The 50,789-nt window shown below is 41.9% G+C and overlaps 2 protein-coding genes and 1 pseudogene across 4 annotated transcripts in view; all 3 read left to right on the forward strand.

Moving 5' to 3' along the window:
* Nucleotides 1-509: 509 nt before the first annotated feature.
* Nucleotides 510-45,259, forward strand: LOC146987538 (hemicentin-1-like; annotated as a pseudogene). The gene is made up of 14 exons (XR_015035885.1): nucleotides 510-594; nucleotides 3,618-3,950; nucleotides 6,709-6,987; nucleotides 9,652-9,930; nucleotides 12,627-12,743; nucleotides 18,219-18,545; nucleotides 19,201-19,223; nucleotides 20,575-20,605; nucleotides 21,420-21,698; nucleotides 24,628-24,906; nucleotides 31,570-31,848; nucleotides 33,930-34,208; nucleotides 42,193-42,471; nucleotides 44,967-45,259. The product of XR_015035885.1 is annotated as a hemicentin-1-like (transcript).
* LOC146987539 (V-set domain-containing T-cell activation inhibitor 1-like) lies at nucleotides 27,946-30,063 on the forward strand. Its single transcript, XM_085776721.1, has 3 exons — nucleotides 27,946-28,087; nucleotides 28,831-29,157; nucleotides 29,774-30,063. The coding sequence occupies exons 1-3, from the start codon at nucleotides 28,003-28,005 to the stop codon at nucleotides 29,881-29,883; spliced, it is 522 nt and encodes a 173-aa protein (XP_085632847.1). The 5' UTR covers nucleotides 27,946-28,002; the 3' UTR covers nucleotides 29,884-30,063.
* Nucleotides 45,260-47,892: 2,633 nt separating the features above from the next.
* The window catches only part of LOC146987540 (butyrophilin subfamily 3 member A2-like), a 4,701-nt gene continuing 1,804 nt past the window's right edge, over nucleotides 47,893-50,789 (forward strand). The window contains exons 1-3 of one of the 2 annotated variants that reach the window (XM_085776719.1): nucleotides 47,893-48,164; nucleotides 49,063-49,398; nucleotides 49,878-49,913. In XM_085776719.1, coding sequence (XP_085632845.1) covers nucleotides 48,089-48,164; nucleotides 49,063-49,398; nucleotides 49,878-49,913 — 448 coding nt within the window. In that variant the 5' untranslated portion in view covers nucleotides 47,893-48,088. The remainder of the gene's footprint in view (nucleotides 48,165-49,062; nucleotides 49,399-49,877; nucleotides 49,914-50,789) is intronic. The other variant, XM_085776720.1, reaches the window with a different exon arrangement.

Here is a 50,789-nt window from a genome sequence, read left to right on the forward strand (position 1 = left end):
TGCAACTAAGTGATGAAAAGGTCAGAAAAAAAAATTCCCATTAGGTGTCAGCATGTTCTGTCCAAAGAATCAGTTTAGACAGAGGCAATAAAAGCAGTAAATTCCCCTGTTTGAGCTGAAACCATCAAATATTTGTTAAGAACTGACTAAAATGATGGGACAGATCATCATAATAGCCTACTTACTTCCTATGTCAATTAATTGATTGATACTTGCAACTCTAACGTTATCTGATGATGCAGTTGCAGGCTGTCATGTCGTTTGAGGCAGGGATGTGTTTGTTGTTTATCCGTTTTATAAACAGTGTAGAAACAGCTGGGAAACGAGCATCTTCAGGATTGATGAGTCACTGTTGACGCGTGAGGAGGAGGAGCTTTTATTGTGAAGGGTGTGTGCCGGAAGTGTCTCTGTTGCTGCAGCTCGCGGGACAGAGTGAAAGTGTGTGATGAGCCAATGATGGTGTGATGAGCGGCTGAAGCTTCATCATCCAGATGTTCCCTGATGTTGTGATGGCTCCTGTTCAGATGGAGCTCGTTGCTCTCGTGAGTCTCTGTGTCCTGACTCGGTGTGGATCAACGTTTGCTGCTGAACACGGTGAGAAAACTGAGGCTCAGACTGAGAATCAGCCTCAGCTCTGTTTATTATCACTGACTGTTTAATGACATGAAGAAGATGCAGCGGCCTGAGACACAGTCCTCGAGGAGGAGGAGGAGGAGGAGGAGGAGGCTGGATGACGTCATCACCTGCACCTGTCCGTCTGAACATCAGGATCAGTTTCACACAGTGATGCCATGTTGTTCCTCATAATTAGGGCTGATCGATGAAATGTCAGGTGATGCTATTAATGACGACATCACTCAGGTTGATACCAGTCGTTTAGCTGCTCACTTCTAACTTTACGTGTGACGTCAGCAAAACTGTGGATGTGTGCGTCGGAGGGGGGTTAGGGCGTGGTCTCAGTGTGATCATGAACATAAACTCAGTGTTTAATTTGATCATTGTCCAGATGTTTTTCTACGTGTTAAATTCTCATTATAAATGAATTAGTTTAGTTCAGTAGTTGTATGAACTCAGTCACTCACCTGGTGCTCAGGTGTCTCAGCTGCTGCAGGTGGAGGTGTGTCCTGTCAACTTGGCTCATTGCAGTTAATAGATTATTGATTAGTGTTTCAAACAATATTGAGGTCATTATCTGACCAAGATGTGCTCTGGATATATTTTCCTCCTCAACAAAATGTTTATATGTTTTTTATATCAGATCATGATTTAATTTTTACTGCCCCCTCCCCCTCCTCCCAGGTAACTCCAGTAATAATTTGGAGTTTGAAAATGTATTTATCTGTTTTTCATGAATTAGACCATGTGATGAAATGTGATCCAATGTGGTCAGATGTGATATCTGATGAGCAGAAGAACCAGAGAGAGTAGTTTTCCAGTTGTAACATGTTGTTTGAGTCTCTGGTTGTTTTCAGTGAAGCAGTGAAACCTGTCAGTGTGGTTCTGCTTCAGTGTCTGAGGAGACTCTGTGTTTTATAAATGATGAGAGCTGTCACATCTACAGGAGCCTGGACAGATTCCTGTGTGTGGATCAGAGCAGTGGAGTTAAAGCAGCGTTAGTTCATGAAGCACTCAGTGCTCAGTTTATTAGGAACACCAAGCTCAAACTAATTCAGTCTGATCCAACAGTCCTGCAGTGAGTCCTCCTCCATGAAGCTTTAATGTTCAGTGTCTGAGACGTGTTTCTGTTGTTTACTCTGCCTCATTGGTTTAAATCAGAAGTGTCAGACTTTCTTTCTCCTTCTCACAATGTTTATTTTGTGAGTGATGCTCTGACCACATTGGGTTATTTGCATAGGTGTATTGGTTTAGGACCAGCATGCACCTGTGGTTGTTCACCAGAGGCAGCAGCAGGAAACATGATTCATTGTTCCTCAGTTTGCTGCTTGTTTGGATGAATAAATGTTTCATCAGTGACCTTTGAAACTATTGAGCTGAAGTTGGTTTAAGGACAAACCGTCTCTTTAATTGGGATGAACTATGTTTCATGTTGTGACCTGACACCTGGAGTCAAATCAAATCAAGTTAAAGTCTGAATCCTCCTCCTGTTTTCACTGACACACCTACTTCCTGTCTGACCTGCTGCTCAGTCTCCTCACCTTCTCTACAACACTGAAACACTGGTGACAATGAACAGTTTTATTGTGTTGCTACTTTAATGGATTGTGTGTAGTGTAGTGTAGTGTAGTGTAGTGTAGTGTAGTGTAGTGTAGTGTAGTGTAGTGTAGCGTAGCATAGTGTATTGTGTAGTGTAGTGTTGTTCTGCCTCTGTGTGTTTGTTGATCCTCTGACTCAGTGAACGTCCTTCTCTGGTTCATAGAGTTAGATAGATATAATATAATAGATATAATGAACCTGTGAAACTTGAAGATCCGATTGTTATTATTGTGCACCTGCAACATGAAACAATTTGCAGAATAATCAAAAATTTAGTGCACTTTAAATCTTTGATTACACCACACACCCAGATGTTCCTGTTTTAGTTGTTCTCTAGTCTACACCATTATTTTGATATTTGAATCACTGTTGAGATTTTTATTTATTCTCTGTGTTTTTGTCGATTTTTGTCATTTTATTTCTTGGCACTTTTTTTAGTTTTATTTTGTTTCTGTTTTCTGGCACGTTAATGGAAACTCCACATTTTTGTTTCTTGGGTCTTTATGATCTTTAAGTTTGTCCTTTGCTTGGTTACATTATAATGCGTCAGTGTTTTCCCCAGTTAAAATAAAGGATCATTGAATTAATAAAAGTGCAGAACCCAAGATCTGATAACAGAATGAATCTACACACAACTTCCCATATCGTGTCTTTCTACAGAGAGTTGTTAAGAAGCAGCATAAACAGCCTCTTGTCTCTTCTATCCTCTCTTGGTGTTGGTTTCATCTTTTAAACAATCTACAAACCTCTTCCTCTAACTGTTTCACAGTATCTGGCGCTTGTCCCAGAACAGAAGGTCAAACTGCCACTTCAACTTTTCTCAGCAGATGTTTGTCACAAATGTAGAACAACAGATAGTAAGAGAGTGAAATACACCAGTGAAGTACATGGGAACAAATATGCACACACTGTAATGATTAATACTGTAGTAGCACCACCTGCTGGTTCACTTTGGTATTGTGATTTCGCTCCAGCAGTGATTGATCAGCTGATGAACTGAGAGCCAGATCTCAGACAGACATGAACTCTGCAGCAATTTGTGCTGAGATCATCCAGGTTGAAATGGAAGTTAAATTAATTGATAATCATTTAAAAACTGCACAGGTTTTATATTTTCATGACAAAGTGACAAAACATCATATCAGGGGAGCAGGAAAGGCTTGGTGGTGACTGTAAAATATAAATAAGAATACACATTTCAAATCTATAAAGGCAAACTCAAAGCACAATGATCAAAACTATATAACCTGGTTTGTTCTCATCCACTTTAATACTTAACACACAAATGTGGAACGTGGTCAGAAATAGGTTTTGACATATGTGTTCATGTGTTATCTGAGCTTTTCTTTAACCTGACGACTCTGTATGTGATCACAGTGATTGATTCATGTTTTGTCCTGCAGGTCCAGATGTCACCAATCTGGTGGTGAAGGAGGGGAACGACGCCGTGTTGCCCTGTTCCCTCAGCACCTCGAGCATCAAGCAGGAGCTGTTTGACTGGAAGAAGGACGGTCAGAGGGAGGTGTTCATGTACGACAGGGGCAGCATTTATGACGAGAAACGTTCAGGTCAAGACGAACACTTCAGAGGCCGGGTCTTTCATTTTCCACAACATCTGGAGTCTGGTAACGCCTCCATAGTTATCAGAGATACGAAGGTGGCCGACAGTGGAAGCTACACCTGTGATTTTCCATTTCATCAGCCAATCAGACGATCCCACATTGTGCTTGTTGTTGGTGAGTGCTTCAATGAAACAGGTTGAAACATGGCCGCTCAGAACAGATGTGACTGGTTCCAGTGTCCTCGATGAGCTCAGGTCAAAGAGTGAGTGACACATCTGGATCAGACGAGGCTGCAGATGTTCACAGATACAGAAATGAAGCTTGTGGTCCAACATCTGCATCTGGGTCCTCAGCCCCTCACTGGCAGCTGGAGGACTCTCTCTGTGTGTGTGTGTGTGTGTGTGTGTGTGTGTGTGTGTGTGTGTGTGTGTGTGTGTGTGTGTGTGTGTGTGTGTGTGTGTGTGTGTGTGTGTGTGTGCTAGAATTGGCCCAGATGTGGAAATAAGAAGCAGAGTTGGAATAAACTGGTCTTACTTAAAATCCAGAGTCTAACAGAAAAAAGTCAACAATGTTATAGCAGATGGGAAGAAAATTAAAAGTTCCATTTGATAAAGTAAATCCATCAAAGTAAAAAACATAAACATTGTCAGACAGCCAAGAGACCAACTAGTTACCAACAGTAAGCTCGTTTATCACACAAACATGAAAGTCAATAACGCATTTAACATCTTTACAGTTTGTTTTAACAACAGTGCAACATATGAGTTGTTGTAAAGCCTGATTTCCTGATCACGTTCCACTGGTTTGGACAGTTGTGTGTCAATGAAGGAAGTTGATGATCAGATCTGTTAGACAGAGTCTCAAAGATAACCTGTCTTAACTGTCTTCATGAGACAGTACGTCACAGGAAATATGAGCCCATGTTTTCTATTTCTCAGAATTACCTGTCTGCCAAGGTGAAGAAATTACATGTTTAAATGATACAATCAGTCTAACATTGTTGTTTTCTTTTGTCTTCTAGATCCGATCTTAACCTGTTAGAGTCCATTTTAATGATGTTTATGTCTCTATCGTCAGACCCTCCCTTTTAAAACTGTGTATAATACTGAGACCATGAGGAGCTGATTTATTTCCACTGGATCACTGTAAAGTAAATCCTCAAATGTTTCATCAGCTGTGTTGATCAGACTTACAGCTCTGACACAGTTCAACTGATCAAGGATTAAACTGAATAAAGTAGAAGTTTTATTCTTCTTCTCCGTCAACCTCACATTTAAAGTACAATAAATCAGCCACAATAAGAGCTATAAGGCTGAAATTAACAGGATCTCTCCATCAACATGTCTCCAATATATGTACTAAATTACATGTTGATAGACAGAAGTGGCTCTGAGAGATTTCAGAAAGTGCAGTACACAGCATGTCTATCAGATGACAACAGAGCTTTATAAAACTTCTCCTAAGTCATCAAATAATGAAGATAAATGTCTTTTACAACTTTGAAAAATATGCCTCAATGTTGGAGTTGACTCAAAGAAGTGGTTATTAATATTTACACACAGATTTACATATTAAGTGTCACTGAATCTTGTATCTTTTTACTCATAAAAAGTTTTTCAGACATGTCCCTGTTCCTCCACCACAGGGAGTCACTCTACATCAACTTCCATATATGGTCAGACAGGTGAATTTACCGGCTACAAACTGGGCATGTTTCAGAGTGGTTACTTCCTATTGGACTAAAGTAGCTGTCAATCAAAGTCATTAGGCGGTCACATAATGATACTCTGCTCCGATTGGCTGTTGTAAGTTAAAAGACCATTAGGTTCGTCAGTTTACATCGTAGAAAGGCGCTGATTGGTTTATTTTGTTTCTGGGCGTTTTCTGATTTCAGAGATACCTAACATCATTGGTCAAATACTTTAACAACGCTTTAAAATTGACCGAAATGTAGTCAGGTTAAAAGTTTGAATCACCGGATCAATGCTAATTAAGGGAAACTGTCCGATATTATTCAGGGGTTTTCTTTTCCTTGGCTTAAATTTAAACGAAATTAATTTAATTGGTAGTGTTTTACTCTTTTTAACGAGGTCAGTTGGTCTTTAAAAGTCTGTTTTTCAGCCTATAAACGTGTTTTAATCGAGGCAACACAGGTTAGTAAACTATAATCTGATTAGTTATTGCTGTAAAGAGAGACAGTAATGCTGTGATGTTGTCAATAGTTTTTTTTTACTCCTAAAAATTTCCGGAAAATGAAATAATGAGCTTTCAAATGAGGTGTAAAGTGTTATTAACACATTATCACAGTTACTAAGTATATAGCTATATCTAACGTCACCCTTAACGTGTAAATGTGGGGTCGCATGCATCCTCCGCATCATACAAGGTTAAAAGACAGAAGAGATGAAAACATCCCAGGTGGGTCCTGTTTGTAATGACGTCAGTCTGTCATAATTATTTGTACAGTTTCAAACTAATCACTAATTGTACTTAAACGTATGGTAGTTTTATCTAACGTTTCATGAGTTTTAACATAACATTTTGTAACAGCAATTATCAGCATGTTCCATCCACCAACTTCACCACCAAAGAATGATGAAAAATGAAAGATGATGAAACGACCTGAAAAAATTCCTGTCAGAGAAGAATTACCTTTGCCTAATTTACTTTGTCATGATATAAGTGACAAAACGCTTGCTGACTTAGGCCTATACTAGCAGTTTAAAAAGTTTGAATAATGATGCACTGCTAAACAGTGTGTGTATGTAACTGATGTGTGGTTTATTTTGTTTTTTCCTCCACTCCTCTGCTCATCTTTTAAACACTCTGTGTAATCTCCTCATACAAGCTGAGAAGTATTACACAAGAAATCTGAGTAACATTTTTAATTGTGTGATTGTCTTACATGATTTTGTCTATGATATGTTTACAGGTGCAGCTCCAAAGCCATCTGTCACAAATCTGAATGAAACAAATAACTGGGCTCTGCTGCAGTGTGAGGTTCATGGTGCTTCTCCAAAGCCTAAAGTGGAGTGGCAGGACAGTGATGGAAACATCCTTCAAGCTGAGAGGCCACAGGTCACAGAGAGAGGAGGTCGTTACGATGTTATCCTGCAAACTACTGTGACCAAGACTGACCACTATCGTTGTGTAGCCACACAGGAGGAAATCAAACATCAGATTCATGCTGAGATCTACGTGCTCCTGGGAGGTGAGTGGTATTTTATGTTCATATGATTTTAACTATTCATTTAGATGTGATCGGCCAAAAATGAAGAGTCTCACCAATTGGGATGAAATTGTCATGACATTAATCAGTGATAAGAGGATGACTGAGACGTCACTGATATAATAAAAACACACATAGTTACTGGATTTTGTTCTAATCAACCATAGTCAATGTATTTAAGTTTGATGCATTTAGTGTTGAATCCACAAGAATTTGCAGAAATGCTGTAATCCTGAAACACATCTGAGCTCTGTCTGCTCAGGTCACACTTTTCCTTCCTGTTTAAGTTGAACAGTCACCAGACTTGTTTAATGTCTTCAAACATGAAGTCAGATTATGAGGAGTTGATGAGTTTGAACTTCAAAGTTTTTTTCTCAGTTTAACCAGGTTTTGATGTCCAGATGTTTCCAGATGCACCTGTTGACTGTCCTGCTCAGACTGAGGCTCAGCTCTGACTCTGAGCCCTGTTCTCTACAGTCTGTAGCTACTGTCCATCTGAGAGGAGGACAGACACCAGACGAGGCCTGTAGTGTTGGTCCTCAGGCTGCAGTCTGCACTCAGCCTGTTTTCAGCCCCTTTGAGGCGTCTGCTTCAGATCAGAGTCCTGCAGCTGGAGGCAGCAGCTGTTTGTAAAGTCTCAGCTGGTTTGACTGGTCAGAACTGAACTGGTTACACAGAGGAGGTTTATTCACCTCTGGATTAAAACAGGTTAAACCACAATAACTAGTTGTTCCTCAGAGATCTGCTGTTAGAAACATGATGAAACAGTTTTATTAGCTCTGTCTGGATGTGTCCTGATTGTTTCAGACATTAGTGAGATTCACATCAAGTATCATTTAATAACATGAGCCAACATGGCCGACATTATAATCAGTGAACACAGTGATGTCACTGTGATGTCAGACTGAGTGGTGCTCTTCATGACCAGTGAACTGATGTTGATGTGTAAAGTCAGTGAAGTGTCTCTTTACAGACTCATGAAGAAGAAGCTGTGGAAACGTAGATTCACCTCTCGTCTCGTTCCAGCTCCATTTGATCCCTGGAAAATATTTGATCAACATCTGTGTTGGATTAGACTGTACAGATGTTCCTGATAAAGTGAACACTGACACAGCTGATAACAAGAGGAACACGCACCTTTGACCCTGTGTTAAATTGTTCACATCCCAAACAAAAGAAATTTCTCCTGAATCTGTTTCAGGATTAATTTAGTCAAACAGAAACTGATCAGAAATTCACCTGTTTTCCAAACTGTATCTGAGCTTCTGTCAGGAGATGAGTCAGAAACAGTTTGTTCAGCTGAGTCCAGTTGATGTAGCTTGTTCCATCAGACAGAGCTGAGACGGTGTTTGAGGCTCAGACTGTGATTTTCTATTGTTAAACACACTTTACTCCACATGTTGAAGCAGAGGAGGGTTGAGTGAAAAGATCTGGTTCTGACACAGACAGGAGACACATTAAAGGAGAAACAACATGAAGTGTCTCAGTCAGGTGTTGGTCACCACATCAGCCAGATCATCTTCACTGCTCCTTGTCAGTGATTCTCCAAATGTGTGAAGTCGACTGCAGGATGAACACACTCTCCATGAACATGTTCCCTCATCTGGTGTTTTGATGATGATGGTGGTGGTGGAGAGCGCTGTCTGACACGTGGCTCTGAAATCTACCATCAGTGTTCACCTGAGATCTGCAGACTGAAGGCCACAGTGTAGAGAGGCGTCTGTCTGCAGACTGCAGGAGAGGAGGGGACTGGGAGGGGACGGCTCCTTCAGACAGGGGCTTAAACATAAGTTGTGCAAATGGAAACAAGGACATACATAGAGGAGAAGTTGTGGTTTAATTAATTAGTGCCACTTTTCTACTTAAAATATTATAGGATGTATCAGTTCAACGTGATAGCTGATCATTTTCCATTGATCCAGTATCTACAGCTGGTCCACGTCCTGGTCGGGGGGCAGCAGTCTGAGCAGGAGACAAGTGGAGGCGTCCTACACTGAAGTCATTGTTGTTTTTATGTGATAGTTGACAATGAGCTTCTTTAAATAGTCGACAGTGTAGAAGTGACAGGAAACACGGGGCAAAGCTCCTCCTTCAACTGGCTCCTCCCATGCAGAGGAGCAGCAGCATGACGTCATTTGAAGTGGACACAGCTCTAAGTGTTGAACCTGCAGATGTGGAGGCTGACAGAGGTTATCAACAGATGAGACTGAAACTGTAGCTCATAGATTCAAATGAGTTTATTTACAAAGAAACTGAACACACAGAAACAACACTTGTATTTATCCCCTCATCATCCATGACAGGTTTATTCTGTTCTTTCTAAAATCCAGGGTGGGGACTCCCAGGCTTCCTGTGGTCGACTCTCACCAGTTTTCACCCTTTTCTATTTATTGTAGCTTCTGACCTCACACGTCCTCACACAGTCACAGTACATTCAGCATCATGTAAACACAACCAGTACACATTCAGTTTAGTGTATAGACAGATACTGGTGACAGTTTTATACTCATCAGACCATCAGTGACCCCTGGTGTTCAGTGGAGGGAAACATTGTCCTCATGTTTCGTTTCACCGACCTTTAGTTTATCAGTGTCTGTGTCTGATCCTGTAAATGACTATTGATGAATCATTGTTTATTGTTTACAGGTGCAGCTTCAAAACCATCAGTCACATCACTTGAAGTCACAAAGGACTGGGCCCTGCTGCAGTGTGAGGTTCTTGGTGCTTCACCCAAACCTGTTGTCCAGTGGCAGGACAGTGATGGAAACATCGTCCCTGCTAAAGAGCCACAGGTCTCTGACAGAGGAGGCAGCTACGACATTATCCTCCAGACTACTGTGACCAAGACTGACAACTTTCGCTGTGTAGCCACACAGGAGGAAATCAAACATACAGTTCAGGCTGAGATCCACGTTTATATCAGCGGTGAGTTTCTGTTTTTACAGTCAGATCATTTAACTTTTAAGAAAATTTGGATGAAGAATCTGTGAAAGTCTGGTGAAGCAGGTGAAAAGGTTTTTGCTCAGGATTTTTTGTTTGTGTGTAAAGTCACATGAATCACACATAAGGACTTTCAAAACATAAACTTAAACTAGAATCATACCCTTCTGATTATACAAACTGATTGATCCAGGTAATAATTTCATCAAATAAATGCAAATAAAAGCTGTGCAAGTGAAGCATCAGTGTGATCAGTGTCAGTGCAGTGAGCGTCCTCTATGATCACATGTTGGTAGAGATGTAGCTTCCTCACTCTTGGTTCATGACCTGCTGCAGGTTGTTGTTTGGTTGTTTACAAGCAGAAGAGAAACAACAGTCAAAGTGTTTCTACATCTGGTCACTAATCGTCCTCCTGTGTGTGAAGCTGAAACCAGGAGTGAACAGATGTTGACCACTTGACTCATTCACCAACATGTGGCTGTGTTTGTATTGATGTGACTGTGTGCAGCTCAGTAGAGCAGGTGGGCTGATTGAACCAGTCACAGGTGCTGTATGATCTGAGCTTCAGGCTGTAGAGGACACATGTGCTGTCACAGTGTGATATACAGCTGTGGTCTCCAGCCAGATGTGTGACTGTGCTGCAGCTTCCTGACAGCACAAGTTGTCAGTGTGAACAGGCTGAACTCAGATTCTTGTCCAGTGAATGAAGCAGCAGCTGCTCTTTGTTTGTGTGTGTTCATGTGAGCACAGTGAACTCACTGAGAGCTTCATCACTGAAGCTACAAGACCACGTTCAGACGTCTCTCAGCTTTTAGCTTCACTTATTCTGAGTGAAGCGTCGACCCAAGCTCAGAGGCCCATGTGTTGAACAGAGCTCATCAGCAGCAGCTCCAACAACAACCATCATGAGGTGAAGATGAGCTGAGCAGAGGTGATCCAGAGTCCATCAGAGCCTGGGCTCAGGGTGTAGAAACCTGGCTGGAGACAGATCACAGTCACACACACTTTGAGATCTCACACACAGCAGGAGTGAAGCAGGAGTCAGATGGAAACAGCCTGAAGTGGAGGTGGCAGCACAGTGACTCCAACATCTTCCTCCTGATGAACAACACGTGTCAGACAGAGGAGGAAGCTGCAGCATCATCATCCTCCTCACTACTGTAGCAGAACCAGAACCGAGCTCTGAGCTGAGCAGCCAATCAGGAGGAGAGAGGCCATGAGACGGATGCTGACATCACTGAGCCTGGTCACATTCATCCCAGTGGAGTCTTCATCTGCTCATCACTGTAGATCAGAGGAGCAGCAACACACTCATTGTTCTCTGTGAAGCTGTGACGTCCAGTCTGGTGTTCATCATGTCAACTTACTCTGAGTCTCATTTCAACTTTCTCTTTCAGGTCCAGAGACTCAGACTCAGAGTCCAACTGGACTGATCATTGCTGTTGTTGTTCTTGGGATTCTTCTTGTTGGTGTTGTTTTCACTCTAATTGTGCTCATAAAGAAGGGATGCTTAAAATGTAATTCAGGTAAGTCTAAACTATGTGCTGTATTCACATTTTCATGATCATCAGCCCACAGAACAACAAAGTGTGTGATGCTTAGAGTCTGACAGTTGTGTTCATCTACTCAGATGAGCAGCTTGATCAGCTGTTACTTACTCTCAGAGCGAGATCAGTTGGATTTTCTTATTTTGTTTTCTCTCCTGCAGATCAGTCAAAGACAAGAGTCCCTCAGGATGACCAATCATGTTAAACAACAATCAACACTGGATCAGTTTAATAGAGACCTCATTGTAAAGATCTTTGAATTAAAGCTGTTTATGAATGAATCCATCGACCAAATATTATCAACCTGCTTGTAGCTTTTCACTGAGTTGACGTGGACGTTGACACAATCATCAGAATCAGTGAAGTCAAACCTGCTGCTCTGCTTTAAATGAATGTGAACATTTAGTACCTGCACTGAAACATGTGACTTTTATTTTGAAATTTGTATTGCTGACATTACGTATTTTAGACAATCATGTTCCTTCTTTTTATTTATTAAGGTGCTGAGTCTGTCTGGTACAGTGTTACAGTCTTCGCTGTTGTTGACTGTGACAATTGAATTGTGCTCTGTCTCACACTGAGTTTGTGTTTATATTGCAGCTGATGATGAATTTACAGGCTGTCATGTAAATTCAAGCAGTGCTTAATGATTTTTAATTAATAAAAGATGAAACAAAAAACAAACAAACAGCAAAGTGTATGATTTTTTCTTTGTCTGTTTAAGTGATTCTGTTGTATTGGACAGAGTCTCAGATGATCTTGATTCTGCAGCTGTTATGATAGAAACTTAATTTGAAATGGATTGAATGTGCAATAATGTCCCTTTGTTTTCCTTTATAGATTGTTTAGGGTCCTCCAATGATAAACATCATGCGTTTACAGGCTGTTGTGTGAATTCAGGCTGGGATAAATAACATCATAAAATATGTTTGTTGTTCATCAGTTTTGTAATCCGATTAGAAACAGCCAGGAAACGAGAATCATCAGGATTGATGAGTCACTGTTGACGCGTGAGGAGGAGGAGCTTTTATTGTGAAGGGTGTGTGCCGGAAGTGTCTCTGTTGCTGCAGCTCGCGGACGCCGACGGAGTGAAAGTGTGTGATGAGCCAATGATGGTGTGATGAGCGGCTGAAGCTTCATCATCCAGATGTTCCCCTGATGTTGTGATGGCTCCTGTTCAGATGGAGCTCGTTGCTCTCGTGAGTCTCTGTGTCCTGACTCGGTGTGGATCAACGTTTGCTGCTGAACACGGTGAGAAAACTGAGGCTCAGACTGAGAATCACGGGGGGGGGGGGGGGTGTAATATTTACTTCTTGCCGCTGGCTGAATTGTGTTTATAATAAAACTGTACAGGACGCTGATATCGGCTTGTGTCGTTTATTCCGCCATCTTGAACACATACAGGTAATCCCGCGGGAGTCTGTGACGTTACATGAGACTACGGTGTCCCGTAGGGGCTGTCAGAATGTTACATCTCCCTTCTTAATAAAAAAATAGAATGATATTCAGTTACTGAACACAACACTGTGCCTACACTAGGTCACATCAACAACCTCGAATTAATATGCCTTAATAAACATATGAAAGGGCCACAAGTTAACTTTGATCTCTCATAAGGCCATGAATCAACAGGTACGTGGAACATAAGGAGGTAAGAGCAGTCCTATCAGTACCTTTCACGTACCAGGAAAGTATATTCTTCCTATATTTCCTCAACACTTCTTAACAGGTGTGCAACAAGCATAATAAAGTCATTTGTAAGTTACAACAGGTAAGTGATTTTTTTTTTTTTTTTTTTTTTTTTTGAGGGCAGCGATCCGCCTACACCCTTTACAATTCACAAGTCAAGGACTTGTCTTGGCCTGATTATGCGGCCAGATCTTGTTGTGTAGCCAGGCTGTTGCTGCGGTGGCTGGCTCTCTGGTTGTGTGTGGTTCTCAAGTTCAGGGTGTGGGGGCTGTATGCGTCTGACATGTGCGTTTGTGTGCTGGGTGTTGTCAGCATGTGAGGGCAGTGTGTGGCTGGCATGTGTGTTTGTGTTCTGAGTGTTGTCAGTGTGTGAAGTCTCTCTGCTTTCACGAAGGTGCCAGCGGTTCCGTCGGAGAGTCTGTCCCTCTCTTGTTTTGATGTAGTAGCTCCTGTGTGTGTCTGCATGTTGTGTCACCATTGCACGTCTCCAGGATCCGTCCTCCTGCCGGAAACGGATGGGGGTGCCGACAGGTAGGTGAGACAGGGGCCTGGTGGTTCTGTTGTAATATGTCTGCTGACGGTGTTGGCAGGCCTCTCTTCTCTCATGAACAGCTGTCTGGAGTGCTACACGGGGCTGCAGCTGTTTCCCAGTCATTGGGAGGATGGAACGCAGGCGCCGGCTCATGAGAAGCTGGGCAGGTGATTGCAGGTTGTCCACAGGGGCGTTTCTGTATTAAAGGAGAGCGAGGTAGGGGTCCTTGTTCTCAGCCTTGGTTTTGTCCAGGATGCGTTTTGCCGTCTGGACAGTTCTTTCGGCGAGGCCGTTGCTCCTTGGATAGCGTGGGCTCGCGGTGGTGTGTGTGAAGTCCCACGCATTGGCGAAGCGGCGGAACTCCTCAGAGCTGTAGCATGGACCGTTGTCGCTGATGACAGTCTCTGCGATGCCATGCCGGGCAAACGCAGACTTCAGTTTAGTGATTACTGCAGAGGATGTGCAGCTTCGAAGCCGCTCCATTTCAAAGAACCTACTGTAGTAATCTACAATAATGATGAAGTCCTGTGCATTCCATGTGAAGAGATCTGTACCTACCACCTGCCATGGTCTCTCTGGTATGTTGTGTGATGACAGGGGCTCTTTTGTGTTTGCACTGCGTCTTTCTTGGCATATGTTGCATTGTTCTATTTCTGCTTCGATCTGTTTCCCCATTCCGGGCCAGAAGAGGAGATCTCGAGCTCTGTGCTTACTCTTCTCAATGCCCATGTGTCCTGTGTGTATGCGCTGGATCATGTTGTTTCTGAGTCTTTGAGGAACTATGATTTTCTCACCTTTGAAGAGAATTCCTTCAATTTCAGAGATTTCATCTCTGTAGTTCCAGTATTCCTGGATATTGAGTGGGCATTTCCTCCTTTCATCAGGCCATCCATCCTTTATGGCTCTATTGAGTGCGATGAGCTGTGTGTCTTGTGCTGTCGCCTCTTTGATCTCCAGCAGTTTGTTATCGCTCACTGGGATGCTGCTGATGAGCGTGTGTACCTGTGCTTCCATGCTTTCTTTCAGGCTGTTGTCCTGGTGCTCAATGGACTTACGGGACAGGGTGTCAGCCACGGGTATATCTTTCCCCGGGCGGTGGATGATGTGAATGTTGTACTTTTGGAGCTGCAGAATCATCCTCTGTAGCCGTGGTGGTGTTGCGGCTAGGGGTTTTCGGAGGATTGCTTCTAAGGGCTTGTGATCAGATTCTACAGTCACTCTGCGCCCGTACATGTACTCATGGAAACGCTTGCACCCGAAAAGTACTGCGTACAATTCTTTTTCAATCTGCGCGTAATTTTCTTCGGTGCTGTTGAGTGACTTGGATGCATATGCGATGGGCCGTCCCTCCTGGAGCATCACAGCGCCCAGGCCGCATTTTGAGGCATCCACTTGGAGTCTCAGCTCTTTCTGAGGGTCGAAGTAGGCAAGTACGGGGTGATGCGTTATCAGTTCTTTCATCTGCATGAACACTTTGTCATGGTTGCTGTCCCATACAAACTCACTGTCTTGCTTTAAGAGGTGTCGCAGGGGTGCATTTACCTCGGAAAGATGTGGTGCAAACCGGGCCAGGTAGTTGATCATCCCGAGGATGGTTTCGAGCTCCCCTTTGCTTGTGGGTGGCTGCATTTCCTGGACTGCCTTTATTTTCCGTGGGTCTGGTTTGACACCTTCACGTGAGAGGGTGTGGCCGAAGTAGCTGACCTCTGAAACACATATTTGGCATTTGTCGGGATTAAGCCTCACCCCTCTCTCTCTTGTGCGTCTCAGCATGGCCTTGAGATTCTCGTCGTGTTCCTGCTTTGATCTCCCGAAGACCAGGATATCATCGACTATGGCAGCTACGCCACTGAGGCCTTCGTATGTTTCGTCGACCCGCCTCTGGAACTCATCCTGGGCCGAATTGATCCCAAAGGGCAGCCTCAGGAACCTATACCTGCCGAAAGAGGTGTTAAACGTTGTTAACAGAGACGACTCAGTGTTCAGCTTTATGGCCCAATAACCAGACCTGGCGTCGAGGACGCTGAAGTAGCGTGCTCCAGCCAGCTTGGTGGTGACGTCTTCTAAGGTAGGTAGCGGGTAGTGTGGTCGTTGAATTGCCTTGTTGAGGTCCCTCGGGTCCAGGCAGACTCTCAACTTTCCTGTCTGGGGCTTTTCCACAACTACAAGGGCGTTGACCCATTTTGTGGGTTCTGTCACTCTACAGATGATGTTGCTTGCCTCCATCTTGTCGAGTTCCTGTTTCAGTCTTTCTCGAAGAGCAATGGGAACTCTGCGCGGTGGGTATACCACCGGTGTGGCGCTTGGGTCGACATGGAGGTTGCACTCCCCTGGGAACTCTCCTATGCCCTGGAAAACATCAGCATATTCCTTGAGAAGGCTCTGTGAGTCTGTGTCGGGCTCTTTGTCCTCCCCAGTTACTGCCAGTACCAGTTTTATTAGGCTCAAGTCCAGACTGGCTCTCATCCCTAAGATGGGGGGTGCTTTTGTGTCAACTATGTAGAATTTGAGCATCATGGAATTGTCTTTGTGCTTACATAACAGGCTGCAGGTGCCCTTCACTGCCAGTAGTTCCCCTCCATAAGTGGTGAGTTTTTGGGTGGCTGGCTTCACTCTGACATCTTTAAACAGTCTTTTGAACATGTGTTCCGGGATGGCATTAATTTGTGCGCCAGTGTCTATTTTGAATTTCACAGTCTGGGCTCCAATTTCAATTTCAGTGTATGCCTGTTCATTGCTTTCTCCTGTGTGTTCGGTCGTGAGCCCATCAATGAACAATTCTACCTGCTCGTTTGTGGCATCCTCATCTAGTGTGTGTATAGCTTTTGTGCTTTTGTATGTGGGAGTCTTTGTGTGTGTGTATTGCTTTGACCTGCAGACTTTAGCGAAGTGGTTAAGCTTATTGCATTTTAAACACTGTTTCCCTTTAGCTGGGCAGGCGCTGTCACTGGTGCTGTGTGTACCTCCGCAGCGATGACACTCCTTGCTCGCGGCAGCGGGCTCTCTTGCCCTGGCTTTGAAGCTGGGTGGACGCCTGTTGTTATGTCTTCTCCCTACGGCATGTACAGCGTCGCCGCTGGGCCCGCCAGCTCCGACCATGTCTTTGAGCTGGGCTTGTGCTAGCTCGTGGGAGCGTGCAATATCTATGGCTCTGTCTAGCGTGAGGTCTGCGCCGTGGCTAAGTAGCTTCTCACGCACCCGCGGGGAATTAGTAGCGAAAACAATGCGATCCCTCACCATCTCGTCGCTGTTTGGGTATCCACAGTCTTTGACGAGGAGTTTCAGCTCCGTGACGAAATGCTCGAAGGTCTCGCCGTCCCCTTGCATCTTCTCATGGAAGCGGTATCTTGCGTATATTGGGTTAGACTTGGGCATGAGGTACTCTGTGTACTTGTCATAGTACGTGCTTAGCTTCTTAGCGTCGTCCGGCCCCAGTGTCCAGGTATTGTAAACGTCCCGTCCTTTCTCCCCAATCCACAGAAGGAGGTAACTACATTTTTCCTCTTCGGCTTTACCTTTCAGGGGTCCCGAAAACATCAGCTCGGCGTGTTGTTTGAAGCGGCGCCATGCTTCCGGTAGGTTCGGAGAGTCCCAGTTCATGCTGGGTGCTGGAACGCCGTAAGTATCCATTTTCGATTGGAAGGTGAGTCTTTGAGCCTCTACTCTGACACCATGTAATATTTACTTCTTGCCGCTGGCTGAATTGTGTTTATAATAAAACTGTACAGGACGCTGATATCGGCTTGTGTCGTTTATTCCGCCATCTTGAACACATACAGGTAATCCCGCGGGAGTCTGTGACGTTACATGAGACTACGGTGTCCCGTAGGGGCTGTCAGAATGTTACAGGGGGCTCAAGGTGGAGCGGCTGGGTGACGTAATCACCCGCACCTGTGCATCTGTCCGAACATCGATATCTAATGTCATAATACTCTTAATGATTAGTTCTGATCAATAATAAAACGCCAGGTGATGTTATATAATAATGAAATCATTCAGGTTAATTAGTCGTAACAGTTTCTCAGTTCACCTGTGGATATGTGTGCGTGGGTGAGGGCTGGGAGGGCCTGGCCTCAATGTGAACATAAACATAAACTCAGTGTATGTTGAGATTATAGTCCAGATGTTTTCTTCTGTTTTAAATTCTCATTATCAATAAATTAGTTTAGTTCAGTAGTTTGATGAACTCTGTCACACACCTGGTGCTCAGGTGTCTCAGGTGGAGGTGTGTCCTGTCTGTGACTCATTGGAGTTGATAGATTACTTATTACTGTAGTAATTCAAACAATATGGAGATCATAATCATACCAAGACATCCTCATATATCTTGATTTCCTTTTCTGTTTAACACAATTATGAGCATCTTAATCCTTGTTTATATTATGTCATGATTTAATTTTCATTCTCAGTCTCTTCAGTGTTTTGATCACTGACTGAACTGCTTGTAAACTGCTGCTTCAGATGAACTGAAGTGACAGGAGAACATTTGATGTTTCATCTTTCAGGGCCGAGTGCCGTCACTGTGGCCGTGGAAGAAGGGAGAGACGCTGTTTTACCCTGTTCCCTCAGCACCAAGGAGAACATTGAGAAGATGGTGTTTGACTGGAAGAAAGATGGTGACAAGGAGGTTTTCCTGTACGATGCCGGCCTGCATTACAATCAGGGTCGCACAGGTCAAGATGAACAGTTCACTGGGCGAGTTTTTCACTTTGAAGATGAACTGAAGAACGGCAACGCCTCCATAAAAATCCACAACACAAGGATGGACGACAACGGAAGTTACACATGCACTTTCCCAAGAAAACAAGACTCCCTCATTATACTTGTTGTAGGTGAGTGTGTTCATCAGATTTTGGATGATGCTGATGCTGGCCAAACTATTCAGAGTAGCCTATTTCAGAGTCAGGAGCAGTAAATTATGATATTTTCATTCATATAATTTTTTCAAAATAGAAAAACATACAATGACAAGAGACCACATCTGGACACACTATGGGTTACTGTTTAACCTGCAGAGCTCAGTGCAGGGACATTTTAATTCAAGCTCTTTTGTGGAGTAAAATTTGTCTTTTTGATTTTTAAACATTCATGATCCTCTGTTCTGCTCTGTTTGACCCTATCATGTTACCATTTTCTCTGGCAGACATGAACTGTTAACTCTGATCTCACTCTGAATAAGATGTTCAACTCCTGATAGGTGGTGGTTTCCATAGAAACCGAATAATTTTAAAGTTTTAGTGCAGTCAAGTGTTGAGCTGTGTGACAACCATAGACTGTAAAGGTGACAACATTTAAATATAACCAACATGTCAGCTAGAGACCAGATAACCTTTCTACCTGACCAGGTTTTACACCAAATATTAATATTCACCTAAAAGGAAGTAAAATAATCAGTTTTGTTTATTTTTTTTCAATAAAGCAGGTCTGACATGTTTGTCAGTATCATATGATCACTCTAACATAATGATGTTGTGTTTCTTCCTCCAGATCCAGACCCACAGCGCAATATCTTAACCTCTTATGGCTCAATACAGTCGTGTTCATTACTCCAGCTGATACACACTCATCTTAAATGTTCTGCTGCTCCCAGACTGTGAAGAGCTGATAGATGTTGTCAGCATCACTGCAGAGCAAACACTGAGCTCTCTTATGTTGTGTTACTCTGATTTCTCCCCCACACAGAGACGGATGGGTTCACTTTCACACAGAGAATACAGCAGAAATGTCTTGTTCCCTGTCTTTTATTTATTTTTTCAAAATTCTGTAAATTGGTAATAATCTGGACTACTGGGCTGAAATTAACAGGATATCTTCCTCGACTTGTCTCCAACATTTATTCAAAATATCATGTTGATAGACAGAAGTAGCTCTGAGATATTTTAGTAAGTACAGTACAGAGCATCTCCATCAGGTGACCACTGAGCTTTAGAAAACTTCTCCAAGATCACAAACTAATGACAATAAAAGTCTATTATGACTCTGAAAAATATCACTCTATGTGTAAATTGACTTAAAAAGCTTTTGTGAATGTTTAGACACAGATTTACATATTTTGTTCCATTGAATCATGTCTTTTTTGACTGATAAACAAGTCCCCATGTTCTGTCTCTGTCCCTTTACCACAGATAGTCACGCTACATTAATGTCCATATATGGTCAGACAGGTGATTTTACCGGATACAACCTGTACCAACCTGTACCTGCGTGTTTCAGAGTGGTGACTTCCTATTGGACTAAAGTAGCTGTCAATCAAAGTTGCTAGGAAGTCGTATTAAGATGCGTTCATTTGTTGACTGGAGGAGTTAAAACACCATTATGTTCGTGGCTTTAGGTCGTGTGAAGACTATGATTGGTTTGTTTTGTTCCTAGGCCTTTTCCCGATTTCAGAGTTACTGAACATTATTGGTCAAATATTTTGTTAATGCTTTCAATTTGACCGAAATTACGTTCGTTTAAAAGTTTGAAACTTGCAGTTTAACAAGGGAAATAATTCGCTAAAATTATGTTAATATTCATTTTTGCTAGAATTTAAACGAGCTGAATTCAATCTGAAGAGTGTAATTCTTTCAAACATTCTTCAAATGTATGCTTTCCACGTATGAACGTGTTTCAACCGCGGCGACACAGTTGGCAAACTAATTTAAAAACCTTTTATTGTCGTACTTTGTGACGCCAGTGCTGTAATGTCGCTAATAGTTTTAGACCTCATAAATACATCGAAAAAGCGAGGGTCTGGGCTTTCAAATGACATGTAACGTGTGTGTATTGACACATATGATCAACATTAAATTATAGTATGCATGTATATGGCCAATTTTTATGTAAACGCAGGGTCGCATGCAACCTCTGCATCAGATAAGGTTAAAAGACAGAAGAGATGAAAATATCCCAGGTGAGTCCTGAGTGTGTGGTGACATAAGGCAAATGTGTCCTACTCTACACGCACTGATCTATCAGAATCAGAATTGTCATTGCACAACAGCACAACGAGATTAAAAGCTAAACCTTGAAGTGCAACCACACAAGACAGACAATCTAACACAATCAGTGCCGACATTCAGATATTCAACAATCAACATATGAATCTGAGTATGCCTATGTATAGAGTGACAGTGCAAGTGCATTGATGACTAGCAGGGTAAAGTATGAGAGTATTTGTAAAAAAAAAAATATATATATTTTTTTTTAAAGTAAGAGATATGTAGCTACATAATGCCATAGGCTGTCAGTTCATGTTTGCATTCAGTATTGTGATGGCTTTGGGAAGAAGCAGGTTGAAAAGGTGGCCTTGGTGTAAACTGTCCCTAACAATGTCTCGAGCTCTGTTTGAGCAGCGGGAAGTGTACTGTAGGTACAGTAGCCTACTGTAGATGGAGTATCTATGTTTCGCAGGAACCTTTCACTACCAAAGAATTTCAACAAATATTATGATAACATTTTCATTCTGACAGGGTGATTAAACAACCTGAAATTATCATTATCATGGGAGAATCAGGGTTTATGATTTTACTGCATAGGTTTTATATCATAACAACACATTTCTTTTATTGTGTTGTATGAGAAAACTATTCATCTTATACTGGGAGTAATAAAGTCAGAGTCCTGATACTTCAGTTTTGTTTTTCTGACACATTGTTATGCTCATATATCTAAATTGTACATACTTGATATTGAAATTGACATTATTGTTTGTACTGTGTTCACAGGTGCAGCTCCAGAGCCTTCTATCTTGACACTGAATGAAACAAATAACTGGGCTCTGCTGCAGTGTGTTGTTCGAGGTGCTTCTCCAAAGCCTAAAGTGGAGTGGCAGGACAGTGATGGAAACATCCTTCAAGCTGAGAGGCCACAGGTCACAGAGAGAGGAGGTCGTTACGATGTTATCCTCCAAACTACTGTGACCAGAACTGACAACTATCGCTGTGTAGCCACACAGGAGGAAATCAAACATCAGATTCATGCTGAAACTTATGTACTCCTGAGCGGTCAGTGGCATTTTAATCCTAATCGTAATTAATTTAAGTGTGGTTTTATTTCCATAAAGGACACTATTTGGGTCAAAAACACTTCTCTGTGCATAAATGTGTCACGCTGAAACTACGTAGTTTTAGTACTGAGACATTAATTCACATAGGGAAGAGGATGATAAAGAGGTGACTGAGATCACCAAATTTTTTTTTAGTTCCTTTCCCATCATTTGTAATGCTGATAAGTTTAATGTTTGTGTTGAATGCATAGGAACTGCCAGAACGTTGTAATGGTCACATTTACAAGAGTAAAGTCAAGACAAAATGACCCCAGAGTTCAGTGTGAATTCACCTTTTATGATCAACAGTGTCACTAATAGTTGTGTTTGTGCTGATGTGACTGCAGCTGTGAAGGTTATATGAGCTGCACATGATCCACAGTTACTCTCTGTTTGTTACGTTCCTGCCTTTCGTGTCAGAGAAAATGTTTGAGGACAGAAACTGTGATTGAGAAGCAGAGTTCAACATGAAACTTTTAGTCCTGAAACACATATGAGCTCTGTCTGCTCAAGTCACACTTTTCATTCCTGTAGGAGCTGAACACTCACAGTCACCACATTTTTTTAATGTGTTCAATGATGTCAGATTTTGAGGAGCTGATGAGGTTCAACATTTAAATTTTTGACAAGTTTGAACTTCAAAGTTATTGCTTAGTTTAATCAAAGAACCAGGTTTTGATGTCCAGATGTTTCCAGATGCACCTGATCTGAGAGGAGGACAGACAGCAGACGAGGCCTCGTAGTGTTGGTCCTCAGGCTGCAGTCTGCACTCAGCCTGTTTTCAGCTCCTTTGAGGCGTCTGCTTCAGATCAGAGTCCTGCAGCTGGAGCAGCAGCTGTTTGTAAAGTCTCAGCTGGTTTGACTGGTCAGAACTGAACTGGTTACACAGAGGAGGTTTATTCACCTCTGGATTAAAACAGGTTAAACCACAATAACTAGTTGTTCCTCAGAGATCTGCTGTTAGAACCATAATGAAACAGTTGTATTAGCTCTGTCTGAATGTGTCTTGATTGTTTCAGACATTAGTGAGATTCACATCAAGTATCATTTAATAACGTGAGCCAACATGGCCGACATTATAATCAGTGAACACAGTGACGTCACTGTGACGTCAGACTGAGTGGTGCTCTTCATGACCAGTGAACTGATGTTGATGTGTAGTCAGTGAAGTGTCTCTTTACAGACTCATGAAGAAGAAGCTGTGGAAACGTAGATTCACCTCTCGTCTCGTTCCAGCTCCATTTGATCCCTGGAAAATATTTGATCAACATCTGTGTTGGATTAGACTGTACAGATGTTCCTGATAAAGTGAACACTGAGTGAGTCACTGACACAGCTGATAACAAGAGGAACACACACCTTTGACCCTGTGGTTCATATTTTATAACATAAAGTTTATATGACTTTAGGGTCAGAAAATATTGTTTACATCCCAAACAAGAAATTTCTCCTGAATCTGTTTCAGGATTAATTTTGTCAAACAGAAACTGATCAGAAATTCACCTGTTTTCCAAACTGTATCTGAGCTTCTGTCATGAGATGAGTCAGAAACAGTTTGTTCAGCTGAGTCCAGTTGATGTAGCTTGTTCCAGAGCTGAGATGGTGTTTGAGGCTCAGACTGTGATTTTCTATTGTTGTTAAACACACTTGACTCCACATGTTGAAGCAGAGGAGGGTCGAGTGAAAAGATCTGGTTCTGACACAGACAGGTGACAGATTAAAGGAGAAACAACATGAAGTGTCTCAGTCAGGTGTTGGTCACCACATCAGCCAGATCATCTTCACTGCTCCTTGTCAGTGATTCTCCAAGTGAGTGAAGTCGACTGCAGGATGAACACACTCTCCATGAACATGTTCCCTCATCTGGTGTTGTGATGATGGTGGTGGTGGAGAGCGCTGTCTGACACGTGGCTCTGAAATCTACCATCAGTGTTCACCTGAGATCTGGAGACTGAAGGCCACAGTGTAGAGAGGCGTCTGTCTGCAGACTGCAGGAGAGGAGGGGACTGGGAGGGGACGGCTCCTTCAGACAGGGGCTTAAACAGAAGTTGTGCAAATGGACAGAGGAAGACAGAAGTAGTGATTTAATGAATTAGTGCCACCTTTGTACATGAAATATTATGGGATGTATCAGTTCAATGTGATGATCATTTGCCGTTCATCCAGTGTCTACAGCTGGTCCACTTCCTGGTCGGGGGGCAGCAGTCTGAGCAGGAGACAATTGGAGGCGTCCTACACTGAAGTCATTTTGTTTTTATGTGATAATTGACAATGAGCTTCTTTAAATAGTCGACAGTGTAGAAGTGACAGGAAACACGGGGCAAAGCTCCTCCTTCAACTGGCTCCTCCCATGCAGAGGAGCAGCAGCATGACGTCATTTGAAGTGGACACAGCTCTAAGTGTTGAACCTGCAGATGTGGAGGCTGACAGAGGTTATCAACACATGAGACTGAAACTGTAGCTCATAGATTCAAATGAGTTTATTTACAACGAAACTGAACACACAGAAACAACACTTGTATTTATCCCCTCATCATCCATGACAGGTTTATTCTGTTCTTTCTAAAATCCAGGGTGGGGACTCCCAGGCTTCCTGTGGTCGACTCTCACCAGTTTTCACCCTTTTCTATTTATTGTAGCTTCTGACCTCACACGTCCTCACACAGTCACAGTACATTCAGCATCATGTAAACACAACCAATACACATTCAGTTTAGTGTATAGACAGATACTGATGACAGTTTCATACTCATCAAACCATTAGTGACCCCTGGTGGTCAGTGGAGGGAAACACTGTCCTCATGTTTCTCTGCTCGTTTCTCTTTAGTTTATAAATATCTGTTTGTCTGATCGTATAAATGTTGTTGAATTATTATTTATTTTTACAGGTGCAGCTCCAGAGCCATATGTCACCATACTTGAACAAACTAATGACTGGGCTCTGTTGAAATGTATCGTCCGAGGTGCTTCACCCAAACCTGTTGTCCAGTGGCAGGACAGTGATGGAAACATCGTCCCTGCTAAAGAACCACAGGTCTCTGAGAGAGGAGGCAGCTACGACATTATCCTCCAGACTACAGTGACCAAGACTAACAACTATCGCTGTGTAGCCACACAGGAGGAAATCAAACATACAGTTCAGGCTGAGACCCACGTTCATATCAGTGGTGAGTTTCTCTGCACTTAAGGTAAATTGGGATGAAGACTCTGTATAAATGTCTGTAGTTTTTGGTCAGGAATCTTCTGACTGTTTTCAAGTCAAATGAATCATACAACAAACCTAAGGACCTTCAAAGGTGTAGAGAAGATCAGTACTAACAATATAATATTTCACTTTCTTAACCTGAAACTTAAAACTATAACCATTTTCTCCAGACTATACACATTGATTGATCCAGGCAATAATTTGATACAGTGAAGGTAAATAAAAGCTGTGGAAGTGAAGTATCAGTGTGATCAGTGTCAGTGCAGTGAGCGTCCTCTATGATCACATGTTGGTAGAGATGTAGCTTCCTCACTCTTGGTTCATGACCTGCTGCAGGTTGTTGTTTGGTTGTTTACAAGCAGAAGAGAAACAACAGTCAAAGTGTTTCTACATCTGGTCACTAATCGTCCTCCTGTGTGTGAAGCTGAAACCAGGAGTGAACAGATGTTGACCACTTGACTCATTCACCAACATGTGGCTGTGTTTGTATTGATGTGACTGTGTGCAGCTCAGTAGAGCAGGTGGGCTGATTGAACCAGTCACAGGTGCTGTATGATCTGAGCTTCAGGCTGTAGAGGACACATGTGCTGTCACAGTGTGATATACAGCTGTGGTCTCCAGCCAGATGTGTGACTGTGCTGCAGCTTCCTGACAGCACAAGTTGTCAGTGTGAACAGGCTGAACTCAGATTCTTGTCCAGTGAATGAAGCAGCAGCTGCTCTTTGTTTGTGTGTGTTCATGTGAGCACAGTGAACTCACTGAGAGCTTCATCACTGAAGCTACAAGACCACGTTCAGACGTCTCTCAGCTTTTAGCTTCACTTATGCTGAGTGAAGCGTCGACCCGAGCTCAGAGGCCCATGTGTTGAACAGAGCTCAGCAGCAGCAGCTCCAACAACAACCATCATGAGGTGAAGATGAGCTGAGCAGAGGTGATCCAGAGTCCATCAGAGCCTGGGCTCAGGGTGTAGAAACCTGGCTGGAGACAGATCACAGTCACACACACTTTGAGATCTCACACACAGCAGGAGTGAAGCAGGAGTCAGATGGAAACAGCCTGAAGTGGAGGTGGCAGCACAGTGACTCAAACATCTTCCTCCTGATGAACAACACGTGTCAGACAGAGGAGGAAGCTGCAGCATCATCATCCTCCTCACTACTGTAGCAGAACCAGAACCGAGCTCTGAGCTGAGCAGCAGCAGGAGGAGAGAGGCCATGAGACGGATGCTGACATCACTGAGCCTGGTCACATTCATCCCAGTGGAGTCTTCATCTGCTCATCACTGTAGATCAGAGGTAGCCTCGTAAACCAGCCTCTCGCAGAAATGCATTTCATTTCATTTCTCGGGAGAGTCTGGCCTCATCCCCCCTGCAAGCGTTTGGGCTGGGCGGGAGCTGGGCGAGAGTAGTAGCGTTGACAGACAACCCCATTCAGCCAATCAGCAAGTTGGTGTAGTGACGGGGCTTTGCACCAGTCGGTCCCTGATTGGCCAACGTGCTGTGTCAATCACAGCGGGCGACGCTGATTGGCTCGGCCTTCTGAGGGTTTCAGTCCAAACGCTTAGAATGGGGATGAGGCCAGACTCTCCCTCGGAATGAAATGAAATGCACTTCCGCGAGAGGCTGGTTTACGAGGCTAGATCAGAGGAGCAGCAACACACTCATTGTTCTCTGTGTGAAGCTGTGACGTCCAGTCTGATGTTCATCATGTCAAGTTACTCTGAGTCTCACATCAACTTTCTCTTTCTGTTTCAGAGACTCAGCCTGGGTACTCCAAAGAACAAGTTGTCGGTATTGCTTTTGGTGTTGCTGTTGGTGCTGTTGTTGGTGGCCTTTTACTGGGTGGTGTAGTTGTGTACATGTGTTTGAGGAAAAGACAATCAAACTGTGGTAAGTTTAAGTAATGTGTTGTATCCATTTTTATAATGAGCAGACAAAGGTAGTGTTTCCATTTCTGTGATGCTCAGAGTTTTACATTTGTGTTCATCTCCTCAGACAAGTAGCTTCTGCCTCAGGGTGAGATCAGCTCTGTTGGATTTTCTTAAATCTCATTTTGTTTTCTCTCCTGCAGGTCAATCAAAGACAGGAGCGCCTCAGGAAGTACTCTCACTAAAAACCAACTCAATTTAAAAAGGGACCTAATTGTAAAGCTCTTTGAATTAAACTTATTTTTGAATGAATGAAATATTATCAACCTGCTTGGCTTGTAGATGTTCACTGAGTCAACGTGGACGTTGACACAAACATCAGAATCAGTGAAGTCAAATTGGCTGTTCTGCTTACGTAAAATGAATGTGAACATTTAGAAGCTGCATTTTGAAAATTGTGTTGCTGACATTATTTGAGACGATCATGTTGCTTCTTTTTATTTATTAAGGTGCTGATCTAAAGTCTGTCAGGTACAGTTACTGTCTGAACTCTTCACTGTTGTTGACTGTGACATTTGAATTGTGCTCTGTCCCACACTGAGTTTGTGTTTATATTGCAGCTGATGATGAGTTTACAGGCTGTCATGTAAATTCAAGCAGTGCTTAATGATTTAAAAGATGAAACAAAAACAAAAAAACACCAAAGTGTATGAAGTGATGGTTCTGTTTGTTTCTCTGTCTGTTTAGTGAATTTATTGCATTGGACAGAGTCTCAGATGATCTTGATTCTGCAGCTGTTTTGATAGAAACTTAATTTGAAATTGCTTACATGTGCAATAATGTCCCTTTTGTTTTCCTTTATAAATTGTTTACAGGGTCCTCCAATGATAAACATCATTACAGGCTGTTGTGTGAATTCAGGCTGGGATAAATAATTTATAATTAATAAAACATCATACAATATTATAGTGTTTGTTGTTTATCAGTTTTAGAAACAGTTTATAAACAGGAAGGAAACGAGAATCATCAGAATTGATGAGTCACTTTTGACGCGTGAGGAGGAGGAGCTTTTATTGTGAAGGGTGTGTGCCGGAAGTGTCTCTGTTGCTGCAGCTCGCGGACGCCGACAGAGTGAAAGTGTGTGATGAGCCGGCTGAAGCTTCATCATCCAGATGTTCCCCTGATGTTGTGATGGCTCCTGTTCAGATGGAGCTCGTTGCTCTCGTGAGTCTCTGTGTCCTGACTCGGTGTGGATCAACGTTTGCTGCTGAACACGGTGAGAAAACTGAGGCTCAGACTGAGAATCAGCCTCAGCTCTGTTTATTATCACTGACTGTTTAATGACATGAAGAAGATGCAGCGGTCTGGAGACACAGTCCTCGAGGAGGAGGAGGCTGGATGACGTCATCACCTGCACCTGTCCTAGGCTACAGTGATGTCATATTATTCTTAATGATTAAGATCAATAATGAAACACCAGTTGATGTTATATAATGACGAAATCATTCAGGTTAGTAGGCTATCAGTCCTATCACAGTTTCTCAGTTCACCTGTGGCTGTGTGTGCGTGGGTGGGGGCTGGGAGGGCGTGGTCTCAACATAAACATAAACTCAGTGTATGTTGAGATTATAGTCCAGATGTTTTTCTCTGTTTTAAATTCTCATTATCAATAAATGAGTTTAGTTCAGTAGTTTGATGAACTCCGGCACACACCTGGTGCTCAGGTGTCTCAGGTGGAGGTGTGTCCTGTCTGTGACTCATTGGAGTTGATAGATTACTTATTACTGTAGTAATTCAAACAATATGGAGATCATAATCATACCAAGACATCCTCATATATCTTGATTTCCTTTTCTGTTTAACACAATTATGAGCATCTTAATCCTTGTTTATATTATGTCATGATTTAATTTTCATTCTCAGTCTCTTCAGTGTTTTGATCACTGACTGAACTGCTTGTAAACTGCTGCTTCAGATGAACTGAGGTGACAGGAGAACATTTGATGTTTCATCTTTCAGGGTCGAGTGCCGTCACTGTGGCTGTGGAAGAAGGGAGAGATGCCGTTTTACCCTGTTCCCTCAGAACCAAGCAGAACATTGAGAAGATGGTGTTTGACTGGAAGAAAGATGGTGACAAGGAGGTTTTCCTGTACGATGCCGGCCTGCATTACAATCAGGGTCGTACAGGTCAAGATGAACAGTTCACTGGGCGAGTTTTTCACTTTGAAGATGAACTGAAGAACGGCAACGCCTCCATAAAAATCCACAACACAAGGATGGACGACAACGGAAGTTACACATGCACTTTCCCAAGGAAACAAGACTCCCTCATTATACTTGTTGTAGGTGAGTTGGACGACTGATGTGGGACATGTTTTCTCCAAAACACAAGCAGAAACTATGCAGAGTCAGGAGCAGTAAATGATGATGTTTTCATTAAAATAATCAAAATATAAAATGACAACACCACATCTGAATACACTGCGCTGTGATAATGTGAGTTGTTTGTTACTGTTTAACCTGCAGAGGTCAGTTTCATTCAAGCTGTTCTGTGGAGTAAGATTTGTCTTTTTGAGCTTTAAATATCAATGAAACAACTTTTCTCCCTAGTAGTTCTGTTCTGTTTGACCCTATTATGTTACTATTTGCTCCTGCAGACATGAACAGTTTCCTCTGATCTCACTCTGAATAAGATGCTCTTCTCCTGATAGGTGGTGGTTTCCATAGAAATCAAATGATTTCAAAGTTTTAGGTTAGTCAAGTGCTGAGCTGTGACAACATTTAAACATAACCAACATTTCAGCTAGAGACCAGATAACCTTTCTACCTGCCCTGGTTTTACACCAAATATTAATATTCACCTAACAGGAAGTAAAACCGTGAGTTTTCTTTTTTCATTAGCAGGTCTGACATGTTTGTCAGTAATCCCTCTAACATGATGATGTTGTGTTTCTCCCTCCAGATCCAGACCCAGAGCGCAATATCTTAACCTCTTATGGCTCAATACAGTCGTGTTCATTACTCCAGTTGATACACACTCATCTTAAATCTTCTGCTGTTCCCAGACTGTGAAGAGCTGATAGATGTTGTCAGCATCACCGCAGAGCAAACACTGAGCTCTCTTATGTTGTGTTACTCTGATTTCTCCCCCACACAGAGATGGATGGGTTCACGTTCACACAGAGAATACAGCAGAAATGTCTTGTTCCCTATCCTTTATTTATTCTTTCAAAATTCAGTAAATTGGTAATAAACTGGACTATCAGGCTGAAATTAACAGGATCTCTTCATCGACTTGTCTCCAACATTTGCTCTAAATGTCATGTTGATAGACAGAAGCAGCTCTGAGATATTTCTGAAAGTGCAGAACAGAGTATCTCTGTCAGGTTACTACAGAGCTTTAGAAAATGTCTCCTCAGTGACCAAATAATGAAGATGAATGTCTTTTATGACTCTGAAAAAATGCCTCAATGTTGGAGTTGACTCAAAGAAGCGGTTATTAATATTTACACAAAGATTTACACATTAAGTGTCATTGAATCTTGTCTCTTTTTACTCATAAAAAGTTTTTCTGACCTGTCCCTGTTCCTCCACCACAGGGAGTCACACTACATCAACTTCCATATATGGTCAGACAGGTGATTTTACCGGCTACAAACTGGGCATGTTTCAGAGTGGTTACTTCCTATTGGACTAAAGTAGCTGTCAATCAAAATCACTGGGCGGCCACATAATAATACTCTGCTCTGATTGGCTGCTGTAAGTTAAAATACCATTAGGTTCGTCAGTTTACATCGTAGAAAGGCGCTGATTGGTTTATTTTGTTTCTGGGCGCTTTCTGATTTCAGAGATACCTAACATCATTGGTCAAATACTTTAACAAAGCTTTAAAATTGACCGAAATGTAGTCAGGTTAAAAGTTCGAAGGACCGGATAAAAGTTAATCAAGGGAAACTATCCGATATTATTCAGGTAATTTATTTTACTTCAGCTTGAATTTTAATGAAATTCATTTAATTGGTAGTGTTTTACTCTTTTTAACGAGGCCAGTTGGTCTTTAAAAGTCTGTTTTTCAGCGTATAAATGTGTTTTAATCGAGGCAACACAAGTTAGTAAACTATAATCTGATTGGTTACTGCTGCAAAGAGAGACAGTAATGCTGTGATGTTGTAAATACATTTCTTAACTCTTAAAGGTTTATGAAAAATTAAGTTACGAGCTTTCAAATGAGGTGTAAAGTGTTAGTATTAACACATTATCACAGTTACTAAGTATATAACTAAATCTAACGTCACCCTTACGTGTAAATGTAGGGTCGCATGCATCCTCCGCATCAGACAAGGTTAAAAGACAGAAGAGACGAAAACATCCCAGGTGGGTCCTGTTTGTAATGACGTCAGTCTGTCATATTTATTTGTACAGTTTCAAACTAATCACTAATTGTACTTAAACGTTACGTATTGTAGTTCTGTTTAACCTCTCATGAGTTTCAATATTACATTTTGTACATGCAACGATCTGAAATTATTCCTGTCAGAGAAGAATCAATATTTCCTCATTTACTGTCATGATATAGGCTAAATGTGAAAACGCTTGCTGATGCTGACTTATACTGGCAGTTAAAAAAGTTCAGTTGTCTTTTCCTCCACTCCTCTGTTTTCCAAATGTTCAAGCTGAGAAGTGTTGAACAAGAATTCTGAGAGAAATTTTAATTGTGTGATTGTCTTACACATGATTTTGTCTATGACATATTTACAGGTGCAGCTCCAGAGCCATATGTCACAAATCTGAATCAAACAGATAGCTGGGCTCTGCTGCAGTGTGTTGTTCGAGGTGCTTCTCCAAAACCTAAAGTGGAGTGGCAGGACAGTGATGGAAACATCCTTCAAGCTGAGAGGCCGCAGGTCACAGAGAGAGGAGGTCGTTACGATGTTATCCTCCAAACTACTGTGACCAAGACTGACCACTATCGCTGTGTAGCCACACAGGAGGAAATCAAACATCAGATTCATGCTGAGATCTACGTGTTCCTGGGAGGTGAGTGGTATTTTATGTAACTATTCATTTAGATGTGATCAGCCAAAAATGAAGAGTCTCACCAATTGGGTGAAATTGTCATGACATTAATCAGTGATAAGAGGATGACTGAGACGTCACGTAAGAGGATGACTGAGACACACATAGTTTATGTGTTTTGTTTTCATCAGCCATAGCTAACAGTAACATCTGTACGTTTTTTACATTCGGTGTTGAATCCAGACGAATTTGTAGAATGCTGTAATGGTCACATTCGCAGAGTAAATCAAGATAAAATGACCTCAATGATCAGTGTGAATTCACCTTTCAGGATCAACAGCATCGCGAATACAGTAGTTGTGTGTGTGCATTGTGACTGCAGCTGTGAAGGTTATATGAGGTTATTTTGACTGTTATGAAGAAAAGAAGATTTTTGAGGACAGAAACCTTTTAGTCCCGAAACACATTTGAGCTCTGTCTGCTCAAGTCACACTTTTCTTTCTTGTTGAATCTGAACACTCACAGTCTCTACACACTGTAGATTTTTTAATGTCTTCAAACATGACGTCAGATTCTGAGGAACTGATGAGGTTCAACATTGAAGTTTAGTTTAATCAAAGAACCCAATTTTGATGTCCAGATGTTTCCAGCTGTACTTGTTGACTGTCCTGCACAGACTGAGGCTCAGCTCTGACTCTGAGCCCTGTTCTCTACAGTCTGTAGCTACTGTCCATCTGAGAGGAGGACAGACACCAGACGAGGCCTGTAGTGTTGGTCCTCAGGCTGCAGTCTGCACTCAGCCTGTTTTCAGCCCCTTTGAGGCGTCTGCTTCAGATCAGAGTCCTGCAGCTGGAGGCAGCAGCTGTTTGTAAAGTCTCAGCTGGTTTGACTGGTCAGAACTGAACTGGTTACACAGAGGAGGTTTATTCACCTCTGGATTAAAACAGGTTAAACCACAATAACTAGTTGTTCCTCAGAGATCTGCTGTTAGAAACATGATGGAACAGTTTTATTAGCTCTGTCTGAATGTGTCTTGATTGTTTCAGACATTAGTGAGATTCACATCAAGTATCATAACATGAGCCAACATGGCCGACGTTATAATCAGTGAACACAGTGATGTCACTGTGATGTCAGACTGAGTGGTGCTCTTCATGACCAGTGAACTGATGTTGATGTGTAAAGTCAGTGAAGTGTCTCTTTACAGACTCATGAAGAAGAAGCTGTGGAAACGTAGATTCACCTCTCGTCTCGTTCCAGCTCCATTTGATCCCTGGAAAATATTTGATCAACATCTGTGTTGGATTAGACTGTACAGATGTTCCTGATGAAGTGAACACTGAGTGAATCACTGACACAGCTGATAACAAGAGGAACACACCTTTGACCCTGTGGTTCATATTTTATAACATAATGTTTATATGATTTTAGGATCAGAAAATATTGTTTACATCCCAAACAAAAGAAATTTCTCCTGAATCTGTTTCAGGATTAATTTTGTCAAACAGAAACTGATCAGAAATTCACCTGTTTTCACCAGTGTAGAAGTGACAGGAAACACGGGGCAAAGCTCCTCCTTCAACTGGCTCCTCCCATGCAGAGGAGCAGCAGCATGACGTCATTTGAAGTGGACACAGCTCTAAGTGTTGAACCTGCAGATGTGGAGGCTGACAGAGGTTATCAATAGATGAGACTGAAAATGTAGCTTGTAGATTCAAATGTGTTTATTTACAAAGAAACTGAACACACAGAAACAACACTTGTATTTATCCCCTCATCATCCATGACAGGTTTATTCTGTGCTTTCTAAAATCCAGGGTGGGGACTCCCAGGCTTCCTGTGGTCGACTCTCACCAGTTTTCACCCTTTTCTATTTATTGTAGCTTCTGACCTCACACGTCCTCACACAGTCACAGTACATTCAGCATCATGTAAACACAACCAATACACATTCAGTTTACTGTGTAGACACATACTGATGACAGTTTCATACTCATCAGACCATCAGTGATCAGTGGAGGAAACACTGTCCTCATGTTTCTCTGCTCGTTTCTCATATCTTTAGTTTATCAATGTCTGTGTCTGATTGTTTATTCTTACAGGTGCAGCTTCAAAACCATTTATCACAATACTTGAACAAGCTAATGACTGGGCTCTGCTGCAGTGTGAGGTTCTTGGTGCTTCACCCAAACCTGTTGTCCAGTGGCAAGACAGTGATGGAAACATCGTCCCTGCTAAAGAACCACAGGTCTCTGACAGAGGAGGCAGCTACGACATTATCCTCCAGACTACTGTGACCAAGACTGACAACTATCGATGTGTAGCCACACAGGAGGAAATCAAACATACAGTTCAGGCTGAGATCCACGTTTATATCAGTGGTGAGTTTCTTCTTGTTTCTGTTTTTACAGTCAGATAATTTACATTGTTCATTTGTTGTTTGTTTTCAAGAAAATATTTCAGACTGAGTAAATTTGGATGAAGAATCTGTGAAAGGGTGAAAAGGTTTTTAATCAGGAATTGTCTTTTTCATGTAAAGTCACATGAATCACACAACAAACAACTAAGGACTGTCAAAGGTGTAATTAGGATTACAGTTGGTAATAATTTTACATTTCACTTTATTGACAGAGAAATTAAACTAAAAACTAGAATTATACCCTTAATACACAGTGAATGATCCAGGTAATAATTTGATACAATGAAGGTAAATAAAAGCTGTGGAAGTGAAGCATAAGTGTTATCAGTGTCTTTCAGTGCAGTGAGTGTCCTCTATGATCACATGTTGGTAGAGATGTAGCTTCCTCACTCTTGGTTCATGACCTGCTGCAGGTTGTTGTTTGGTTGTTTACAAGCAGAAGAGAAACAACAGTCAAAGTGTTTCTACATCTGGTCACTAATCGTCCTCCTGTGTGTGAAGCTGAAACCAGGAGTGAACAGATGTTGACCACTTGACTCATTCACCAACATGTGGCTGTGTTTGTATTGATGTGACTGTGTGCAGCTCAGTAGAGCAGGTGGGCTGATTGAACCAGTCACAGGTGCTGTATGATCTGAGCTTCAGGCTGTAGAGGACACATGTGCTGTCACAGTGTGATATACAGCTGTGGTCTCCAGCCAGATGTGTGACTGTGCTGCAGCTTCCTGACAGCACAAGTTGTCAGTGTGAACAGGCTGAACTCAGATTCTTGTCCAGTGAATGAAGCAGCAGCTGCTCTTTGTTTGTGTGTGTTCATGTGAGCACAGTGAACTCACTGAGAGCTTCATCACTGAAGCTACAAGACCACGTTCAGACGTCTCTCAGCTTTTAGCTTCACTTATTCTGAGTGAAGCGTCGACCCAAGCTCAGAGGCCCATGTGTTGAACAGAGCTCATCAGCAGCAGCTCCAACAACAACCATCATGAGGTGAAGATGAGCTGAGCAGAGGTGATCCAGAGTCCATCAGAGCCTGGGCTCAGGGTGTAGAAACCTGGCTGGAGACAGATCACAGTCACACACACTTTGAGATCTCACACACAGCAGGAGTGAAGCAGGAGTCAGATGGAAACAGCCTGAAGTGGAGGTGGCAGCACAGTGACTCCAACATCTTCCTCCTGATGAACAACACGTGTCAGACAGAGGAGGAAGCTGCAGCATCATCATCCTCCTCACTACTGTAGCAGAACCAGAACCGAGCTCTGAGCTGAGCAGCAGCAGGAGGAGAGAGGCCATGAGACGGATGCTGACATCACTGAGCCTGGTCACATTCATCCCAGTGGAGTCTTCATCTGCTCATCACTGTAGATCAGAGGAGCAGCAACACACTCATTGTTCTCTGTGTGAAGCTGTGACGTCCAGTCTGATGTTCATCATGTCAACTTACTCTGAGACTCACATCAGCTTTCTCTTTCAGGTCCAGAGACTCAGACTCAGAGTCCAACTGGATGGATCATTGCTGTTGTTGTTCTTGGGATTCTTCTTGTTGGTGTTGTTTTCACTCTAATTGTGCTCATAAAGAAGGGACGCTTAAAATGTAATTCAGGTAAGTCCAAATAATGTGCTGTATTTACAGTTTCATGATGAACAGACAACAGAACAACAAAGTGTTTCCATGTGTTGGATGCTCAGAGTCTGACATTTGTGTTCATCTCCTCAGACGAGCAGCTTCTATTTTCTCTCAGGGTCATTTTCTTGAATATCATTTTGGTTTCTATCCTGCAGGTCAATCAGAGACAAAACTGGATTACCAATCATGTGAAACAACAATCAACACTGGACCAAGTTAAAAGGGACCTGATTGTAAATATCATTGAATTAAAGCCGAATGAATCCATCGACCAAATATTATCAACCTGCTTGGAGCTGTTCACTGAGTCGACGTGGACGTTGACACAAACATCAGAATCAGTGAAGTCAAACCTGCTGCTTTAAATGAATGTGAACATTTAGTGAAGCATCATGTAACTTTTATTTTGAAATATGTGTTGCTGACATCATTTGGGACGATCATATTGCTTCTTAGTCTGTCTGGTACAGTTACAGTCTTCACTGTTGTTGACTGTGACATTTGAATTGTGCTCTGTCTCACACTGAGTTTATGTTTATATTGCAGCTGATGATGAATTTACAGGCTGTCATGTGAATTCAAGCAGTGCTTAATGATTTTTAATTAATAAAAGATTAAAAAGACAGCAAAGGCTTTGTTGTGAGTCTGTTTAAACTAAAGTGAATCTATTGTATTGGACAGAGTCTCAGATGATCTTGTAGCTGCAGCTGTTATGACTGAAACTTTATTTGAAATTGATGAACGCTATAATGTCCTTTTTCCTTAATGGTTTATTTACAGGGTTTCTTCCCAGTGGTAAACAGCAGGATCCACCTTGTCTATTAGACCACAAATAAAACTGATTTTTTGTTTTTGCTCTCAGTCAACAACACGTGTCCAGTTCTCCGTTAATGAAACATCTTTTGATGTTGCCTGATTTCACCACCGCTTCTCTAAGTGGTGGGAGGTTTAACAAAATAATCTGTTACTAATAATCAAAACTACAAATCACTCTGCTGATTGATCAGCTGATTGATTTATCCAGTTATCAATCAGTAATTTTTAATTATGAACAGGAAGGAAACGAGAATCATCAGAATTGATGAGTCACTGTTGACGCGTGAGGAGGAGGAGCTTTTATTGTGAAGGGTGTGTGCCGGAAGTGTCTCAGTTGCTGCAGCTCGCGGACGCCGACAGAGTGAAAGTGTGATGAGCGGCTGAAGCTTCATCATCCAGATGTTCCCTGATGTTGTGATGGCTCCTGTTCAGATGGAGCTCGTTGCTCTCGTGAGTCTCTGTGTCCTGACTCGGTGTGGATCAACGTTTGCTGCTGAACACGGTGAGAAAACTGAGGCTCAGACTGAGAATCAGCCTCAGCTCTGTTTATTATCACTGACTGTTTAATGACATGAAGAAGATGCAGCGGTCTGGAGACACAGTCCTCGAGGAGGAGGAGGAGGAGGAGGCTGGGTGACGTCATCAACCGCACCTGTCCGTCTGAACATCACGAGCAGTTTCACACAGTGATGCCATGTTGTTCCTCATAATTAGGGCTGATCGATGAAGTGTCAGGTGATGTTATTAATGACGACATCAGTTTAATATCAGTCGTTTAGCTGCTCACTTCTAACTTTACATGTGTGTCAGCAAAACTGTGGATAAGTGTGCGTGGGCGGGGGGTTAGGGCGTGGTCTCAGTGTGATCATGAACATAAACTCAGTGTTTAATCTGATAATTGTCCAGATGTTTTTCTACGTGTTAAATTCTCATTATAAATGAATTAGTTTAGTTCAGTAGTTTGATGAACTCAGTCACACACCTGGTGCTCAGGTGTCTCAGCTGCTGCAGGTGGAGGTGTGTCCTGTCAACTTGACTCATTGCAGGTAATAGATTATTGATTAGTGTTTCAAACAATATTGAGGTCATTATCTGACCAGGATGTGCTCTGGATATATTTTCCTCTTCAACAAAATGTTTGTATTTTATATCAAATCATGATTTATTTTTAATGACCCTCTCCCTCCTCCTCCCATAGGCCTAATGCCAGTAATAATTTGGGGGGCTGAGATTTTAACTGTTTTTCATGAATTAGACCATGTGATGAAATGTGATCCAATGTGATCAGATGTGATATCTAATGAGCAGAAGAACCAGAGAGAGTAGTTTTCCAGTTGTAACATGTTGTTTGTGTCTCTGGTTGTTTTCAGTGAAGCAGTGAAACCTGTCAGTGTGGTTCTGCTTCAGTGTCTGAGGAGACTCTGTGTTTTATAAATGATGAGAGCTGTCACATCTACAGGAGCCTGGACAGATTCCTGTGTGTGGATCAGAGGCGTTAAAGCAGCGTTAGTTCATGAATCACTCAGTGCTCAGTTTATTAGGAACACCCAGCCCAAACTAATTCAGTCTGATCCAACAGTCCTGCAGTGAGTCTTCCTCCATGAAGCTTTAATGTTCAGTGTGTGAGACGTGTTTCTGTTGTTTACTCTGCCTCATTGGTTTAAATCAGAAGTGTCAGATTTTCTTTCTCTTCCTCACAATGTTTATTTTGTAGGCGATGCTCTGGCCACATTGGGTTGTTTGTGTAGGTAGATTGGTTTAGGACCAGCATGCACCTGTGGTTGTTCACCAGAGCAGGAGAGGCAGCAGGAAACATGGTTCATTTGTTCCTCAGTTTGCTGCTTGTTTGGATGAATAAATGTTTCATCAGTGACCTTTTGATTTCTATTGAGCTGAAGTTTGTATAAGGACAAACTCTGTGTTTTTGTCAATTTTTGTTTGTTGTTTGTTGTTGTTTTATTTCTTGGCACTTTTTTTGTTTTATTGTGTTTCTGTTTTCTGGCACATTTATGGAAGCTCAACACTGTTGTTTCTTGAGTCTTTAGGATCTTTAAGTTTGTCCTTTGCTTGGTTACATTATAATGCTTCAGTGTTTTCCCCATGTTAAAATAAAGGATCATTGAATTAATGAAAGTGTCGAACCCAAGATCTGATGACATAATGAATCCACACACACAACTTCCCATAATCGTGTCTTCACAGAGAGTTGTTAAGAAGCAGCATAAACAGCTTCTGTTTCACAGTATCTGGCGATTGTCCCAGATCAGAAGGTCAAACTGCCACTTCAACATTCCTCTGCAGATGTTTGTCACAAATGTAGAACAACAGATAATAGGAGTAAGAGTGTAATACACCAGTGAAGTACATGGGAACAATACAAATATGCACACATTGTAATGATTATTACTGTAGCACCACCTGCTGGTTCACTTTAGTATTGTGATTTCCCTCCAGCAGTGATTGATCAGCTGATGAAGTGAGAGCCAGATCTCAGACAGACATGAACTCTGTAATCTGTGCTGAGATCATCCAGGTTGAAATGGAAGTTAAATTCATTTATACATGTGTTTTCTGTGCTTTTCTGACGACTCTGTATGTGATCACAGTGATTGATTCATGTTTTGTCCTCCAGGTCCAGCTGTCACCAATCTGGTGGTGAAGGAGGGGAACGACGCCGTGTTGCCCTGTTCCCTCAGCACCACGAGCATCAAGCAGGAGCTGTTTGACTGGAAGAAGGACGGTCAGAGGGAGGTGTTCATGTACGACAGGGGCAGCATTTATGACGAGAAACGTTCAGGTCAAGACGAACACTTCAGAGGACGGGTCTTTCATTTCCCACAACATCTGGAGTCTGGTAACGCCTCCATAGTCATCAGAGATACGAAGGTGGCCGACAGTGGAAGCTACACCTGTGATTTTCCATTTCATCAGCCAATCAGACGATCCCACATTGTGCTTGTTGTCGGTGAGTTCTTCAATGAAACAGCTGGAAACATGGCCGCTCAGAACAGATGTGACTGGTTTTAGTGACCTCGATGAGCTCAGGTCAATGGGTCAGAGTGACACATCTGGATCTGACAGGGCTGAAAATGTTCACAGATACAGAAATGAAACTTGTGGTCCAACATCTGCATCTTGGTACTCGGCCTGAATCTAGTCCATACACCTGCACACCTGGGCATATTCCAGATGTTATCCCCTGGTAGTGAGTGACAACTGGAAGACTGTCTGCTTGTGCTAGAATTGGTCCAGATGTGAAGTAACCTCTTAAAGTTGTGCTGCATATGAACCAAATAGTAGCTTGTGTCCGCTGAACCAGGGCCAGATTTATTCTGCTCTCAGCGTTATCTTCAGGTAGAAGCCACTATGTTCATGACATGTTGTGTAAATCTCATAAGAAGCAGAGTTGGAATAAACATTGACATCAGCCTTCTTATTTTTACGTATTGTAGGCCGGATGCAAATTCACTGTTTACTGATGTAAATCCTTCAAAATAAAACATGAACCATTGTCAGACAGCCAACAGACCACCAGTTACCGAAAGTCAAACTATTTATTTAACACACATGAGAGTGATATCAGTCCTCTCATCTGACTCTCCACCAGAAAGTCAATCAACACAATGTCACATTTTAACAATTTGATTAAACTGTTGCGCTGCATGTGAGTCATTGTAAAGCCTGTTTTCCTGTGTGAGCATGTTCCTCTGGTTTGGAGAGTTTTGTATCAGTGAGGGTAGTTGATGATCTGATCCGTGAGACAGTGTCAGTGAAAACCACATAATTCAAAGATAAACTGTCTCAACTGTCTTCATGAGGCAGCATGTCACAGGAAATATGAGCCCATGTTTTCTATTTCTCAGAAATACCTGTCTGCCAAGGTGAAGGTACGACTTGTTCTCATGTTGTTTTCTTTTGTCTTCTAGATGCAATCTTAACCTGTTAGAGCCCATTTTAATGATGTATATGCCTCTTTCTTCAGAGCCTCCCATGTTAAACTCTGTATAATACTGAGACCATGAGGAGCTGGTTTGTTTCCACTGAATCACTGTAAAGTAAATCAACAGAGGTTTCATCAGCTGTGTTGATCAGACTTACAGCTCTGACACAGTTCAACTAATGAACGATTACATTAAGTAAGATAGAAGCTCCCTTCTTCTTTTCCTTCACCCTCTTGTTTGAAATACAATAAATCAGTCACATTAAGAGCTATCAGGCTGAAATTAACAGGGGCTCTCCATCAAAGTGTCCCCAACATCTGTACTAAATGTCATGTTGATAGACAGAAGTGGCCCTGAGATATTTCAGAAAAAGCAGTACAAAGCATCTCCATAAGGTGACCACATAATTTTATAAAACCTCTCCTCAATCACCAAATAATGAAGGTAAATCTCTTTTATGACTCTGAAAAATGTCTTTAAATGATAATGTAGAAGAATAGAAGCTGTTGTAAATGTTTAGACACATATTTACAAATTTGGTGTCATTGAATCTTTTTTCTCTTTACTGATAAAAAAGTTTATCTGTTATACCGCTATTCCTCCACCACAGAAAGTCACACTACATTAACTTCCATATATGGTCAGACAGGTGTTTTTATCAGGTACAACCTCTGCATGTTTCAGAGTGCTGACTTCTTATTGGGCTAAAGTAGTTGTCAATCAAAGTCACTTGGCGGTCGCATTAAGATGCTCCTCTCTGATTGGCTGATGGAGTTATTTCGTTTGTTAGTTGCGTCAGTTTAGGTCGTAGAAAAACACTGATTGGTTTGGTTTGTTCCTGGGCGTTTCCTGATTTCAGACATTGGGCATCATTGGTCAATTATTTTGTCAACGCTTTAAATTGAGCGAAATGTTATTGATTTGAAAAGTTTGAAGCGCTGAGGTAAAAAGTAAACTAGACAAATGTTCCGCTTTTATTGTGGTAATTTTTTTATTTCGCTTAAATTTAAATGAGCTGAAGTTAATTGGTGGTGTTGTGTTCTTTCAAACGAGTCCAGTTTGCCTTGATTTTAGTGTTTTTCGACCTGTAAACCTGTTGTTACTGCGGCATCACAGCTTAAGAAAATTATTTCTAATGGTTTATTGACGTAAAGTAAGACGTTTGTGTTGAGAGTGGCAAATCAGTGGGTAAGATTTTCAAATATGCTGAAAAGACGAACATCCGAACTTTCAAATGAGGTGAAACGTGTGTTTATTAATATTAACCATCAACAAGAAAATGAACATGATTGTAGTTATTTGATCTTTACATGTGAAAATCGGGTCGCATGCAACCTCCGCTTTATATTAGGTTAAGACCAAGACTGATCCCAGGTAAGTTCTGTTAGGACGTCAAGTTTTACATGTCAGCAACATTTACATGGAGCAAACAATATTATTATGATGTGGTATTGAAGTTTACATGGTACAAGTAAAGATTGGATGAAACACAAAAATATTGTAAAAAGATTATAATGCTGTTATTGTCCCTCATAAAACTACTGTTTATCTTGTGTACACAGGTGCAGCTCCAAAACCATCTGTCACTATACTTGGTGAAACACAGGACGGAGTGCAGCTTCAGTGTGAAGTTCTTGGTGCTTCACCCAAACCTGTTGTCCAGTGGCAGGACAGAGCTGGAAACATCGTCCCTGCTAAAGAACCACAGGTCACAGAGAGAGGAGGCAGCTACGACATTATCCTCCAAACTACTGTGACCTAGACTGACAACTATCGCTGTGTAGCCACACAGGAGGAAATCAAACATCAGATCTACACTGAGACCTACGTCCCTGTTCATGGTGAGTTCTGTATTTATTTATTTTTTCCAGTTTTCCATTTGTTGATAGTTTTCAAAAATGTTTGCATCTTTACTGAACTCAAAATAAAATGAGAGAAAAAATCTGTGATAGTTGAGTCAGTTTAGTTCTGGGACTCCACTTGATGAAGACTGAGACAGTGAGAAAGTAAATACCAGTAAATTCTCAGATCAGTGTGCTCAATTGTCACATGAACAAACACACAGATCACAGATGATCCACAGTTACACTCTGATTGTTACATTGCTGCTAGTGTTTAGTGTCTGAAAAAATGAACAGGACATAAATTTAGAGAGGTGGAGTTCAACATTGAACCCCTTAGTCCTGAAACACATCTGAGCTCAATCTGCTCTGCAGTTTCAAGATCAAATCCCACATATTTTGTCAACATTGAAGTTTTTGCTCAGTTTAATTAAAGAACCAGGTTTTGATGTCCAGATGTTTCCAGCTGCACTTGTTGACTGTCCTGCTCAGACTGAGGCTCAGCTCTGACTCTGAGCCCTGTTCTCTACAGTCTGTAGCTACTGTCCATCTGAGAGGAGGACAGACACCAGACGAGGCCTGTAGTGTTGGTCCTCAGGCTGCAGTCTGCACTCAGCCTGTTTTCAGCCCCTTTGAGGCGTCTGCTTCAGATCAGAGTCCTGCAGCTGGAGGCAGCAGCTGTTTGTAAAGTCTCAGCTGGTTTGACTGGTCAGAACTGAACTGGTTACACAGAGGAGGTTTATTCACCTCTGGATTAAAACAGGTTAAACCACAATAACTACTTGTTCCTCAGAGATCTGCTGTTAGAAACATGATGAAACAGTTTTATTAGCTCTGTCTGAATGTGTCTTGATTGTTTCAGACATTAGTGAGAATCACATCAAGTATCATTTAATAACAAGAGCCAACATGGCCGACATTATAATCGGTGAACACAGTGATGTCACTGTGACGTCAGACTGAGTCGTGCTCTTCATGACCAGTGAACTGATGTTGATGTGTAAAGTCAGTGTAGTGTCTCTAAAAAAAATATTGTTTACATCCCAAACAAGAAATTTCTCCTGAATCTGTTTCAGGATTAATTTTGTCAAACAGAAACTGATCAGAAATTCACCTGTTTTCCAAACTGTATCTGAGCTTCTGTCATGAGATGAGTCAGAAACAGTTTGTTCAGCTGAGTCCAGTTGATGTATAGCTTGTTCCATCAGACAGAGCTGAGATGGTGTTTGAGGCTCAGACTGTGATTTTCTATTGTTGTTAAACACACTTTACTCCACATGTTGAAGCAGAGGAGGGTTGAGTGAAAAGATCTGGTTCTGACACAGACAGGAGACACATTAAAGGAGAAACAACATGAAGTGTCTCAGTCAGGTGTTGGTCACCACATCAGCCAGATCATCTTCACTGCTCCTTGTCAGTGATTCTCCAAGTGTTTGAAGTCGACTGCAGGATGAACACACTCTCCATGAACATGTTCCCTCATCTGGTGTTGTGATAATGATGGTGGTGGTGGAGAGCGCTGTCTGACACGTGGCTCTGAAATCTACCATCAGTGTTCACCTGAGACCTGGAGACTGAAGGCCACAGTGTAGAGAGGCGTCTGTCTGCAGACTGCAGGAGAGGAGGGGACTGGGAGGGGACGGCACCTTCTGTCAGGGGCTTAAACATAAGTTGTGCAAATGGAAACAAGGACATACATAGAGGAGAAGTTGTGGTTTAATGAATTAGTGCCACTTTTCTACAATATTGTGGGATGTATCAGTTGAATGTGATAGCTGATCATTTTCCATTGATCCAGTATCTACAGCTGGTCCACGTCCTGGTCGGGGGGCAGCAGTCTGAGCAGGAGACAAGTGGAGGCGTCCTACACATTCTTGTTTTTATGTGATAGTTAACATTGAGCTTCTTTAAATAGTCGACAGTGTAGAAGTGACAGGAAACACGGGGCAAAGCTCCTCCTTCAACTGGCTCCTCCCATGCAGAGGAGCAGCAGCATGACGTCATTTGAAGTGGACACAGCTCTAAGTGTTGAACCTGCAGATGTGGAGGCTGACAGAGGTTATCAACAGATGAGACTGAAACTGCAGCTCATAGATTCAAATGTGTTTATTCACAAAGAAACTGAACACACAGAAACAACACTTGTATTTATCTCCTCATCATCCATGACAGGTTTATTCTGTGCTTTCTAAAATCCAGGGTGGGGACTCCCAGGCTTCCTGTGGTCGACTCTCACCAGTTTTCACCCTTCTCTATTTATTGTAGCTTCTGACCTCACACGTCCTCACACAGTCACAGTACATTCAGCATCATGTAAACACAACCAATACACATTCAGTTTACTGTATAGACAGATACTGATGACAGTTTCATACTCATCAGACCATCAGTGACCCCTGGTGGTCAGTGGAGGGAAACACTGTCCTCATGTCTCTCTGCTCGTTTTTCACATCTTTAGTTTATCAATGTCTGTGTCTGATTGTTTATTCTTACAGGTGCAGCTTCAAAACCATTCGTCACAATACTTGGAGAAGCTAATGACTGGGCGCTGCTGCAGTGTGAGGTTCTTGGTGCTTCACCCAAACCTGTTGTCCAGTGGCAGGACAGTGATGGAAACATCGTCCCTGCTGAAGAACCACAGGTCTCTGACAGAGGAGGCAGCTACGACATTATCCTCCAGACTACAGTGACCAAGACTGACAACTATCGATGTGTAGCCACACAGGAGGAAATCAAACATACAGTTCAGGCTGAGACCCACGTTTATATCAGTGGTGAGTTTCTCTGAACTTAAGGTACATTGGGATGAAGACTATATGTATAAATGTCTGTAGTTTTTGGTCAGGAATCTTCTGACTGTTTTCAAGTCAAATGAATCACACAACAAACCTAAGGACCTTCAAAGGTGTAGAGAAGATCATAGTACTAACAATATAATATTTCACTTTCTTAACCTGAAACTTAAAACTATAACCATTTTCTCCAGACTATACACACTGATTGATCCTGGTAATAATTTGATACAATGAAGGTAAATAAAAGCTGTGGAAGTGAAGTATCAGTGTGATCAGTGTCTGTCAGTGCAGTGAGTGTCCTCTATGATCACATGTTGTAGAGATGTAGCTTCCTCACTCTTGGTTCATGACCTGCTGCAGGTTGTTGTTTGGTTGTTTACAAGCAGAAGAGAAACAACAGTCAAAGTGTTTCTACATCTGGTCACTAATCGTCCTCCTGTGTGTGAAGCTGAAACCAGGAGTGAACAGATGTTGACCACTTGACTCATTCACCAACATGTGGCTGTGTTTGTATTGATGTGACTGTGTGCAGCTCAGTAGAGCAGGTGGGCTGATTGAACCAGTCACAGGTGCTGTATGATCTGAGCTTCAGGCTGTAGAGGACACATGTGCTGTCACAGTGTGATATACAGCTGTGGTCTCCAGCCAGATGTGTGACTGTGCTGCAGCTTCCTGACAGCACAAGTTGTCAGTGTGAACAGGCTGAACTCAGATTCTTGTCCAGTGGATGAAGCAGCAGCTGCTCTTTGTTTGTGTGTGTTCATGTGAGCACAGTGAACTCACTGAGAGCTTCATCACTGAAGCTACAAGACCACGTTCAGACGTCTCTCAGCTTTTAGCTTCACTTATTCTGAGTGAAGCGTCGACCCGAGCTCAGAGGCCCATGTGTTGAACAGAGCTCATCAGCAGCAGCTCCAACAACAACCATCATGAGGTGAAGATGAGCTGAGCAGAGGTGATCCAGAGTCCATCAGAGCCTGGGCTCAGGGTGTAGAAACCTGGCTGGAGACAGATCACAGTCACACACACTTTGAGGTCTCACACACAGCAGGAGTGAAGCAGGAGTCAGATGGAAACAGCCTGAAGTGGAGGTGGCAGCACAGTGACTCAAACATCTTCCTCCTGATGAACAACACGTGTCAGACAGAGGAGGAAGCTGCAGCATCATCATCCTCCTCACTACTGTAGCAGAACCAGAACCGAGCTCTGAGCTGAGCAGCAGCAGGAGGAGAGAGGCCATGAGACGGATGCTGACATCACTGAGCCTGGTCACATTCATCCCAGTGGAGTCTTCATCTGCTCATCACTGTAGATCAGAGGAGCAGCAACACACTCATTGTTCTCTGTGTGAAGCTGTGACGTCCAGTCTGATGGTCATCATGTCAAGTTACTGTGAGTCTCACATCAACTTTGTCTTTCAGGTCCGGAGACTCAGCCTGGATGGATCATTCCTGTTGTTTCCACATTTCTTGTGACTCTTTTAGTTGTTTTTGGTATTCTAGCTGTCCTTCGAGCCAAGAGCTGCATCACACTTAATTGTAACTCGGGTAAGTTTGAATACCATGTCATATGCACATTTTCATGATGAACAGCTGACAGACAAAGTGTTTCCATATGTGTGATGCTCAGAGTCTGATAGTTGTGTTCATCTCCTCAGACGAGCAGCTTCTGTTACTCTCAGGGTGAGATCTGTTGGATTTTCTTGAATATCATTTTGTTTTCTCTCCTGCAGGTCAATCAAAGACAAAAGTCCCTCAGGATGACCAATCATGTTAAACAACAATCAACACCCGATCAGGTTAAAAGGGACCTCATTGTAAAGATCTTTGAATTAAAGCTCTATATGAATGAATACATCGACCAAATATTATCAACCTGCTTGGAGCTGTTTACTGAGTTGACGTGGACGTTGACACAAACATCCAAATCAGTGAAGTCAAACCTGCTGCTTTAAATGAATGTGAACATTTATTAGCTGCACTGAATCATCATGGGACTTTTGAAATCTGTGTTGCTGACATTATTTGGGACAATAATGTTGCTTCTTTTTATTTCATTTTGTTCTATTTTTTATTTTATTCTATTTATTTTTTGCTGATCTAGAATCTGTGAGGTAGAGTTACAGTCTGAACTCTTCACTGTTGTTGACTGTGAAATTTTAATTGTGCTTTGTCTCACACTCAGTTTATTTTTATGTAAACATATTTCAGGCTTTATGTGATTCCAAGCAGAGCTTAATCAATTTAAATAAATAAAACATTAAAAATATCAGTGTATGTTTTGACTGTTCTGTTTTGTTTTTGTCTGTTCAAAGTGTGACAGTAGAGGGTGATCTTGCAGCACTTTTGATGGAAACTTTCCAGATAAGAAATTGTTACATGTAGCCTACGTACATGTATGTATTTTATTTATTTATGTTGGCCTATTATTTATTGCCCTTTCCCTCTTTATTCTCAATCCCTAGGCTATTGTTTAGTAAGACAAGATAATAAATGTTTTGGTTTTTGAACAATAAAGGTTTTGAGAAGGAGAATAAGAAGGGGGGAGGGGGCTAATGACGCACTAGAGACCAACAGGAAATTACTTCCGTGTTTCTAGTTAGTCGCGGTTTTGACGGGGAATCAACCTTAACTCTCATTACATGCTAATTTAGTCGCTGTATTTGTTTACACACATTGTTGGAGAGCTGTCGACTCATTTTGGATATCGATCCGTCAACTGTGCAACCAGGAAGTAGCCTAACAACTAGTAAACTAGCTCAGCACAGCAGATAGTTTAGTTAGCAGTCAGCCGCTAACAGACAGCACCAACAAACAACCATAATGAGTTGCGTCTCGACTGTGTTGGCCTTAATCTGTCTTCTGTCTCTGACTGGAGCAGCACGGGGACACGGACACGGTAAGAGAGGACAGACAATAAGATGAAACTGTTGTAGCCTACAATGCTCGGTGGGTAAAAGTTTTGTTACTGCGACGAAGGCCGAGCTCCATCGATCAGCTGTAGCAACAACACAGGTCTCTGATCTACAGTAACAAGGTGTCAAAGATCTCAGCTCTGGGTTGTATCCTGTTTATAAACAGTCAATGTTTGTTCTCTGTTTCCCTCAGGCACATAACAAACCGAGAAAGCAGCCATTGATTTAGCACTTGTGTTGTCTGACCAGTGACCACATTCTGGCGGAGGAAAAGCCCACGCAGAATGATCATGTTTACACCTCTGCAGTAGCCTACCTGCTGAAGTGATAATGACGATTGTAATGATAACGATCATGGCTGCACAATATGCAAAGAGCTATTGCAATTACATGAGCAGATATTCTTATTATTTTAACTTGGAACAAATTCATAAAGTTTTTCATAAACTCATAAAATTCATAAAGTTGTTTAAGAATATAAAGTTAATAGAAATATAGAAATAAAAAAAGAGATAAATAAATAAAATGCAGTTTGCAATTTGGATATTGCACTTGACTGGGCTACTGTATATAACTATTTCAGTTAATTGTGCGGCCCTAGTAGCAATAATACACCTCTAGTAAAGAAAACAATTAAAAGTTGTGTTGTCATAAAAATAACTATAGTGGAGAGGGACATAAGAAAATTCATAAACTCCTTCCTTGACTGTGATACTGTGTTCTATATGATTTATTTATTTTTTTGAGTGATGAGTTTCTAACCCTCTCATTTTTGATAGAGGCAAAATTGATCCAAATGGTGTTGTGAAAGTTTTTGCTCAGAGAGTGGCAAAAAACTGTGGAATGAATTATCAATTAATTCTTCTTCCTATTGTCTTTCAGGGGCAGATGTCAAAGTGGTTGTTATGGAAGGGCATGACGCCATCTTACCCTGCTCTCCAAGTACCAAGACGAACATGGAGTCAAAGCTGTTTGACTGGAAGAAAGACGGTCACATGGAAGTGTTCATGTACGATGCGGGACATCACTACAGTGATACATTTTCAGGCCAGGATGAGCAGTTCAAAGGAAGGGTCTCACACTTTCCAGATGAACTGAAGTTCGGCAATGCCTCCATAATGATCAGTAACACAAAGATGGCCGATTCTGGAAACTACACCTGTGCTTTTCCACGTCTTCAGCCAACTGGACAAATCTACAACATTGAGCTTGTTGTTGGTGAGTATTTTCACGACACAGTTTACCGCATGTTACAGTCAGGGCTGTTTAGTTTTCTACTTATTATCAGTACTACAGTCCTGATGAGTTCCTAATCCTGCTAATGTTTCAAACCAGTCTATTATATTATATTATGTTTAACTTGCTCATTTCCAGTGCAAATCAAACTTTTTTCTCTCTTCTCTGTCCATGCTCTTCTCATACGAGGCGTTGGTATTCTGATCTGCATCCTCTGGGAATCTTGCTGTTTTCTTCTGCTCAACCCTCGGCCACCTGAGCTGAGACTGCATGTAAATTGCTGCTCATATCTGTCTTGTAAATGTGGGTGTACATTTCCTTTCTCTAAACTGCTTTGTCTACATAGCTTGCAGTATTTTCTTCCCATCATAGTGGGACATGAAACTATATATAATTAATTCTAAAATTATGACACTTAAACACAAATTGGGCAAAAAGTAATTCACATATTTGTCCCTCAGAACCTACCTTCAAAGACCGAGCAGGGGAAATCTCAGGTGAGTGATGATGTCACAGATCTATACACCTGTAATGTGTGTGCAGCTTTCTTTAAAAAAAAGAAAGTAAACTGAGTAGCTCTATGTTGGGTTTGTTGTTATTCTTACAGCGTAGCAGGTTGACAGGACAGAGGGTGGTCTGGTCACATTAACAGACTGCGTGTGGATCATTTCAATCAAAGTTCATTAACTGAAGCTTTGATTTCGTTCTTCATAGTCACAAGGTCCCCAGTCTCATTTCACTAGACAAAATATTTACAGCATTTACATTTTCTTCCAAAAATTATTACCATTAAAACTCACTGCAGGTTTTATGCACACGTTGTATTCCTTTTTACAACTGGTATGAATAAATGTAACAATAATAATGGTGATGATGATATAGAAAAGAAAAACACTGGTGAGTCCTGACTTTGCCACTGATTCTCTACACCTACAGTGTTTCTTTGAGAAGTTGTTTAGATGCAAACACTGAGTGACAAAGTTGTTGCACACACTGCAGATGTACAAATCATTGACATCATTAAAAATCAAGACTCACCTTTGATTTCACCTGATCTTTAAGGTAGGACGCTGTGGATCAGGTTTGACTGAAGGTGTGTCTGTTTATTAATTAAGATTCTGGAAAAAGGTTCAAATGTCACGTTTCAGAGGAATGTTCTCTCTCTTTTAATTAACTTTTTTTTTTTTCAAAGGAGGTTAAATCGAAAGCAACTGGACTTAGTTATTTGTCTAGGAAGACGTTTCACCTCTCATCGAAGAGGCTTCATCAGTTCATGTACGCATCTGTCAGATGGATCTAAGTCCAGTTGCTTTCGATTTAACCTCCTTTGAAATACTATGACCTGGAAAAATGAGAATATGCACCGGTTTAAT

Source organism: Trachurus japonicus, chromosome 5 (genome assembly GCF_045865225.1).
Source record: "Trachurus japonicus isolate A0001 chromosome 5, Traja_1.0".
Classification (NCBI taxonomy): domain Eukaryota; kingdom Metazoa; phylum Chordata; class Actinopteri; order Carangiformes; family Carangidae; genus Trachurus; species Trachurus japonicus.

Excerpts from the sequence above, each read along its gene's own strand:
- LOC146987539 (XM_085776721.1), top strand. The coding sequence starts at position 28,003 with ATGGCTCCTGTTCAGATGGAGCTCGTTGCTCTCGTGAGTCTCTGTGTC. Across the intron at positions 28,088-28,830 it reads AACGTTTGCTGCTGAACACG|GGTCGAGTGCCGTCACTGTG; the intron begins GTGAGAAAACTG and ends TTCATCTTTCAG. Across the intron at positions 29,158-29,773 it reads CCTCATTATACTTGTTGTAG|ATCCAGACCCAGAGCGCAAT; the intron begins GTGAGTTGGACG and ends TTCTCCCTCCAG.